The sequence below is a fragment of the Podarcis gaigeae genome (genome assembly GCF_964106915.1).
Source record: "Podarcis gaigeae genome assembly, chromosome: 13".
Classification (NCBI taxonomy): domain Eukaryota; kingdom Metazoa; phylum Chordata; class Lepidosauria; order Squamata; family Lacertidae; genus Podarcis; species Podarcis gaigeae.
In genome coordinates this window covers 5653772-5724044 of record NC_139689.1, presented here as the reverse complement: position 1 = coordinate 5724044, position 70273 = coordinate 5653772, and the positions used below count along the sequence as shown (strand labels likewise).

General features: G+C 48.2%; 3 protein-coding genes across 12 annotated transcripts in view; all 3 read right to left on the bottom strand.

The window, feature by feature from the left end:
- Window positions 1–9704: 9704 nt before the first annotated feature.
- On the bottom strand, window positions 9705–35163 carry VAMP2 (vesicle associated membrane protein 2). Of its 3 annotated transcripts, none has more exons than XR_014557121.1 (5): window positions 19354–19539; window positions 15215–15373; window positions 13926–13977; window positions 10564–12462; window positions 9705–10501 (listed from the first exon to the last, which is right to left on the bottom strand). XR_014557121.1 is itself a non-coding variant. In XM_083707255.1 (5 exons), coding segments are annotated over exons 1-5 (351 nt in total). In that variant the 5' UTR covers window positions 34994–35163; the 3' UTR covers window positions 9705–12445. The 3 variants fall into 3 exon arrangements, 2 of the variants coding, with proteins under 2 accessions (XP_083563381.1, XP_083563380.1); XM_083707255.1 differs by adding an exon at window positions 34992–35163 and having other exon boundaries at window positions 9705–12462; window positions 19354–19474; XM_083707254.1 differs by having other exon boundaries at window positions 9705–12462.
- A 7354-nt stretch (window positions 35164–42517) lies between these two features.
- Window positions 42518–57862, bottom strand: AURKB (aurora kinase B). Of its 4 annotated transcripts, none has more exons than XM_083706988.1 (10): window positions 57635–57862; window positions 56017–56057; window positions 54371–54558; window positions 53023–53300; window positions 50885–50948; window positions 48911–49102; window positions 48118–48256; window positions 45861–46009; window positions 45560–45734; window positions 42518–43034 (listed from the first exon to the last, which is right to left on the bottom strand). In XM_083706988.1, the coding sequence occupies exons 4-10, from the start codon at window positions 53159–53161 to the stop codon at window positions 42858–42860; spliced, it is 1035 nt and encodes a 344-aa protein (XP_083563114.1). In that variant the 5' UTR covers window positions 53162–53300; window positions 54371–54558; window positions 56017–56057; window positions 57635–57862; the 3' UTR covers window positions 42518–42857. The 4 variants fall into 4 exon arrangements, with proteins under 4 accessions (XP_083563114.1, XP_083563111.1, XP_083563112.1 ...); XM_083706985.1 differs by having other exon boundaries at window positions 53023–53176; window positions 57635–57860; XM_083706986.1 differs by lacking the exon at window positions 57635–57862 and adding an exon at window positions 57511–57623 and having other exon boundaries at window positions 53023–53176.
- Window positions 57863–63916: 6054 nt separating this feature from the next.
- TMEM107 (transmembrane protein 107) overlaps window positions 63917–70273 on the bottom strand; it is a 12304-nt gene continuing 5947 nt past the window's right edge. For 4 of the 5 annotated variants that reach the window (XM_083707214.1, XM_083707216.1, XM_083707218.1 and 1 more), the window contains exons 4-6: window positions 69388–69488; window positions 68763–68859; window positions 63917–64434 (exon numbers count right to left, since the gene is read on the bottom strand). In XM_083707214.1, coding sequence (XP_083563340.1) covers window positions 64365–64434; window positions 68763–68859; window positions 69388–69488 — 268 coding nt within the window. In that variant the 3' untranslated portion in view covers window positions 63917–64364. Of the gene's footprint in view, window positions 64435–66682; window positions 66780–68762; window positions 68860–69387; window positions 69489–70273 lie in introns of all 5 variants that reach the window. The other variant, XM_083707215.1, reaches the window with a different exon arrangement.

Sequence of the window (70273 nt, the reverse complement as noted above, 5' to 3'; positions counted from 1 at the left end):
ATGTTGGGAAAGATGAAGGGCACAAGGAGAAGGGGACGACGGAGGACGAGATGGTGGGACAGTGTTCTCGAAGATACCAGCATGAGTTTGACCAAACTGCGGGAGGCAGTGGAAGACAGGAGTGCCTGGTGTGCTCTGGTCCAGGGGGTCACGAAGAGGCGGACACGACTAAACGACTAGTAAAAAAAATGTGTTGGTTCTTGCTGGCGGCTACATGCTTACCATGCATTTAAAGTATTATTCCCCCCCCCAAAAAAAATAAATAAAAAGGAATCCTGCACTTTGCCCCCTCGCATGGCTACAATTCTTCCCCAGCAACCTTAAACTACAGTTCCCAGAATTCTTGGGGAGTTTTTCTTTTAAATGTATGGTAGGTACATTTTAAGACAGTGCTCCACATTTAAAGCAACTTCATTATACCACTTTGAACAGCCATGGCTTAGCAGCCCCGAGAACTGTAGTTTGCTAAGGGTGCTGAGGGTTGTTTGGAGATGTATCTGCCCCCCCCCTCCCAGCAATAGGGGTCTACGAACAACTCTCAGCACCTACAATGAACTACGTTTCCCAGGGTTCTTTGGAGGAAGCCATGGCCATTTAAAACAGGGTGGTGCTGCATTAAATCGCTGCAAGATCACATTCACCCAGTGCTTTACCAGCTACACTGGCTCCTGGTGGAGTACAGGGTCAGGTTTAAGGTGCTGGTTTTAACCTTCAAAGCCCTATACGGCCTAGGACCCTCGTACCTATGGGACTGCCTCTCCTGGTATGTCCCACAGAGGACCTTATGGTCTTCAAACAAAAACATCTTGAAGATCCTGGGCCACAGAGAGGTTAGGCTGGCCTCAACCAGAGCCAGGGCTTTTTCGGCTGTGGCCCCAATCTGGTGGAATGCTCTGTCCCAAGAGACTAGGGCCCTGCGGGACTTGACGTCTTTCCGCAGGGCCTGCAAGACAGAGCTGTTCCACCAGGCCTTTGGTCAGGGCACAGCCTGACTCCCTCCTTTGGCAATCCCCACAGAACTCTAGCTCAATGGTTGACATTAATCTGATTTGAATTGATTTTATAATGAAATGATTTTAGAATGTTGTATCATTTTACTGTTGTTAGCCACTCTGAGCCCGGCTTCGGCTGGGGAGGCCGGGATATAAATAAAAATTTATTATTATTATTATTATTATTATTATTATTATTATTATTATTATTATTATTTGCAGACGGGGCCTTAATTCCAGCTCTTCCGGTGCAGTCCTATACAGGTTTACACAGAAGTGAGCTCCACTGAGTTCAGCAGCAGCAGGTTTCTGGCCGAAGAGGCCACATGCACAGCAAAAGAAACATTACGCTCCGTTCCTTCCAAGCTGCACATCAGCACCCATTTTCACATTGCCCTGGAGCCTGTGCAAAGGGCAGGTCCAGAAATCCTGGCGGGATGAAGGCTCTGGGATTTAGCCCCATTCAGAGGAGTTTGCATCTGAAGAAACCTGCTGTGTGGAGAAGGATTGTCACTGTTTTTGAGATCCCTGTGCTTCTAGCAACTGCATTTCAAGCAGAAATTCAGAAGATGCTCCATTAGATGTGTGGCTAGGTTGTGGGTTGGCAAACTAAGGGCCGCGGGCTGGATCTGGCCCAATTGCCTTCTAGATCCGGCCCACGGACGGTCAAGGAATCCAGGCAGGCAGCATAGCGTGCACGTGCCATGGTTTATGGGACTCAGCCAAGCTTGGTGGTCAAAAGCGAGGCAGGCGGTTGCTCGAGACAAGCCCCTTCTCCATCCGCTGCGCATGCGCGCAGCAATCTTTTCTTCCAGGGTGGGGAAGAGGGGAAAGGAGCCACAGTTCGGATTTCCACCATGGAGCTGCCGGTGCCTTAACTCAGGAAAGGCAGCTGTGGCGGCAGGGACGCCTGCTGGTGTCTGTGGTGGCGGTGCTCCCCGCCATAGGAAGCGGAGAGCGCCTTGGCGACTGTACTCCAAAGCAGTTATGCGCTCTGCAGGGGAGGCCGCTTGTTAGCTAGATGGTGTGAGCCATGGAAAGGTAAATAGCTGTCGCCTCCGCCTCGTCTTCCCTCATGCGGGGGGGGGGGAATGTTTTTGCTTGAGCTTGAGCATGACCAACGGCTTTTCCCTTCACCCACGCATGCGCCCACACTTTCCAGGGCTGACGGGACTGGCGCGCTCACCTCAGCCCCCCACCCTGCCTTACAAGAGAAATAAAAACTGTCAACGTGTAAAACGCAAAGGAAGCAGCGTGGGTGTATGAGGGAACACACCCCTCCCAAAAAAATCATATTTGGGCAACGTTGGGGTTGGTCCTGTTAGGGTTATTTGTCAAAAATGCAGGTCATAATCATGGCAACACATAGTCTGGCCCCCCACAAGGCTGAGGGACAGCGGACCGGCCCCCTGCTGAAAAAGTTTGCTGACCTCTGGGCTAGGCGATGCTTCCATTTCAGGGCTTGATTGGCAAGGTCACTGAGATTGTAAACCAGGCATTTGCAACAGGTTATGGTTAGTTAAAAAGTTTGCTGACCTCTGGGCTAGGCGATGCTTCCATTTCAGGGCTTGATTTGCAAGGTCACTGAGAGATTGTAAACCAGGCATTTGCAACAGGTTATGGGACACAGGTGGCGCTGTGGGTTAAAGCCTCAGCGCCTAGGACTTGCCGATCGAAAGGTCGGCGGTTCGAATCCCTGCGGCGGGGTGCGCTCCCGCTGCTCGGTCCCAGCGCCTGCCAACCTAGCAGTTCGAAAGCACCTCCGGGTGCAAGTAGATAAATAGGGACCGCTTACCAGCGGGAAGGTAAACGGCGTTTCCGTGTGCGGCTCTGGCTCGCCAGAGCAGCGATGTCACGCTGGCCACGTGACCCGGAAGTGTCTCCGGACAGCGCTGGCCCCCGGCCTCTTAAGTGAGATGGGCGCACAACCCCCGAGTCTGTCAAGACTGGCCCGTACGGGCAGGGGTACCTTTACCTTTATGGTTAGTTATAATTTGCTAGGTTTAAATTTACTTAAATTTATTTAATTTAAATATATTTAATTTAAATTTAATTTAAATTTGTTTAAATAGGCTTAAATTTACTGGATTAAATAGGGGGAAAGGCTTGCATTTTGATGCCCGAAGTGCAGACACTTAGACAGAAGCCTGCATGTGCGACGAGTACCGATTCCACAATAAACACTCTCTTGAAAGCATCCACTGCTTGCCTGACATACATCTGTGAAATGGGCAGGTGATAGGAGAAGCAGATGGCAGTCCTAAATGTGCAGCCCAGGACAAATGTGGAGCGGAACACATCTTTCATTTCCAGAAATGTCACTGCACAGTTTTTCTTAAGGTATCAATGTGAAGGCTTAATTAAAAAAAAAAGAAAATCTGTCCCCCACCCCATTTCTTCATTAACTCATAAACTCACAGTTCAGTACACTGGTGGTGCATCATGTTAGAGATTGCTCAAGAATATACACAGGAGTGGACATGCATGTGTACGCAAGCAAATTTTTACCCAGCCTGGAGACGTGGGCAACTCTCACATTTTCCATGTTTAAGTGTAAGAGATGTTCCTAACCCTTATGGCTGTGCAGTGGCATTTGAACAATTTTAATGATGCACCAAAAAGGGATGCAGGTGGCGCTGTGGGTTAAACCACAGAGCCTAGGGTTTGCAAATCAGAAGGTTGGCGGGTTCAAATCCCCGCGACGGGGTGAGCTCCCATTGCTTGGTCCCTGCTCCTGCCCACCTAGCAGTTCGAAAGCATGTCAAAGTGCAAGTAGATCAAAAGTTACCTCTCCGGCAGGAAGGTAAACAGCGTTTCCGTGCGCTGCTCTGGTTCGCCAGAAGCGGCTTAGTCATGCTGGCCACATGACCCAGAAGCTGCGGACAAACGCCGGCTCCCTTGGCCAATAAAGCGAGATGAGCGCCGCAAACCCGGTTGGTCACGACTGGACCTAATGGTCAGGGGTCCCTTTACCTTTAATGATGCAACAAAGACCCTGAAATTATGGCTGATAATGGAGATTAAATCCAGTTGCGAGTGGGGAAGACAGCACCAAGTCCCAAATGATCTTTTTTGTTTTAAACTATGGGTTCTTCCTCCAGAGGTGCTGTTGGGTAATTTTAGATGCCAGCCTGTGCTCCCTTAGAACAGGCACCCCCAAACTCGACCCTCCAGATGTTTTGGGACTACAATTCCCATCATCCCTGACCACTGGTCCTGTTAGCTAGGGATGATGGGAGTTGTAGTCCCAAAACATCTGGAGGTCCGAGCTTGGGGGTGCCTGCTTTAAAAGGTAATAGGGCATTGTTTCGTTTATTTCAAAATCCAGTCCTGTTGCATTTGGTGGCCCTCCTGCACATTCCCCAGATCTAGGTAAAGGGTAAAGGGACTCCTGATCATTAGGTCCAGTTGTGGCCGGCTCTGGGGTTGCAGTGCTCATCTCGCTTTATTGGCTGAGGGAGCCGGCGTACAGCTTCCGGGTCATGTGGCCAGCATGACTAAGCCGCTTCTGGCGAACCAGAGCAGCACACGGAAATGCCATTTACCTTCCCGCCGGAGCGGTACCTATTTATCTACTTGCACTTTGACGTGCTTTCGAACTGCTAGGTTGGCAGGAGCAGGGACCGAACAACGGGAGCTTACCCCCGTTGCGGGGATTCAAACAGCCTTCCTTCTGACTGGCAAGTCCTAGGCTCTGTGGTTTAACCTACAGCGCCACCCGTGTACCCTCCAGATCTAGACACCTGCCCTAATGCTCTGTCTGGATGATACCACTTCCCTGCGGTTCAGTTCCTTATCCAACCAGTCCCTTGGCTCCTTCAAAAAGCACGTTGAACTCCTCCCTGGCCCCACGGCCTGGCACCTAGCCGTTTTTGCTCACCTTGGCAGATAACATGCCACATATCCAGTTTAGGGACCGGCTTACGGCTGCAGCTGGCAACTTCTCCCTGCCCGGGCGAATCACAGCACAGAAAGATGGGTCAGGAGGTGAGGACATTTTGTTCCCGTCAGACTGGAATGTATTAATAGCTGAGCTCCGGGGCCTAGATGTCCTCATCCTCCCACACCAGCTGCAAAAGCAGTTCGGAAGATGCCTCAGCGACACTTTTTTGCAGCTCACACCCACTTCGTAAAGAGAGACAAAGGCCCACAACCATGCACCAAGGAGACCGATATATCCCCGTCTCCAATTTATTTTTCTTCTCCCTGTTGCCTCTTACCCAACTTGGCCTGAATACAGGCAGCGGTTTCCTGCCCAACACAAGGTGTTAATTAATTCCACAATCAAGGATTATCGTGTTATCACCAATTACTATCGTCACGAAGCTATTGCGCACCAGCAATTATTAGTTTATTTATCCAACCCTTTGCTGTAAGGTAACAGGGAAGAATGCATAGGTCAAAATCTGCTCTGCCGCAGGAACTGTCAAACCAAATTGGACCAAAGATCTTCGAACTAAACTAAACTAGTGGTTTAGAATGCTTAGAGCTGTAATCTTGATTCGAAATGCCCCCCACATGGGATCCAAATCTCCCCCCTCTTCCTCGTAACTGTAAAGCAGTGGTGTCCAAACTTTTTTTCAAAGAGGGCCGGATTTGATGAAGTGAAGGGCCGTGAGGGCCCCGACCAAAGGGCCAACCAAAGTTGTTGACCTTTTTTATGATTTTTACCTCCGGAAATAAACTGCCACAGGGACCGAATTAGGCCCCCAAAACGGACTTTGGACATGCCTGATATATGGGGTGGGGTTAAAAACCCAGAATTAAAAATTAGCCCCCCCCCCCCCGCAGAGTCACAGGTTCAAGTTCTCACCTTGAACAAAAGATCCCTGCCTGGTAGGTTGGAGTAGATCAGGGGTAGGCAACCTAAGGCCCGGGGGCCGGATGTGGCCAAATTGCCTTCTTAATCCGGCCCGGGAATCAGCGTGTTTTTACATGAGTAGAATGTGTCCTTTCAGTTAAAATGCATCTCTGGGTTATTTGTGGGGTATAGGAATTTGTTCATTATTTTTTTTCTTCAAAATATAGTCCGCCCCCCCCCCCACATGGTCTGAGGGACGGTGGACAGGCCCCCTGCTGAAAAAGGTTGCTGACCCCAGAACTAGATGACCCTTGTGGTCTCTTCCAAGAATTCTGATTCTATGAAATTACTGAGCACCATTTAGAAATCGAAGGGTTTTCTGGTTTCAGAATACCCAGTCAACACTGAGAACTTTCAGTGTATGTTAGTGCAGAAAATAGTCTGAAGAACCCATTTGAACACATTTTGATAGCTGCATGCTTTAAAACTCCCAAGAACTCCTTTGCTTGGTGAACTCCAGAAAAAAGATCATATAATACGGATGCAAAAACTAACAGCAGTTCCGAAGCCGCAACCGGGACCAAGATAATGTGTTGCTGTCTAACAGGCACCGAGGAAACGTGTTTTATTGCAATAGCAGAAATTAAATATTAAAAGTATTTGTTAACGCTGTGGGTTAAAGCCTCAGCGCCTAGGACTTGCCGATCGAAAGGTCGGCGGTTCGAATCCCTGCGGCGGGGTGCGCTCCCGCTGCTCGGTCCCAGCGCCTGCCAACCTAGCAGTTCGAAAGCACCTCCGGGTGCAAGTAGATAAATAGGGACCGCTTACCAGCGGGAAGGTAAACGGCGTTTCCGTGTGCGGCTCTGGCTCGCCAGAGCAGCGATGTCATGCTGGCCACGTGACCCGGAAGTGTCTCCGGACAGCGCTGGCCCCTGGCCTCTTAAGTGAGATGGGCGCACAACCCCAGAGTCTGGCAACACTGGCCCGTACGGGCAGGGGTACCTTTACCTTTAATGTTTATAATGGCTGCACGCAATTTTGTTACAGGTTTTCTTTTTCCTATGCCAGGTCCTTAATATCATAATTGATTTTATTTATTCACTATCTTCTTAAAGGGGTGGGTGCATCTATTAAGGAAATGCTTTGTAAACTCAAGTAAATCAATATTTAACTGAGGTTCTGTCCCCCTAAAAATGAAGCCTGCCACCCCCAACATAAATCCTGGCCACACCCATGCAAAAAGGCAAGCCACATGCAGTGGCGTAGCATGGGTTGTCAGCACCCGGGGCAAGGCAAGTAATTCGCGCCCCCTAACCCATGGATTTGCGCCCCCTAACCCTAACATGTTGCGCCCGGTGCGGCCAGCCCCCCCCCTGAACCCCCCACGCTACGCCACTGGCCACATGGTTCAGGGAAAAATGCCAAAGTGTTTCTTCCTTATCAGGCACCTCCCCTCCCAGAAAGTGCTGCAAAACACACCACAGATGTCCCACTGGCAGATATTTGCTTGCGGCAAGTTGAATCTGTGCCACAATTTTTCAGTGTTCCTCCAGATACCTTTTGGTGTTCTGCTCTAGACTTGTGTTTTCATCCAAGCAAAGATGGGGACACCAAACCATAATGTAAACGTTAAGGTAAAGGGACCCCTGACCATTACATCCAGTCGTGACCGACTCTGGGGTTGCGGCGCTCATCTTGCTTTACTGGCCAAGGGAGCCGGCATACAGCTTCCGGGTCATGTGGCCAGCATGACTAAGCCGCTTCTGGTGAACCAGAGCAGCGCACGGAAATGCCGTTTACCTTCCCGCTGGAGTGGTACCTATTTATCTACTTGCACTCTGACGTGCTTTCGAACTGCTAGGTTGGCAGGAGCAGGGACCGAGCAACGGGAGCTCACCCCGTGGCGGGGATTTGAACCGCCAACCTTCTGATCGGCAAGTCCTAGGCTCAGTGGTTTAACCCACAGCGCCACCCACGTCCCTAAATGTGCCTTATCCCAAATTTGATAACAAGCGCCTACTTCAATGGGAGACTAACATAAATCTAATGCTTCAGTGAAAATCAAAAGGTGGGCCTTGTTCAGACCATCACGTGTCACGCTGGCTTTCCCCCCGTAATCGATTAGCACAAACTTCATGACTGGCAGCAAATGTGTATAAACCAGGGGTAGGCAACCTAAGGCCCATGGGCCCAAAGTGGCCCACACGGGTCGTTTAACCAGCCCACAAGCCACCCCCAAACCAAGCCACCCTCTCGGCGAGTCCCCACGCGCTGCGCTAAACCGGCGCAGCGTGGGGACTCGCTTCCGCAGCGCCAGAAATAGCATCTGCGCAGACGCCTGAAATCATGGGCACCCGCGCAATCTAGCCCATGGAGGGATCTCCGCTGGAGTGAACCAGCCCAGGCGAGGTAAATCTTTCCGCCCCTGGTATAAACCCTCATGTTGGAGGGTGAGTTTTTGTATTCTTTCTCCTGCTCCTGGATTAGCCTGGCGGCAGAATCTCATTGCCAAGCCCAAATCATTTTACAAAACGTCCTTTTGTTTACTAGATTCCTGTTTCAAACTGTATTCCCCTTCTCCCGTATTTTACAGCAAAATCAAAAACTTGGAATCCAATTGCTGCTGCTTCATCAGGGCCGTCCACTAACAGAAAAAAAGAGGGTGGTTTTTGCTGGTTCCTACTGGAGTACATAAGGGACGCGGGCGGCGCTGTGGGTTAAACCACAGAGCCTAGGACTTGCCGATCAGAAAGTCGGCGGTTCGAATCCCCGCGACGGGGTGAGCTCCCGTTGCTCAGTCCCTGCTCCTGCCAACCTAGCAGTTTGAAAGCACCTCAAAGTGCAAGTAGATAAATAGGTACCACTCCGGCGGGAAGGTAAACGGCGTTTCCGTGCGCTGCTCTGGTTCGCCAGAAGCGGCTGAGTCCTGCTGGCCACATGACCTGGAAGCTGTACACCGGCTCCCTCGGCCACGAAAGCGAGATGAGCGCTGCAACCCCAGAGTCGTCTGTGACTGGACCTAACGGTCAGGGGTCCGTTTACCTTAATAGAGTACATAGAGGTAACCTTTTCTTAAAAATAAAACATAACAAAACAAAAAAACCCACACCCCTCAAATATATCCAAAGTCTTTGCACACAACAAAGGGGCAACAGCTGGATACGAAACCTTTAGACTTCCAACAGCTTGGTGCTATGTCGCCAGCCCACCCATGAGGCAAGGTAAGGAAACTGCCTCGGGCGGCAGGATCCACAAGGGCAGCAGATTGGCTTTCAAGGAGTGCATTGCCAATGGCTGCTGCCATGATAGCAGTGAATAGAAGGCACTGCTGCTGTTTTCCTTCCACCGAGAGCAAATGGTGAGGGTTGACCTCTAGGATATCCTGGGCTCTGCACAGAGGGCCCCCTTCTCCCACACAACAGACTTTGATTCCCATGCAAACCATCGTATAAGGTTGATTTTACTCTTGCTCGCCGCTGTAGATCTTGACTTACCCCTTCTTCCCTGGTGGGGGGGGGGGGGAGATAGGCCTATTGAGATTTGCACCCAGTGCCAAAATGTCTCGAGACGGCCCTGCTAACTGGACGAGCAAATGTTGACACACACTTGCACGCCATTTTCATGCTCTTGAAAAGCACGGAAAGGATTGCGTATACTTCTGGTTTTTTTTAATGTGCGGTTACCGTATTTTTTGCACCATAACACTCACTTTTTTTTCCTCCTAAAAAGTAAGGGGATTTTCCTCCTCTAAAAACTACGTGCGTGTTATGGTCGGGTGCGTGTGATAGAGCGAAAAATACGGTACTTATTACTCATTTTCTTTCAGCCAAGTTATGAGATTCCTTCTGCTGCCCCAGCGAGGCAGAAGCCAGCCCTTTTCAAGACAAGACAAGCAAGACAAAGAATAATAATTGGGCGTTCTCCACAGGACATTTATTGTACTATTTTTTTCCCCTTCCAAATTTCAGGTATTTTTCACAGCATAGTCATTCCCGGTCATGTCTGTAACGAGTCCAACCCCTTTCCCGCATAACCCAGGCCTGCTGAGGAAGAGGGAAGAGGAGGGGGAGTGGGCAGCTAAGCAAAGGACCTTTCCTCACTCCCCTTGTGCCCTGATCTACCCTACCCCTTAAAATACCCCTTTTCTACCTTTAAATCGTCCCCTTTCCCCACCAGAAGTTTTCTCCAACTAAGAGGGCTGCATCCAGGGAGCTGGAGAGCAGCAGTGACACCTGCTGTCCAGCTGGAGAATTGCAGCCCCTTCTCTCTCCATACCCTAAAGAAACACACCCTTTTCCACAGAATATATGGAAGACAGATGTGTCCAGGACCTCCGCTGCTGTCTGTTGTTCAAAGAGCAACCTCAAAAGCTTCCCCCTCCTCCAAGTGATAGCGCCCCCCTCCCCACGACCGTGGGCTCTCCCTCTTCCCCAGCAGTTCACAATATCCAAGCACCCCCCTAAGAGAATTGCCAGCAACAGGGGAGAAGGCGAGAGTCTTCTAACCTCCTAGCTCCCTTCGTTTCCCTCCGTTGTCGGGAGCTAGGATGTTAATCAGGCTTCTAAGCCTCCCCCCCACACACACACACGGTGCAAGTTCTGCCCCAACATCTCGCTAGCAAGATGCCCCTTGCCAAGTTTTCCCTCCGAACTGGCAGGGGGCACCCGACTCGCCAAGCCGCGATGGTGATTCTGCGAAACGCCGGCTCCTCTCTTAGTTCCCTCTTGAAATTCCTTGGCCTCGAGAGAGAGAGAGCGCGCGATCCAGAACCTCTCCTAGTTCCCTCTTGAAATTCCTCGGCCTCAAGAGAGCGATCCGGAACACAGAAGTGGATAAGGGATAATCTTTTTAAACATTTGCCCCCCCCCCACTCTACTTGGGAGAAAGAGGAGGGGGGAAGAGGAGAGGGGAGGGGGAAGATGTACCAAAAAAAATAAAAAAAGAGAGAGTCACACATCGCCGACATTATAAACAGGCCAAGAAATATGGCAGTTTGTGCTAAACAGGAATTCGGGGGGGGGGGGAGAGTTCACTCGTCACAATATCACAATTACGACATTTGCAAAGCGAAACTGGCTGATCTTGGGTGAGGATGGGGAAGTGGGGGCAGAGAGGAGGCGTTTCCCTCCCCACCCCCCACAAAAAACAGCCTGTATTCAAGCCAGCCTCCTCCCTACTCAAGTCTCTCCATCCACACACACACACACACACACACACACACACAAATACACACAACACACACCCCTCCCTTGCTAGTAGTTCCATTCAGAAGTTGAGAGAGTAGACACAGAAAAACTATTTTGCTATAGCGCAAAACTGGCCCAAATAGAATTTCCCAAGCATGGGGAAGAAAGATATTTTCTTGCTCTGAGGATTATTAAACAGCAACGCTCCCCGCAATCCCTGTATCACTTGACGTCGAATCTGCTAGTTATCTGTGCTTTCAACACAACACTTAAACACACTTCTGAAAGGAACCAAAGGCAGAACCCTAGCTTGCTTGTTACCCAGACACGAATGAAGATACCCCAATTCCCGGCAAATAGGCAGTGATTGCAAGAAGAGGAGGACTGGGGAGTCATATTTTGGGGTGTGGGCAGCTATCCTGCTTCCCCTATTTCGATAACCTCGGCTCCTTTACCGGGCAGGTCTGGAATGTACATGTTATATTACCTTGTATTTTTATTATTATTATTATCAAAAAAAGAGAGAGGCAGTTTTCATTTAGGACATCTATGGCAGGAAAATCGTCCGCCTCTCCCGTAAGTGGCAGGAGGAGGCAAGGAGAGGGCTGTTGCAGGATTCCCAAAACAGAGCTGTTCCCTGCACCGGGGGGGGGGGGGGAGGGAATTATAAGGTATAGTGTTGGTTACTTCGAAGACACAGCACACAGCACAACTCCAGGAATGTTACAGAAGATCACGAAGGGTAGAGGTTCTTCCCCGCCACGGAAGGGGCTGGGATCAAAAGAGAGAGCAGGCAAAGAAATTCCCGACAGCCTAACACCGCAATCTAGTCCAATGTTACAGCGGTTTCAAGAGGCAAAGGGTCTTGGGCTGTAAAAGATAGCAGGCTGGGCAGGAAAATCCACAACCCAAGACTGTTCCAACATTAGTATCCGGATGACACATTTTATTTTTTTGCATGGGGAGGAAGTGCGGTGGGCAGAGTGCCTTAGGAGTTTCTGAGCCCAGCTAAGTCGGGAGAAGGGTTAAGGATCACGGGCAATTATTGGTCCTTGAAGATTTCAGTTAAAAACCAAGACACTGAAAAAACACTGTCAGAGAGAGAGAGAGAGAGAAGTCGGGGGTTGGCAGGAGAAGAGGAAGGGGGGAAAGATTCCATGACACATGGAAAGTCTAGTAATAAATCTACAAACAGACAAAATATATTATATTATATATATATATATATGTATAAATAACAAATCAGGCTATTTACAAGACACCCACACGCAATGCACACCCACACACACACACACCGGAGGGGAGGAGGGGGTTCGGGAGGGTGTAAGGGGCGTATGGAGGGAGGGGAGGCGGGGGGGGGGAGGGCGGCTGGAAGATATGGCTGAGATCTAGAGGAGGGGAATGCTTTGCCCCTCGCGCTGCTCCCGGCCGTTGCTCCTGGATGAGAAATGGCTCCATAAATTCCATTAAGTGCTGAAGTAAACTGCAAAAGGAGGAAGGGGAGAGGGTATGGGGGGAAAAGGACCGTTAATAACCTCAAGAGATTCGGCCGCCCCCAAACTATATCCCTCCAACTCAGCTGTTATCCAATCAATAAATAAATCTGTGCAGCAGAGTTGGTCCAGGCAGCCAGGATGCGGTTGCTAAGGTAACCCACCTCCCAGAACACACGCAAACACACAGAGGGATGGATGCTATCGCCTTTCAAAAGTGGTCCTTGACTGGAGGAAGAAGCCAGAACGGCCAAGCCAAGTTCCCACCGCCATTCAAGTCTCCTCACCTCTCCCATCCCCTGCCGACATTTGTGTAACATGCAACTCCTTCTTGCAGCTCTTTTCACAACCAACCCTGTAAGGTATGTCGTTGTCTTGACTGTACTAGCTAAAGAGGTGCCTTGCTGCATCAGAGTTTGGATTTGATATCCGGCTTGATCACTACCCGAAGGAGTCTCAAAGCGGCTAACATTCTCCTTTCCCTTCCTCCCCCACAACAAACACTCTGTGAGGTGAGTGGGGATGAGAGACTTCAGAGAAGTGTGACTGGCCCAAGGTCACCCAGCAGCTGCATGTGGAGGAGCGGGGAATCAAACCCGGTTCCCCAGATTATGAGACTAACGCTCTTAACCACTACACCACACTGGCATCAGAGCAAAGGCCCAACCGGACGGGTTCTTAGGATTCCTGCAGCAGCCAACCAAGTTCCCCTGAGAAGCCTTCCAGCAGGATACGGACCTCATGCCTAAAGGCTAGGCCCCAAACAATATCCACACTGCTCCAGAGCCCTTCTAGAGACCCCGGCAGATGCCAAGGCAATAAGCAACTATTTTACTTTCAAAAGACAACTGAAGGCGGCTGTTTAGGGAAGTTTTTTAATGTTTGATCCTGTATTGATTTTCATATTTGGTTGGAAGCCGCCCAGAGTAGCTGTGGAAAGCCAGCCAGATGGGCGGGGTATAAATAATATATTATTATTATTATTAACAGCGTCGCATCCAGATTTATGAGCCACCCACGTGGCGGCAAATGAGACGTCCTTACAATTCAGGAGACACGAAAAAGGCAAAGTGTTGCCTTAAAGAAAATGACTGGAGTCAGCAGTCTGCCTGAAAACCAAACTCCCTCAGCTCAACTTCTGCACTCTCACGGGGAGCTGAACTCTGCACATGCTCTTTTCTTTTCTGACTGCTTTACTTGCTCCAGCACTGAATGCTGGCATGGGGAAAACAGGCGCAAGCCTCGCTCTGGTGGAAGAGTTTGCTCTGTAGAGAACAGACTGGCAGCCCTGAGTCTTTTCTCAAAAGCAGCAATGCTTTTCCCCCTGTGGCGGTGCAATCCTGTCCGCCAGAGGTGGGGACCTGGACCCAGAATGGGCCCAACTGACTGTAAAGACAAGACAACCCGTCCCACCCCAAAAATATGGCCTTCGCTACGAGAAGGGGAAACTCACCGATGATAACGATCAAGATAATGGTGCATATCACCCCCAGGATTATCATCATCTGCAATTGGGAGAGAAGAAAGGGGGGAGAAGCGAGAGCATGAGCTGGGAAAAGGTGCAAGGAGATGCAACTGGTCTCTGGGAACAAGCAAGGGCAGGAGCAGCTGAACCCCACTCCCTGCCTATGGGGGCCCTGCAAGTTGCTGCAGGAGAAGGACCCAGAGCAATATTGGAGGGGGGGTGTTCTAGGACCATGGGAAAACTGTCAAGCTCCCTTCTTTTTTTTTTTTTGCTGTTGTATGATGGCTGTTGTTTATGTGATCTTCTTGTATTTACAGTACTGAAATGTTGATATATACTGTATATATACACTGTATTTTTCGCTCTATAGGACGCACTTTTCCCCCTCTAAAAATTAAGGGGAAGTGTGTGTGCATCCTATAGAGCGAATGCAGGCTGCACGGCTAAGCCCAAAGCCAGAACAGGGAGACGGAGTGCCTTCACCCCGCTGCCCTGCGGAGGTTTCAAAGGCTGCGCTCTGGGGGCTTCAGGCAGCTATCCGCAAGCCTTTGGAGCGCAGCAGGAGTTCCCGCTGCGCTCGGAAGGCTTGCGGATAGTCGCCTGAAGCCTGGAGAGCGAGACGGGTCGGTCCACACCGATCCCTCTTGCTCTCCAGGCTTTGCTTCGCTGGAGAGGCGCTGCACAGTTTTCCCTCTCTGTGCACCCCCCCTTCAGCGAAGCGGGAGGAGAAATGGAAGGGGCTCCGTTTCTCCTGCCGCTTCACTGAAGGGGCGCTGAGCAGAGAGGGAAAGAATTTTTTTCCCTGTTCTCCCCCTCCTATGGTCCGGTGTGTCCTATAGAACGAAAAATACGGTATATTGTACGTTGCCATAATTGCTATCGTCTTGCTGCGCTATGTTATCTATCATGAAAATTGCTTTTGCACTGCAGAAAAGCAGCATACATATAAAACGAATGAATATCAAGTGAGTGAACAGGAGAAAGCCCTTCTGTGGACAGATCCTGCAGCTTAGCCCACTCGGAAGCGACACACTGCACCACTCACTTCCCTTTCTCCAGTTTAGAAGATTCATCCAGGGAGAATCTGCACATATACTCAGAGGGCCAGCGCTTCACTCTTAATTTTTATAAGTCTGAAGATTAAAACACGGAGTCTTGGGGGCTGGGCGATGCTGAGCCTTCTCATTCCCAGTTAAGACCTGCACGGCCGTTTCAGCAAGGAAGGGCTTTTAGCATTCAAAGGGCGCCCCATGTGCCTGCTACTCTTTTCAGGTTACCTTTAGATTCTTCCACCAGTACTTGCGCTTGAGCTTGGCTGCACTGGTTTCGAACTGGGAGGCCCCCGCCTGCAGAGCGTCGGCGCGGTCGTCCAGCTCCGAGAGCTTCTGATCCCTCTCGAGAACCTTGTCCACATTCACTCGCATGATGTCCACGACCTGGAATAGGAAGAGAAGCAGGAGAAAGGGCAGCTATTATTATTATTCATTATTATTATTATTATTATTATTCATTTATTTGGATTTATATGCCGCTTTCCCCTCCAAGATGTGCAAGGTTCAGCACCCACGTTCTCCTCCTCACAACGACCCTGAGATGTTGTGACTGGCCCAGGGTCCCCTCTCCCTGGGTGAGGCCACTTCCTGGCCGACTGGGGGTGCAAACCCTCCTCTCTCCCAAATTGCACTCTTAACCATTATGCCCAGGGCCGGATTTAAGTTTGATGAGGCCCTAAGCTACTGAAGGTAATGGGGCCCTTTATACGTCCAGCTGTCCTTTGCCAACAACAAATTGTTGCTGTTTTTTGTATTTAATAATAATAATAATAATAATAATAATAATAATAATATATTATTTATACCCCGCCCATCTGGCTGGGTCCCCCCAGCCACTCTGGGCGGCTTCCAACAGAACACTAAAATACAATAACCTATTAAACATTAAAAGCTTCCCTAAACAGGGCTGCCTTCAGATGTCTTCTAAAAGTTTGGTAGTTTTTCCTCTTTGACATCTGGTGGGAGGGCGTTCCACAGGGCGGGTGCCACTACCGAGAAGGCCCTCTGCCTGGTTCCCTGTAGCTTGGCTTCTCAAAGGGAGGGAACCACCAGAAGGCCCTCGGTGCTGGACCTCAGTTTCCGGGCAGAACAATGGAGGTGGAGACGCTTCACCTATATATGCTATATGGTAAAAAAATATATATATTTTAAAAAATTGGGAGGGGGGACCAAGAGAGTGGGGCCCTAAGCTGTAGTTTGTTTAGCTTATACATAAATCCAGCACTGATTACGCCACACAGCTGCCGGAACAGCTTCACACTTCCTCCTGGAGACCACTGTAAAGACGAGAGGACCACAAGCTTCTGTCGACCACAGAGAATTCTGCAGAGGGACGGAGAATGGGCCAGTCCAATCTGCCCCACCTCACACAAGCACATGGGCTGAAAAGCCGAGAGAGGGAGAGAGAAAATAGATGCAAGATGAACCCGTGGGCTGTCTCTGGATTCATGAATCTAAAACCCTCCATTTATCAGACTCCGACTCCCATCAGCTAGGGCAGGGAGGACAGGAGTTGCAAACTACCATCATCTGGAGAGTTGCAGGTTCCTGACCCCTGCTTGTAAGAACCTGCTTTTCCCCTCTTCCCTCCCCATCACATTTTCTTTCCGAGGGTAGAGAAGCAGCTGCACTTTTACTGAACTTCATAAGCTGCCTTGGGAGCCTCTTCCGCTTCAGAGTGGGGTGAAAATTGCTTTGGATAAATGGAATTATTCCCCTGGGCTTTTGCTTAAGCGGCACCACGACTTTTTGCAGAATTCTGATCTCAGTCTTAAGTTTCATGACTGTTTCATACTCTCCTGTTGTAAGCAGCCTTGAGTACAAATATCAGGAAAGCCAGGGTGGAAGTATTTTAAATATTCTCAACAGGCGCGAATGATATCTCTAAAGCACATGAAAAGTGAAACACCTACTCTCACAAGTTTCCAGAGGGGGTGAGAGAGGAGACTGCTGGCGGTTGCTAATAAGGCCTGGCTGATGAGCACAGCCAAAATTTGCAACACAGGGTTGTATTTTATTTACAGAAATATTTCTGTACCACCATACCATTAAATAGCACGACAGCGTATAATGCTAAAACCATAAGATGCAATTAAAAAAACAAAAATGAAGATAACCATTAAGGAGAATGGCAGATCAAAATAAAAATTAAAGTACTGCAAAGGCCTGTCAGCATTATTTAGTTATTGTTTATCAACTGAATTATGTCCCACCCTTTTTTTTGGTGGCGTACATGGTTCTCCCCCTCCTCGATCGCCACAACAACCCTGTGAGGTAGGGTTAGGCCCAGAGACTAGGACTGCCCTAAGGTCACCCAGTAAGCAGGGATTCGAACCTGGGTCTCCAAGGTCCAACATGCAAACCAGTACCGCACAGCGCCTCTCAGCATGAACAAGTCATTCAAGGGAAAGCCAAAAATCGTTTTAGTTCTGTTTAACCACTTTGAGGTTGGAATGATTTTAAGCGATTAAATAAAATAAAATCAAGCGGTATATAAATTTTAGTTAAGAAACAAACAAAAACCGAGCATGCCTGCTGAATCTCTGCCAGGAGTGTGTTGCACAGCATATGACCACGGGCACTAACTCTCCAAATTCTTGTTAAGGCTGACTAGGCCTCTGAAATATGGGGAACATCTTAACAGCAGCCCATTCGGATGACCTCAGTGACTGACCTAGGCGCAGGGGTCAGCAAACTTTTTCAGCAGGGGGCCGGTCCACTGTCCCTCAGCCCTTGTGGGGGGCTGGACTATTTTTTTGGGGGGGTGGGATGAACAAATTCCTATGCCCCACAAATAACCCAGAGATGCATTTTAAATAAAAGGACACAATCTACTCATGTAAAAACACGCTGATTCCCGGACCGTCTGCAGGCCGGATTTAGAAGGTGATTGGCCGGATCCGGACCCTACTTTGCCTACACATGACGTAGGGTGTTACAGGTTCAGGTGGTGGCTGCATTGCGTTATACTTGTCCCTTGAGGCCATCAGAATCAGGGCCACTAACTGACTGCTGATTCAGGACTTTAAATTGTGCTCTTATATTAAATTTCCTTTCCTGCTTACTGTATACAGTAACGTTTTACTGTTGCTATGGCCATTGGCTAATGCGAATAAAGTTTTATCAACATGTCCCTTGATCATATCACAAAGTAGTTGCGTTCTATGTTATAAATCAAGAACTGCTGGGAATTGTTTCTTTTTTGTTTTCCAATGTGTTTTCTGAGTACGTTTCCAAGCACAATTCAAAGTGTTGGTGTTGAGCTTTAAAGCTCTAAACAGCCTTGGCCCAGTATACTCTCCACCCGCATTGTTCAGCCTGGACACTGAGGTCCAGCTCCCAAGGGTTTTCTTGCGGTTCCCTCACTGCGAGAAGTAAAGCTACAGGGAACCAAGCAGAGGGCCTTCTCGGTGGTGGCACCCGCCCTGTGGAATGCCCTCCCACCAGATGTCAAGGAGATAAGCAACTATCTGGCTTTCCAATGACATCTGAAAGCAGTCCTGTATCCTTTCAATGTCTAGTGTTTCACTGCTGGAAGCCGCCCAGAGTGCCTGGGGAAACCAAATCAGGTGGATGGGATAGAAGTCATAAAATGAGTAGTAGTAGCTGCAGCAGTGGCAGTATTTTCTTATCAATTAAAAAATGGGTGTGGCCATTTTTTTATTCTGAAAGTGTGGACCAAAGAAAAAGTGGTCTACAGTGACTACCAGTGGTTTTCTTGGGTTTGGGGCAGAAATCTCTCCCCATCCTACTGGAAAGTCCATCAGATGCTGAACCGGGGAGTTTCTGCATGCAAAGCAAAGGCTTTATCACTGAGCTACAGCCTGTGTGTTTGTGCTGTATGTAGGTATGGACTTATTCCATGCTCTCCTCCCACCTGGCGCTGTGGGTTAAACCACAGAGCCTAGGACTTGCCGATCAGAAGTTTGGCGGTTCGAATCCCGCGACGGGGTGAGCTCCTGTTCCTCGGTCCCTGCTCCTGCCAACCTAGCAGTTCGAAAGCATGTCAAAGTGCAAGTAGATCAATAGGTACTACTGCGGCGGGAAGGTAAACGGCGTTTCTGTGCGCTGCTCTGGTTCACGAGAAGAGGCTTAGTCATGCTGGCCACATGACCCGGAAGCTGTACACTGGCTCCCTCGGCCAGTAAAGCGAGATGAGCGCCGCAACCCCAGAGTCGTCTGCGACTGGACCTAATGGTCAGGGGTCCCTTTACCTTTTTACTCCTCCCATCCTAAGCAATTATGTGGGAAGAGTCACCTTGCAACCCCCCCCCCTCCCCAATCCAACAGAGGTGGCAAGGAGAAGGCGGCTACTCTCCCCCAAAGTGCCCAGCCCCACACTCATCCTTGCCCACGCGACTGACCTCATCGACTTGAGCCTGAGTTTGCTGCAGCCTTCTGTTGCTGGTGAGGTTGGGGGGTGGGGGAGGAGGGCCACCCCCCTCTCCTCCGGCAGCGGGGGGCGCGGCGGCAGCGGGAGCCGACCTGCGGGCAAGAGAGAAAGCGAAAATGGTGATTATCATCATCATCATCATCTGCCCGCCCTGACTTCATCTCACATTAAAAAGTTATAGGTCCCAGCTATCTTAGTAAGGACAGCTTACACCATAAAAACAAAACATGGAAGACACAGAAAGGCAACTGTCCTCAAAGAAAAGAGAAATGTAATTAATAGATTCAAGCCAAAAATATATACAGTGGTACTTTGTTTCTCAAACGCCTTGGAACCCAAACAAGGCAAACCCAGAAGTAAGTGCTCCAGTTGCGAACTTTTTTTGGAAGCCGAATGTGGTCCATTTTGAGTCTTACGCTTCTGATTTGAGTGCCACACTTCCATTTTGAGTGTTATGCTGAGGTCTGTCTGTTTTTGCTATGTATTTTGCCTTTTTGTGGCTTTTTTTGTTTTTGTGACTGTGTGAAACCCAGTTCAGCTACTGATTGTGTGACTGCAGTACATTGTTTATTGCTTTCATTTTATGGATCAATGGTCTCGTTAGATAGTAAAATTCATGTTAAATTCCTGTTTATGGGGTTGTTTTTATAAATTTGGAACGGATTAATCTATTGTGCATTACTTTCTATGGGAAAGTGCGCCTTGGTTTTGAAACGCTTTGGTTAATCCGGAACGGATTAAGTTTGAGAACCAAGGTCCCACTGCATAAAAGAAAGACATGCAATGGACTGGCCTGGAACCCACTGGCCTAAAGGTCAGATTCAGCCTTCACATTTGGCCCACCACAAATCCTGCCTCACAGCACCATAATTAGGCTTGCCACCTGAACTGCAACACATGGGGCTATTTTAGAAGGGCGTGTCACAGTGAAGAGGGGTTAACACTCCCTATAACCCCATGCCACACTTAGGTTTGGGGGGGGGTGGAAAGCCTTGAGGTTTTGTGATGCCTTTTTTGAGAGGGGGCGCTCCCGAAAACGCCATATGTAGATCAGGTAATAAACATGCATTCAATGCCGATCACAGGTTATGAGCAAAGAGGTATTTCACCCTTACATGGAAAAGCCTCCTCAAAGGTAGTTCTGGGTCCAAAAACAGACAGTCAACCTCTAAAAAGAAAAGAAAGCATTCTACCAAACAACCATTGTGGGTGAACAAATATTTAAGATGCATGGCCTTCTTCGTGATGGCTCTACAGCCCTGGGATATCCTCCTGGCGGATACACATCTGTCTTGTAGACAGAAACTGAGAGCATCCTTTTGCAGATGCAGACACTGAAATCATAATATTTGCAACTTGCTTTTCTGTTTTTAATTTTAATCCGAGTGCTGCTTTTAGACCCTGCTGCTTATACTGTAATCCATATTATATATTGATTTTTATAAATACAAGTTTCTGTTAACCTTCATTGCATCATCCATTCTCAGTTCCCTACAAGCAAAAAGAACAAAACAAAATAACAATGCCACCAGCCTTGCATTTAAGTTCCCAAAAGTGATGACATAAAGAACTAGCGGCCATCAAAACATTTAGGAACCCGTCTTCCTACATAATTGTGTTACGTCAGTTGTCATTACATTGATGGCCCAGAAAAAACTAATAACAAAACAAACAAAAACGCTTGTTGTGCTGTATTGTTTTTAACACTCAATTGGGAGCCGCCCAGAGTGGCTGGGGAAACTCAGCCAGATGGGCGGGGTATAAATAATAAGTTGTTGTTGTTATAAACTCATACTTGCTACAGGCAACTTAATACATACAGTGGTACCTTGGTTGACGAACTTAATCAGTTCCGGAAGTCCGTTCTTAAACCAAAGCGCTCTTAAACCAAGGCATACTTTCCCATAGCAGCGGAGGACTCAATTTACAAATGGAACACGCTCAACAGGAAGCGGAACAAGTTCTTATTCCAAAGCAAAGTTCACAAACCGAAACACCTACTTGCGGGTTTGCAGAGTTCTTAATCCAAGTTGTTCATAAACTAAGCTGTTCTTAAACCAAGGTACCACTGTACAGGAATTACCCCCACCCCATAATTGCTCAAAAGGGCTTTATCTCTCTATCTTCAGGGGGAGATTCATGACTATCTTTTCCAACAAATACGGCCAGCCGTATCCATAATGGCCACTTTGAGCAGCTTCGGGATTCAGCTTCTCTTGGTACGGAATTTGGTTTTCTGTGGCTACAGAGGTTTTTGAAAATCGGCCCCAGGGCTTGCAAGTCCTGACATCACAGGCACAGGCACCTGGCTGAAGCACCTGACCAAATGGGAGACACACCTTGAGTTCCAGAGTGAGGAAAGGGTGAGATGCAAACGGAATAAACTAAAATAAACACCCACATCGTTGGCTTGCGTCAAAGAAACTGTACAAACAGAGGGCAGGGAATTAACACAACACCTCTTAACTTCTGCCAGAATGATAATTTGACAAAATGGGTGGGGTCAGGGGAGACAGAACACCATCCTTGAGAAAATGGATAACTAATAGTATACAGTGCTCCTTTGGTTCTCAAACGCCAAAAACCCGGAAGTAAGTATTACAGTTTTTTAACGTTTTTTGGAAGCTGGACATGCAGTGTGGCTGTTGGCTATTGTTTCCCGGGCGCCTGCACCAATCAGAAGCCGCGCCTTGGTTTTCTAACATTTTAGAAGTCAAACGGACTTCCGGATCGGATTAAGTTTGGCGCTTTTGTTATTTATTTTGCGTTTTTGTTTTTGAAGCTTTTTTGGTTAATTTGTTTCGGTGACTGTGTGGAACCCAGTTCAGCTACTGATTGATTGATTGATTGTGACTGGAAATGGATAAAAGCCAATCCAAACAATGACTATCATCAGTGCAGGTAAGAAATTTATTTTTAACATTTTTATCATCTACAATACTGCCTTATCTATTTTATATGACAGCACATTGATTATCGCTTTCATTTTATGGATCAATGGTCTTGTTAGATTGTAAAATTCATGTTAGATTGCTGTTTTGGGGGTTTTTTAAAGTCTGGAACAGATTAATCCATTTTACATTACTTTCTAGGGGAAAGCGTGCCTTGGTTTTGGAACGCTTTGGTTTTGGAATGGACTTCCAAAAAGCATTAAATTTGAGAACCAAGGTACTACTGTACATGGTTATGCTTACATATATGGTAAGAGAAACAGAGAGGGCGGGCGACAAGACGAAGTCTCTATCGAGAAATCTGAGTCTTTTTATAATGCACTCATGTCACAAGGTAGAGGATAATGAAAACCCATCTGTGTTACCTTGTGATATTAATTTATTATGTCCTGTTTCATTATGGAAATTTGTTCCTCTATGTTTAGTTCTAGCTATCTCTTTCTACTTTTAGTTGGCCTCTGTTATTACACTTTGCTATGTTATAAGTAAATATATGTAAATAATTTATGAATAAATAAATTAAAAAACCCTATATAACCCCACCCACAGTTACCCAAGTGTCCAGCACAAACCTACCTTCCCCATCAGCGGTTTTGTTTAAATGCCCCAAAAACTGAACAATCTAAAATAAAGACTGTAACTGCAATGCAACGCCCCCCCCAAAAAAGACAACCCTTTTTAAAGCAAGAAAACAGCACCCGGCCCCTGCAAGAAAAAAAAAAAGAGGATCTACTGGGCATTGTGGGGGGGGGGGTCCTGCACTACAAAAACTCTGGTGGGTTTAAGATAACAGGCTATAATTAGAGGGGGATTAAGAGCAAGGACTCTATATTTAATCCTTGGAAAGGGAGACCTGGACAGCATCATATCAAGCTTTTACAGGACACAAGGAAGCAGATCTGGGCAGCCAAAAATCCCGCGGGACCCTGATTTTCAAACTAAGAATGAAATTGTCTAATTCCCGTGGAATACATCAAAACAGCTCAGCTTAGGCAAAACACCTCAAATTCCAGAAACACCCATGTTTTCTGGGTACCTTTTCCAGATTTGATTTGCACCCATAGAAACAAAGGCTTTTTTGGGGGGGGGGTTTCCCCCAGGTCTGGGCTCAGGAACCTTGGTTTGCACCAACTGAGTCTCGTTTTCGAGACAATGAAAGAGGAAAATGTGGAGGAAAGGGACCTGCAATTCCGTGACAGACAGACATACATACACACACACATTCCCAAGTGCCTTCTATTTTCAGACGGTGACGCCACACCACTGAAACAATGGCAAGTAAAGGGCTGGGGGGAGTCAAGGGTAGAGAAACAAAACCAGCAAGAGCTACATAGAATAACACAGAACAAAAAATGAGTTACCAGATCTGTTTTTGTTTCCCTCCCTTTCCTTTTTTTTAAGAGAGAGAGAAAAAAATCCCAGGCCACTGGAGACCATGTTGAGGACAGAAATCACGGTTATGTAAAAGGGTCTTGGGAGGGTGTGCGCTGGGGCCCAGAAATCCAGCGTTCCCCACAAACCTTTGTCTTTATGGGTTTGCTAACCCACAGAGCTCCTGCGCACCTGGCAGTTCGAAAGCACGTCAAAGTGCAAGTAGATACCGTGGTGCCTCGCAAGACGAAATTAATTCGTTCCGCAAGTTTTTTCTTCTTGCGAGTTTTTCGTCTTGCGAAGCACGGTTTCCCATAGGAATGCATTGAAAATCAATCAATGCGTTCCTATGGAGACCGTCCGGGGGCAGAGGGAAGCGCCGCGCGCCTTCCCCTCTGTCCCCGGAGATTGTGGGGCTGGCAACGGGGAGAAGCGATCTTCTCCCCGCCGCCCCTTGCTTCAAAAGAGGTCCAGGGACAGCGGGGCAGACGCGCTGCGCTTCCCCGCTATCCCCGGAGCTTGCGGGGCAAGCTTCGTTTGGCGAAGCAAGCCCGTAGGGAGATGCGTCTTGTGAAGCGGCTAAGAAAACGAAAAACTCCTTCGTCTAGCGAGTTTTCCATCTCCCTAGGCGTTCGTCTCGCGGGGTACCACTGTAAATAGGTACCGCTCCGGCGGGAAGGTAAATGGCGTTTCCGTGCGCTGCTCTGGTTCGCCAGAAGCGGCGTAGTCCTGCTGGCCACATGACCCGGAAGTTGGACGCCGGCTCCCTCGGCCAATAAAGCGAGATGAGCGCCACAACCCCAGAGTCGGCCACGACTGGACCTAATGGTCAGGGGTCCCTTTACCTTTACCTTAACCCACAGAGCAAGTTGAGATGAGCTTCTAAGGCTGCATTCCCCAACTCGGCACCCTCCAGATGCTGTAGACCAGTGATGGCCAAACCTGGCCCTCCAGCTGTTTTGGGACTACAATTCCCATCATCCCTGACCACTGGTCCTGTTAGCTGGGGATGATGGGAGTTGTAGTCCCCAAACAGCTTGAGGGCCAAGTTTGGCCATCACTGCGTAGACTAGTGCTTGCCATCAACCCCAGACACTGGCCACACTGGCTGATGGGAGTTGTAATGCAAAACATCTGGAGAGCGACCCTTGAAGGCTTCTTTCTGATTCAGTGATGTAACTGGGACCTCTTACGTCGCAGAATGACTCCTCCTTCCCTCAAAAAAAGGAAGAAAAATGCCCTGCACATAGAGATGCAGCACATCCCATAACCTTTTAAAATGTGGCTCTTTTTTAGGAGGGGTATTACTGGGTTATTGCTTTTATTTTTTATCTTATATACAGTGGTACCTCGGGTTAAGTACTTAATTCGTTCCCGAGGTCTGTACTTAACCTGAAAATGTACTTAACCTGAAGCACCACTTTAGCTAATGGGGTCTCCTGCTGCTGCCGTGCTGCTAGAACACAATTTCTGTTCTCATCTTGAAGCAAAGTTCTTAACCTGAAGCACAATTTCTGGGTTAGTTGAGTCTGTAACCTGAAGTGTATGTAACCCAAGGTACCACTGTACTGTGACCTTTTTATGTAAACCGCCCTGAGACTTCTGGGTATAGGGCGGTATATAAATTAAATAAATTAAAATTTTAAAATTAAATAAATAAAGGAAAGAAGAGGCTCACACCCTTTCCACTTGCACACTACCTTTTCTATACGCAAGGGGCTATCCCCCCCAGGCAAGTCACGTAAAATGCTCCCGCCCGAACCCCGAACAGTCTGAAATGGTAAAGCCCGGATCCTGGACTGGCTAAATCTCAGCAGCTGTGGGGGAAGGTTGCCAAGGAGGTGGGCATGACTGGCAGGAGAATGAATGATGCGAAATAAGCTAATGTTGTGGCTTATATGTTAAGCACGTACACACAGCTCCAAGGGCTATGAGGCCGAGTGACAATGCTTTGTCGATACGGTTGGAGAAAATAAATGCTTCTGAATATCAGGAGGGGAGAAGGTTCCTGTGCTCAGGTCCTGCTGGACTAGATGGGCCCTTAGCCTGATCCAGCAGAACTCTTCTTATGTTCTTAGGCCAATTCAGAAATTTATTCCTTTTGTTTCCCCCCCCCCCCCTGTTGCATTTTTAAGAACACCAGGCCCTGCTCGATGTGTCGAGGACAGAGATATACAGTGGTACCTCAGGTTACATACCCTTCAGGTTACATACGCTTCAGGTTACAGACTCCGCTAGCCCAGAAATAGTGCTTCAGGTTAAGAACTTTGCTTCAGGATGAGAACAGAAACCGTGCTCCGGCGGTGCAGCAGCAGCAGGAGGCCCCATCAGCTAAAGTGGTGCTTCAGGTTAAGAACAGTTTCAGGTTAAGTACGGACCTCCAGAACGAATTACGTACTTAACCCGAGGTACCACTGTACGTGGAACCAGTTTTGTTTCTCTCACTCGCTTGCTTTCTCATGTTTTCATTTTAAAAAGGAAAAAAAGAAACAGGTTAAGCCCCGGTAGGAAGGCAACATTGATGATAAATGGAGTAGATAATGGCTTCAACAACTCTCGAGATAATGAGGTTGGGGTGGTCCATGGACAGAAGGGGAAGCAAATCGGTTACGTGCAGGAGATTTTGACCAAGATGGTAAGTAACCATCGAACCACCTCCAGCTCAGAGCAGCACCCCTTGTTATTTCTGGTACCAGCACAAAGAACCCCACCAAGAACGAAACTGAATGATGGGAGAGAGCGCCACCCCTCTGACTTTTGAGGGAAGCACTGGCTACCGGAAGACAAAAAATAAAAATAAATAGTATTGCAATTCCATTCTGCTTTTTCCTCCATGGAGTTCAAGGTGCATGAATGGTTCTCCTCTTCTTCATTTAATTTCCCCAGCAACCCTGTGGGGTAGGTTGGGCTGAATGGGGATTTGAAGACTGCTCTTCCAGATCCTGTTGTTGTTGTTTAGTCGTGTCCGACTCTTCGTGACCCCCTGGACCAGAGCACGCCAGGCACTCCTGTCTTCCACTGCCTCCCGCAGTTTGCTCAAACTCATGCTGGTAGCTTCGAGAACACTGTCCAACCTTCTCGTCCTCTGTCGTCCCCTTCTCCTTGGGCCCTCCATCTTTCCCAACATCAGGGTCTTTCCCAGGGAGTCTTCTCTTCTCATGAGGTGGCCAAAGTCTTGGAGCCTCAGCTTCAGGATCTGTCCTTCCAGTGAGCACTCAGGGCTGATTTCCTTCAGAATGGAGAGGTTTGATCTTCTTGCAGTCCATGGGACTCTCAAGAGTCTAGTCCAACACTAACAACTATACCACACTTGAGGCAGATTATAGGTGTCCAGCCCAGATAAAAGCTCAAAATCTGAGCAACTGCTGTATAGACCTGCTAGTTCAAAGAGAGGGAGGTACCTTCAAGGTTGGCATGTGAGTTTGACTTCACTTCTTTTTTTTCTCCAGCTCAGCTAGCTGCATGGCAATTTCTGTTTGATGGGAGGGAGGAACTGTGCAGTTCAAGTTACCAGTCCTCAAGAAGGAAAAGCAAGAAGCATGCACTCCGAAAGGGATAAATCAACGCCCTCCAGCACCTGCTTCTTCCAAAAAGCCATTAGAGACACTTTAGAAAATGGACAGAGCACTCTGTGCATTCAGGATTTGAATTTAATCAACAAAACCCCAGATTTTAAAGTGCTGGTATACATAGAGGGGACGCAGGTGGCGCTGTGGGTTAAACCACAGAGCCTAGGGCTTGCCGATCAGAAGGTCAGTGGTTCGAATCCCTGCGATGGAGTGAGCTCCTGTTGCTGGGTCCCTGCTCCTGCCCACCTAGCAGTTCGAAAGCACATCAAAGTGCAAGTAGAAAAATAGGTACCGCTCCAGCGGGAAGGTAAACGGGGTTTCCGTGTGCTGCTCTGGTTCGCCAGAAGCGGCGTAGTCATGCTGGCCACATGACCCAGAAGCTGGATGCCGGCTCCCTCGGCCAGTAAAGCGAGATGAGCGCCGCAACCCCAGAGTCAGCCACAACTGGACCTAATGGTCAGGGGTCCCTTTACCTTTATACATACATAGATAGATACCCTGCTGGTCTCTGTCCCCTTCCTCATCCCATTATTGTGCAAGACAGCAATAAAATAAAATAAAATTCACTACTACCAGCTAGCTAGAATTCCAATTGCAGATAGCATTGCACACCTAAATCTTATGTTGCGCTGAGAAAAACAGGAGGCGGAAAATGCAGTACTTTGGCCTTTGTAGCAACACAATGCGTGTGCATGAATGGGAAGGGGCACCAGAAGAGAACAGGTAGCAGGGCACAGACCCGGGAAAAGCTATATAGCTCAGTGGGTCTGAGCATGTGCTTGGCACATGAAAAGTTCCAGGTTTAATCCTCAGGGGGATAATGCTATATGAATTCCTGGAGAGCTGCTGCAAATCAGTGTGGTCTGTAAGAAGCTAGGTGGACCAACTGTCTGACTCAAGATAAAGTGACTTCTTGAGTTTCTGTCTTCCACCCAGGTAAAAGGTAAAGGGACCCCTGACCATTAGGTCCAGTCGCGGACGACTCTGGGGTTGCGGCGCTCATCTCGCTTTACTGGCCGAGGGAGCCGGCATCCAGCTTCTGGGTCATGTGGCCAGCATGACTAAGCCGCTTCTGTCGAACCAGAGCAGCGCACGGAAACGCCGTTTACCTTCCCGCCGGAGCGTAACCTATTTATCTACTTGCACTTTGACATGCTTTCGAACTGCTAGGTCGGCAGGAGCAGGGACCAAGCAACGGGAGCTCACCCGTTGCGGGGATTCGAACTGCCAACCTTCTGATCGGCAAGTCCTAGGCTCTGTGGTTTATCCCACAGCGCCACCCGCGTCCCCATCCACCCAGGAGTTCTCCCCAATTCAAAGAATCGGGAAGAGAGAAGAACCTGGAGCTGGCTGCTGCCAGTCAGAGCGGACAGAACTGGGCTGGAGGAATTAAAGGCCTGAGGTCTGTTAGGAGACGGCAACTTCCCTAGGACACAGAGGGGATCTCAGTAGCCGCCTGGCCTCAGGAAACAGGAAACGTGCAGAACTGCAGAGATCCTCCGAAAAATAAACCCTTTAGAAACCTTCTTGGCGATAATAAACCGGCCAGGAATTCATCCTCCAATCAATTGGCACATACCAAGGGACGCAGGTGGCGCTGTGGGTTAAAGCCTCAAGCACCTAGGACTTGCCAATCGAAAGGTCGGCGGTTTGAATCCCTGCGGCGGGGTGCGCTCCCGCTGCTCGGTCCCAGCGCCTGCCAACCTAGCAGTTCGAAAGCACCTCCGGGTGCAAGTAGATAGATAGGGACCGCTTACCAGCGGGAAGGTAAACGGCGTTTCCGTGTGCGGCTCTGGCTCGCCAGAGCAGCGATGTCACGCTGGCCACGTGACCCGGAAGTGTCTCCGGACAGCGCTGGCCCCTGGTCTCTTGAGTGAGATGGGCGCACAACCCCAGAGTCTGGCAAGACTGGCCCGTACGGGCAGGGGTACCTTTACCTTTACCTTTAAGGTAATTTAAGTAATTTATACATCAGATAAAGGAAAGGCTTATCGCTTGGAGGCAAAGGAACATCCAAAGTCCGCCTTTGTTATGCCAAGTCATTCGGTAAAGACAAGGGTGAAGGTTCAAGGGTCAGGGTCCCAAAAGAGGGCTTATAAATGGGCAGTGGGGGGCATTCTTGTTGTTTAGTCGTGTCCGACTCTTCGTGACCCCCTGGACCAGAGCATGCCAGGCACTCCTGTCTTCCACTGCCTCCCACAGTTTGGTCAAACTCATGCTGGTAGCTTCGAGAACACTGTCCAACCTTCTCGTCCTCTGTCGTCCCCTTCTCCTTGTGCCCTCCATCTTTCCCAACATCAGAGTCTTTTCCAGGGAGTCTTCTCTTCTCATGAGGTGGCCAAAGTCTTGGAGCCTCAGCTTCAGGATCTGTCCTTCCAGTGAGCACTCAGGGCTGATTTCCTTCAGAATGGAGAGGTTTGATCTTCTTGCAGTCCATGGGACTCTCAAGAGTCTCCTCCAACACTAACAACTATACCACACTTGAGGCAGGTTATAGGTGTTCAGCCCAGAGTCTCCTCCAGCACCAGAATTCAAAAGCATCCATTCTTCGGCGATCAGCCTTCTTTATGGTCCAGCTCTCACTTCCATACATCACTACTGGGAAAACCATGGCTTTAACTATATGGACCTTTGTTGGCAAGGTGATGTCTCTACTTTTTAAGATGCTGTCTAGGTTTGTCATTGCTTTTCTCCCAAGAAGCAGGTGTCTTTTAATTTTGTGGCTGCTGTCACCATCTGCAGTGATCAGGGAGCCCAAGAAAGTAAAATCTCTCACTGCCTCCTTTTCTTCCCCTTCTATTTGCCAGGAGGTGATGGGACAGATGTGAGTGCCTTTGGAAACCCAGGGATTTACATCACAGAGTTGCCCCGCCTACTTTTGCCTCTCGCCCCACCCACCACTCGCACATGGCCCCCAGGAGCGAATGTGGCCCTTGAGCTGAGAGCAGGGCCCCCCCACAGATGTGACAAAAGCTCTCATGGGAGAAGAGTTATCTCAGTGGAGTTGGTGGGTGTTATCTGCAAGGCCAAAACATGACTTCACAGCAGATAAGGAGGTGACTTGAATCATCTTCTGACGACCCCTTTGTTTTAAAGGCACAAAGGATGTACTTGTTGTATCAGCTGCTCAGAACAAAAGGTTTTCTTTGTTCTATATTAGGCAATTCCTCTTTTTTTCCCTTTTTTACTCCATTTTCCCCCCCTCCGGTCAAGCCATCTGCTGAGGCTCCATGCGGCTAAAGGCACATTTTGACAGGCTGGGGAAGATCGATCGATCAATCAATCAATCAGTTAATTTCCATATAACGTGACACGGATCAGCCACGGATGATCGTCACAATTTAGGCAAGCCCACACTGGCTCCCTGCCTCAGGCCAACAGAAGACAAGCACAGGCAAGGCCGTAAAACATTCCTGTGGTCTAGTAACTTGGTTAGGCTTATTTTCCAAGGCTGCTAAACATCAGGAGAGGGGAGGAAAAAAAAAATGAAGGGTGCAAGGCAGAGAATCACAGATCCACGTAATGCATACCAAAAATTATTTGCACATCCTGGGACAGCCTCAGAGAGCGTACCCCTGTCAACAAAACCCACCTTCCAAATTACGGACTGCCAGAAAAAGGCAATTTTAAGTAGTGGGAGAAGAGATCAATTCATTGAAAGTAGGGCAGGGGGAGATTGAAGGGCAAAGTGAGGGAGGGGATTTGATCACATCACTAGGCCTCTCCTCTCTTTGATTCAACCCAACCACACACCTTCAAGAAGAGACCCTGGGGAATTTACAGACCACTCCTAGGATGGGAATGTGTTTCAGGTTCAGAATCACAGCATTGTAGACCTGGATGGGACCACGAGGCTCATCTAGTCCAACCCCCTGCAAATGCAGGAATCTTTTGCCCCGTGTGGGGCTCAAACCCACAATCCTGTCTTTAACGTGAACACTCTCAAGTCACTCGGATCCATTAAGGGTTTTTGTCACTACAGTGGTGCCCCGCAAGACAAATGCCTCGCTAAACGAAAAACCCGCAAGACGAAAGGGTTTTCCAATTTTTTAGCGGCTTCGCAAGACGAATTTCCCTATGGGCTTGCTTTGCAAAAAGCCCATAGGGAAATCTCTGGGGACAGCGGGGAAGCGCAGCGCGCCTTCTCCTCTGTTCCCGGACCTGTCCTAAAGCTTGCGGTGGGAGGTCCGGGAACAGAGGACAAGGCGCGAAGGGCTTCTCCTCTGTTCCCGGGGCTTGCGGTGGGAGAAGGGCTTTTCTTCCCACCGCCAGCCTTCAGAACAGCATTCTGAATGTTGGCGGTGGGGAGGAAAACCCTCCTCCCACCACCAGCCTTCAGGACAGGTCCGGGAACAGAGGGGAAGGTTGCTTTAAGGCGGGGGTTCCCAAACCTGGGTCTCCAGCTGTTTTTCTCAGACTACAATTCCCATCATCCATGACAACTGGTCTTGCTAGCTAGGGATGATGGGAGTTGTAGTCCAAAAAAACAGTTGGAGACCCAAATTTGGGAAACATTCTTTTAAGGTATACAGAGGAGATGGAGGGGTGATAATACTGCTGGCAATAAGTTATGTTCATTAAAGAGAGAGGGAGAGAGAATATGTTGTTGGACGAGTGTTATGAAGAACTGGCTAATTATTTCCTCTTTCACATATAAACCTGCTAGTTTTGATACATTTTAAATTCACATGCTGGACACAGGATATTACTGAGCCATCATCTGATTAAGTACACAAGTCAGGTCGGTAGGTCCATTTAAAAAAAGCCCGCTGAAGACTGGAGTAAGCTCACATCAAAATCTGTGGCTCATCTGTGGCATATTGGTGGATATTTGTGGATAAAATATAGCTGTAGGTCTACACAGCATAAGCTTTATTAATACTCAGGCAGAAAAAAAGTACGCATAGTCAAACACAGCTGTGGGGGTGGAGGGAAACGATGTAAGTTTATAATTTTTGCACCGGCTGATTTTTATTATTTTAAATCTCATTACAAAATCATCATCTGCTAATTTAGCAGCTGTTCTCTCTGTGTTTGAGCTCACAATATTCCCACAAGGGGGCAGGGAGAAAAGGGAGGGCTTTTCTCCACAAGGTACGGAAGCGCCACTTGGAACCTCATAATGTTTTTGCAATTATTATTATTATTATTATTATTATTATTATTATTATGTATTAAATCTGCATACTGCCCCCCACCTGTAGATCTCAGGGCAGCTAACAACGCAGAGAGCCGTGTTCCACCACAGCCCAGCAGTGCCAGCCGTTCCTTCAGGAGCAAAATCCCCAGATTTCACCACCAAAATGCCTGCCCCCCCCCTCCTTTGAATTCTTCAGCCCCGAACAAATTCTAGACCATCTGTGTGCATGCAGAGTGCAGCTCCCTCGTCAGCCAAGCATGCCTCAAGCATTTCTGCAGCGGACTCAAAATCATCTTGCCCTCCCATCACCCTCTATTTTTAAAGAAATTTGCCAGAAAAATCTCCCAGTCCCGCTGAACATCTGTTCCTGCCTGCCATCCCCCTCAACAACCCTCGATTCTTGGGCATGCACACCACTGTAGCCCCCAAAATGCACCCACAACAAATGCCATATTATATATATATATATATATGTGTGTGTGTGTGTGTGTGTGTGTGTGTGTGTGTATATATTCTCATTCCTTTCCCCTCACCTTCCCCCAATCCCTCCACACCTTGTTCCTGCCTCTTTTTCTTAATTACGCACGTACATTTCCTGTCCATAACACACAGACCCGACTCTAAATCTTACCCACCCAAATCCAGCCTTACCATCTCCTCCACAATGTCATCCCCCCTATCCCCATCTCCACCCACTTTCAGAGCTTAGGAATTGTTTTGGGGAAAGACAACACAAAATTCGTGAAGGATCTACATCCCCAAGAAAGAAAAACAGAAATTTTCATATTGGGGAGGGGTGGTGGTCCTCTACGACTCCTTTCTGTGGTGCACAAAAGGAGCCCACACCACAAAGATGCCAATCACAGCAATGAAAGGAAGCTGAGGTTTTTGCAGAATAAAGGGGGGGCATTCCACTCTCTGCCCTCCTGTCACCACAAAAGAGGAACAAACAGCAAAGGTTGAATGAAAATCAAGGAAGTGACAACTGCCTGGGAATAAAGGGTATTTTTAGCGTCATCTGTCTGCCTGCTTGCGTTTGCAAAATCTAAAAATACTCAAAAGGGTGAATGTGGGAGGGGTGGCAGGTCTTAAACGTGCCCCCCCCCCCGCACATCCCCATTATTTCAGACATGGTGAGGGGCTGTATCTAGTGCCTTGCTGAAGAGGAAAAATGGAAAGTGGGGGCGCTGAATACATATATCTGGTCAGATGATGCTTTCAGAAACCCCCCCCCTGTCAATTTCAACCCCCAAAGCATTTGGCATCCACTGGCATTTGTGGGGAGGGGGGTATCGCTAGGCACCCACCACCACCATATACCTAACACCTGTAACCAAGGGTGGGGGGGGGTAATCTGTTAATTTTTTTACACTGTCACAGGAATCAGTTAATCGCCTCCAGGTATGCTAATGGAGGAGAAAAAAGGAGGGAGGAAGCAGGCACTCCCATTAAAAAAAATAACAGCAGAAACATTATATGCATGCAGATATTTTTTTAAAAAAATGTATTTAATGCTAGCTTTTTCCTGCAAAATATATTTAAAAAGAAGGAAGAGGGAAGAGGCAATTCTCCATCAAAGCAAGCAGAGATTAAATGGATGGGGACAAGATTAAAGCGGAATGTCCGACTATTTATTAAAATCACCTTCCCTAGATCCTGGCTACATCAAGAAGATTTCGAGGGGGGGGGGATAAAACAGGGCTCTCCTATACGTCCTCCCCCAAGGAGGGGAAGGATCATACACGATGACCTCATTTATTTCTCGCAATCTTAGGGGAAATGCAACACCGCATGTTGTTTATTTCTCTCCTTGCCTATTTTAGGGGGGGCTTTCTCTCCCCCCCCCCCGACTCCACGATTGAGGTGGGGGGAGGATGAGATGAGAGATGCAACCTTGCAACCAGTTGATCCCTTTGCCTGCGGAAAGATGCGAGGTTTGGAGAGGAGGGGAGGGGGGAAGCTTGGCGGTGGCGGGAGATGCACCCCCCCCCCGGCCATCTCTTTCAAGGTGGAGGAAGGCTCATCGCCCCCACCCCGCTCGATCTCTTCCAGCCGCCTCACGTCCTTGCCCTGATCCCCTCCCTCCTTCCCTAGATCGCCTTAGGCTGATGTGTGGGTGGGCAAAGAGAGACACAAAAGGATAACGCGCTTTGGCGTGGGGGATGGGGGGGGCAGCGCAACGTTTCCACATTCATTTCTCACCATTGCGCTCCCTTCACCCAGCCCAACGCCCTGAAAACCTGGTTGTTGTTTTGCAAAGGTCGGCGGCCAAGCCCTTCGCCTCCTCCCCCCCCCCTCCCCAAAATGGGGGTCCAAACCTAATGCACAAACACTAATGCAAGCCGGGGGTGATTGCACGCCATCGATCTCCTTGCAATGACCCTCTCCCCTTAAGCACCGAAAAAGGAGGAAAAACCACCCGCGGGGGTCCATTGCGTGGGCGGCTCTGAGCCGCCTTCCCTCCCTTGCGCCGGCGAGCAAACGTCAAAACCCTCTCTTTTTTCACATGCACCCGCCTCTATGCACCCTGAAGAGCATTGCACGCCCCGCGGCGCTTTGCAAATCGGGCGCTACTCACATCTCCGGGGATGCTGGTCGAGGCGGTTGCGGGGCTCGGAACGGGGCTGGCGGTGGCCGCGGCGGCACCTGCTGCTGGGCTCGCGCTCACTGAATGGTGCGGGACCGCTTCGGCTGAGTCGGGAAGATGGCGGCCGAGCTGCTGGCATCCGGGCACTTCGGAGAAGCGAGCAGGACTGGGGAGGAGGAGGAGGATGAATGGCACTGGGAAAGGGAGGGGCGGGGCAAAGGGAGGGGGAGCACCTGCGCGGCCGCCATGTTGGCTTGCCTCGTTTCCCTCACAGCGGGCCTTGGAATGTGACTCGCTTACCCTCCTTCCTCACCACAGATGACCAGGGAATGGGGGAATGAAACGAAATAAAATAAAATAAAACTGTGTCCAATACAAAATGAGGGATGTGTGTGTGGGAGAGAAAAAGCATAATGACAGGGTCACCTCACAATCTGAGGGAACAACTGGAAGTCACCCCACACCAAAGCAGGCTCAAAGCTTTTCAAAATCATTTTCTCAGCAGCTAAGCATCAGAAACATTCCGCTCTGCTGTAACAAAGGTAGAGAACAGTCCATTGTTTCTCAGGCCTTTCTGATGCCTTCTGGCCTTGCTAAAGAACCACATTGCAACTTACAGATAGGTAGCCGTGTTGGTCTGCCATAGTCAAAACAAAAAAAATTCCTTCCAGTAGCACCTTAAAGACCAACTAAGTTAGTTCTTGCATGCACACGAAAGCTCATACCAAGAACTAACTTAGTTGGTCTTTAAGGTGCTACTGGAAGGAATTTTTTTTGTTTTCACATTGCAACTTGCTTTCTGTCCGGGAACCATGCCAGAACAAGAGATTGAAACATATCTGAACACTCTGAAACCCCTTTCCTGGGAAGGGCGCCAAGAGTCCACAATAGTCCCAAAACAGCTTTCTGTTCATGCTCAGAGGAACTCGTGGGGCAGGACTCTGGAAGGAGGAGAAAGGGGGAGGGAACTGGAAAGGGGTATATATGCTTGTGCACAGGACTGTGAACTTCGTGCATGCTTTTTGTGACTTATCACACTTGCTCCTTCTACCAGTTCATGGATGGTAGAAATAAAAGCCTTTTCTCCGAAACTATTCCTTGAGTGTCTGTTGACTCCCACTTCCCTTTCCCAGGCGCAATATTTTTCCCACCCGAGGGCAAAGCCTCATAAGGCTACACTGCCTTGCTGCTTTAAGCCTTGCGGTTTCCATTTAATGAGTGCAAAAACCACCATAAATGCAAATGAGCCCCCTTCCTCCATTAATAAGCTCTTAATACCCCTCTAAAGCCTTCCTGGCTTCCATGAGGGGAGGGGGCTACACCCTTCCACGCTTCTTTTTGCTTGGTTTTAAGTGTGGTATTTATGGGAGGCGCATTTAGGGAAAGCACAGCAAGGTAGTAAAGCATCAGAGCACAATGCCCGCAATGAGCTTAGTAAAAGCGTCATGGCCTGTCAGCCAAGATGGAGTCGCTATGGGCCAAGAAAGCCTCCTAAGTACTTTGGGGTACCTCACGGCAGTGGCGTAGCGTGGGGGGTGCAGGGGGCGGCCGCACCGGGCGCAACATCTGGGGGTTAGGGGCGCAAATCCACGGGTTAGGGGGCGCAAATTACTTGACTTGCCCCGGGTGCTGACAACCCACGCTACGCCACTGCCTCACGGATATAAGATTCATAAGTGGAATGGCCCATCTATGGTTACTGCAAGGCACACTGTGGAGAAGGAATCATAGAATCCTAGAGTTGGAAGAGACCACAAGGGCCATGGAGTCCAACCCCCTGCCAAGCAGGAAACCCCATCAGAGCACTCCTGACATATGGTTGTCAAGCCTCTGCTTAAAGACCTCCAAAGAAGGAGACTCCACCACACTCCTGGGCAGCAAATCCCACTGTCAAACAGCTCTTACTGTCAGGAAGTTCTTCCTAATGTTTAGGTGGAATCTTCTTTCTTGTAGTTTGGATCCATTGCTCCGTGTCCGCTTCTCTGGAGCAGCAGAAAACAACCTTTCTCCCTCCTCTATGTGACATCCTTTTATATATTTGAACATGGCTATCATATCACCCCTTAACCTCCTCTTCTCCAGCCTAAACATGCCCAGCTCCCTTAGCCATTCCTCATAAGGCATCGTTTCCAGGCCTTTGACCATTTTGGTTGCCCTCCTCTGGACATGTTCCAGTTTGTCAGTGTCCTTCTTGAACTGTGGTGCCCAGAACTGGACACAGTACTCCAGGTGAGGTCTGACCAGAGCAGAATACAGTGGCACTATTACTTCCCTTGATCTAGATGCTATACTCCTATTGATGCAGCCCAGAATTGCATTGGCTTTTTTAACTGCCGCGTCACACTGTTGGCTCATGTCAAGTTTGTGGTCAACCAAGACTCCTAGATCCTTTTCACATGTACGGCTCTCAAGCCAGGTGTCACCCATCTTGTATTTGTGCCTCTCATTTTTTTTGCCCAAGTGCAATACTTTACATTTCTCCCTCTTAAAATTCATCTTGTTTGTTTTGGCCCAGTTCTCTAATCTGTCAAGGTCGTTTTGAAGTGTGATCCTGTCCTCTGGGGTGTTAGCCACCCCTCCCAGTTTGGTGTCATCTGCAAATTTTATCAGGATGCCCTTGAATCCATCATCCAAGTCGTTGATAAAGATGTTGAATAAGACCGGGCCCAAGACAGAACCCTGTGGCACCCCACTAGTCACTCTTCTCCAGGATGAAGAGGAACCATTGATGAGCACCCTTTGGGTTCGGTCAGTCAGCCAGTTACAAATCCACTGAGTGGTAGCATAGTCAAGACCGCATTTTACCAGCTTCTTTACAAGAATATCATGGGGCACCTTGTCAGGAAGCTTCCGGTTCTGCTTGAGAGTTTCCCATAAGCCCCTAGCCAAACACCATTTTTTGACAAGATGCTGTGGTCCAGACAGATGCTGGGTTAGACCCAGCAGAGCTTTTACGGCAACATGGCTTTGTCCTGGCTTTGAGGGCAAGAAGCTGCTAGGATTGGGCTATAGACACAATCCCGTATTTGTCCAGCTAAAATTCCCAAAGGGTCAGTGTAGCTTGTTGCAGGAATTTATGTATAGGTTGGGGGGGTGTTGCCCCTCCAGCAGATATCATGCACATGCAGCCCACTACCAAAACCAGCACAATCACATTTGTGACTTTTGTGATTTGTCCCCACAAAACACCCCGTCACAGTTTCTTCCTATCTATTCAAAGGGCCTCTGCTGCACAATACCAAATGTAACAATTCACTGATAAATGTACTGTATCTATGTACTGGCTCACTGGGAAAACTTCAGAAATTCATATAGACTTGTGCTCAGCTACTCAGCAGCCCCTCTGCCTGAGTGATAATCCCTGGCATCCTGATACCTGAGTGCCAGATAGGTAGCCATTCCAGAAATAAACCCAGATGAAGACAAAAGGGTGTGATTCACTTGGCTGGGAAACAGGGAAATGTAAATATCTTTTTTGTTACATTTGATGGGTGTTTGGTGGAGGGCAAGGAGAACCACGGGGCAGGGTCCAGGATGCTCAGATTACTGCCCCCAGACCTCCCCTTTCATGATGTAACCATGATGTAGATTGGGGAGTGTAACATGGGGATTAGCAGCTAATAAAACTTTGGGTTCTCTTTTGTTCGGGGCTTCCCTCTTGTTCCACCTGGTGGCAGGTGGGAGTCCTGTTGCGACAGTCTTGAATCAAGACCAAGCCTACTGGCTGCTGTTTTGCTCTGGTATTCCTGGCTGGTGTCCTAGTTTTTTGTCCAAGGGAGCCCTCAGATTTCTCCGTTAACAAGCTAAAGCAGTTGGATTGAGAAATGAAGGCACGCGGTGCATTGTCAAACTATGGAACTTGTTCCCACAGGAGGCAGGATAGCCAACTTGGTTTTAAAAGAGGATGAGACAAATTCACGGAGAGGGCTATCGATGGCTACGCTCTCGTCTCCACAGTCAGAGTCAGCAATGTTTCTGAATACCAGTTGCTGGAAACCACAGGAGGGGAGAAGGCTCTGTGTTCGAATTCTGCTGGCCTGTTTCCCACAGGCCTCTGATTGGCCACTGTGAGAACAGGATGCTGGACCATGTTATAAGAATTTTAAGGTCTTATATATATGTATAAATAGGTAAAGGTAAAGGTACCCCTGCCCGTACGGGCCAGTCTTGACAGACTCTGGGGTTGTGCGCCCATCTCACTCAAGAGGCCAGGGGCCAGCGCTGTCCGGAGACACTTCCGGGTCACGTGGCCAGCGTGACATCGCTGCTCTGGCGAGCCAGAGCCGCACACGGAAACGCCGTTTACCTTCCCGCTGGTAAGCGGTCCCTATTTATCTACTTGCACCCGGAGGTGCTTTCGAACTGCTAGGTTGGCAGGCGCTGGGACCGAGCAGCGGGAGCGCACCCCGCCGCAGGGATTCGAACCGCCGACCTTTCGATCGGCAAGTCCTAGGCGCTGAGGCTTTAACCCACGGCGCCACCTGCGTCCCCTATATGTATAAATAGATGTTCATAAATGTACCAAGCAAACACCTACAAATATATAAACCACATGTCTGAAACCCACAGAAAAGTCCTGAAACCATTTTCTCTCTCCCAAAACGACCTCAAATATTTCTCTGCAAGGTCGAAAGAAATGGGAAATGTCCCCACTGTCTCTTTCGCAAATCCTGTCTTAAGGGCATATTTAAGATATGAACAGGGTGTGAGCCTGTGATCTGGATTTAGGAATTGAGTAGCTATCATAACAAGAGTAGCCAAGATGCCCAGGTAATCCAGTCAGGTAACCTGGCAGACAGGAAGAAACAACACACCCAGATTTATGCCCCTTCTCTTTTGTATTAAGGGGGTGGTCTTGGGCTACACCCCTTCTGTGATATATGTTTCTGGGGGTGGTCTTGGACTCCAGGGCAGGCAATTTAAAATGTCTATATAAGGGCTTGGGGTCCCTCCCCCCCTCCTGTCTGACCTGTTGCAACAGCTTTAATAAAGATCAGGCTTACTAGCTGCTTTGCTTCTCAATATTCTCTGGTTGGTCTCTGTTATTTTCTCCTACTGATAAGAGAACCTACAAAAGGATATGGGCTCTAAGGGAAAAGGAGCAGTTTTTTTTCACATAACAACCAGGTAGGCCATTGGCCTGAACCTTGCAGGGCTTTCCTCGTGTACTTCAAGCCACAGGATATAATGGGGGAAATAGGAATGTCAAGGAAAATGCGCACACACACACACACACAAAATCCTTCCAGTAGCACCTTAGAGAGCAACTAAGTTAGTTATATAAAGTGGATGCTCAGGTTGTGAACATGATCCTTGCAGGAGGCACATTCACAACCTGCAGCGCCACAGCTGCGCATGCGCTAGTCACAATTTGGCGCTTCTGCGCATGCGCAAAGCACGATTTAGCATTTCTGCGCATGTGCGAGCGCCGCAACCCAGAGGTAACCCGTTCTGGTACTTCTGGGTTTCAGTGCATCCATAACCCAAAAAGATGCAACATGAAGCATTTGTAACCCGAGGTACAGTATGACTGTATTCAGGTATCTGAAGAATTGTGCATGCACACGAAAGCTCATACCAATAACTAACTTAGTTGGTCTCTAAGGTGCTACTGGAAGAATTTTTCGATTTTTTAATTTAATTTGTTTCGACTACCAACACAGCTACCTACCTGTAAGGAAAACACAGCTGGAGCAAAATCGTCTCCAGGAAACCACCCAAGGGGACGTTGAACCACAGATACTCAGAGTTCAAGTGGCTGAAAAGTTGAAATAAAAGGATCTTTGGGGAAAATTAGACACCTAAAAGCCAGTTAGTGGAGGTGGGTGGTCTCAAAATGACCTGCTGTAGATCTGTACAGTGGTACCTCGGTTCTCGAACGTCTCCATCGATGAACGTTTCGGAACCCAAACGCCGAAAACCCGAAAGTAAATGTTTCCGTTTTCAAACATGCCTTGAAAGTCTAACTGCTTCCGCTGCGTGTTTTTCGTTTTTTTTTTCAACTGAATTTGTGGACAGCCCTTTGCGCCTTGGCTTTTGAACGTTTCAGAAGTCTTCTGGAACGGATTACGTTTGAGAATCGAGATACCAAGCAGCATGTTCTGAGAGTAAACGCACTAAAATGAATGTATATGACCGAGGTCTACTCATGTCAGGGAGCCTACTCGAAGAAGTCCCAATTTATTTCAGCCTCTCTCTCTCTCTCTCTCTCTCGCCAAGAATATGATGTGTAGTGTTGGACTAGGACAGAGCTTTCCAAACTGTGTGTCATGTTGCAGTGTGTAGGTGTGCAAACGTTCTCCCCACTCCTCCCGGGGCTGGAAAAGGGTTAGCGTAACCTCTTGTTTGCTAGTAAAACTGAATTACTGCATCGCGAAATGATGTGTGTTTGGAAAGGTCCAGACTAGGACCTGGGAGACCGGGGTTCAAATTCCATCCAGCCATGCCAATCACTCTCTCTCGGTCTAATGTACCTTCACAGGGTTGTTGCACAAATAAAACGAGGAGTCATAGGAACACAGTATTGTAGATTTGGAAGTACTCCAAGGGACATTTAGTCCACCGCGCTGCTGCTCAGAGGGAAGGTGGGGTACAAATACAGTGGTACCTCGGGTTACATGCTCTTCAGGTTACAGACCTTCAGGTTACTAACCCAGAAATAGTGCTTCAGGTTAAGAACTGTGTTTCAGGATGAGAACAGAAATTGTACTCCGGCGGCACGGCAGCAGCAGGAGGCCCCATTAGCTAAAGTGGTACCTCAGGTTAAGAACGGACCTCCGGAACAAATTAAGTACAGTGGTACCTCGCAAGACGAAAGAGTTTTCCGTTTTTTGAGTCGTTCCACAAGACGAATTTCGCTATGGGCTTGCTTCGCAAGACGTTTCGTCTTGTTTCCTTTTTCTTAAAGCCGCTAATAGCTGTGCTTCGCAAGACGAAAAAACCGCAAGACGAAGAGACTTGCGGAACGGATTAATTTCGTATTGCGAGGCACCACTGTACTTAACCCGAGGTACCACTGTACAGCCTCACTGGCTACTTTTCATGTCTTATTTTAGAAGGCAGTTGGGGCACTACATGCAACTGCTGTGTTACCCCCCCCCCCCCGTGAGAATTAGCCATTTCCATTGAATATTCTATTTATGCTTTTAATTCTTGAAATTCTCTCTCCCATCGTGGAGCTCCATGCAGCATACACAAAATCTCTGCTTTCCTGCACTGACAAACACAGGTCTGCAAGCATAACTTCCACGCCTTGCTTTCCTCTTCTGACCCATTTCCCCAAGCTCTCTTTTGGAAAGTCCAAAGGAAGAGTTTATGGCAGGGCGGGGCGCCTGGGCAGAGAAAGTACATGTATACTCAGCCCGCGCCACCACCCCCAGCATAACAATGAGTCCTCTGTGTCAAGTGCCAAGCCAAACCCCACCCATCTGTTTCTGCGCTTTGAGGAAATCGGAAATAACCATCAAAAGTTTCAGCTGGACGAAGGAAGAGGAGGCCAAGCCAATCGAGTATATATAAAAAAATAATATTAGTTTTATTAAAGACGCAAACATCTCCGTAGGATAATGCCACAAGATCAATGTCTTAGAACGGTCTGGGTGACTGTGGGCCTGTTAAAAAGAGCTTTTCGGAGAGTAAGGATTAAAGGCCTTCAGTTCCAACAGAAGCAACATCCATTTTTCAATATGGACTATCAGTTCTTCCAGCAAGGCCCTCCAGGAGCAAAAAATAAAAAGAATAAAAAATTAAGACCCTACAATCATTTGAAAGAAAACCTTAAAACATAACCAAACCAAAATTCTTCCTGGGCCATCGCTCGGTTATGACCAGTCCCTCCTCATGTGTCCCTCCTCAGAGCTAGTTCACAGGCCCAGCGTTATAGACCGGAGGCAGCACCCGCCGCGAGTTGGCTTTCACCCAAGGGTGCTCCATCACACCCTGAAGCGGCAGTCGATCAGCCGGGTTGTGGCGCAGCAGCTTTGAAATCAAGTCCCGGGCGCCTTCTGTCACAAATGGGGGGAACTTCAGATCTACCTGTATTTGGGGTACGGGAGAGAGAGAAAAGGGAGTCAAGACCAGGAACCAGAGAAAAGCAGGCATGGGAGGATTTAGCAAGGAACAAACGCTTCCTCGGCTTCTGAACGCATTTCTCTCACACACACACTTGGAAAGACATCTCTGGTATTTGCATTGCTAACATATTTGGGCAGGAAGCAAGCGAGCTCCCGTTGCTCGGTCCCTGCTCCTGCCAACCTAGCAGTTCGAAAGCACGTCAAAGTGCAAGTAGATAAATAGGTACCACTCCGGTGGGAAGGTAAACGCCGTTTCTGTGCCCTGCTCTGGTTCGCCAGAAGCGGCTTAGTCATGCTGGCCACATGACCCGGAAGCTGTACGCCGGCTCCCTCGGCCAATAAAGCAAGATGAGCGCCGCAACCCCAGAGTTGGCCATGACTGGACCTAATGGTCAGGGGTCCCTTTACCTTTTAAGAAGGCTCTGTACAATGATCTGCTAAATATTCAGGGTCTTTAGAGGGTCCTCTTAAGAATCTCTCTAGAATTGTAGACTTTGATGGTACTTCCTCTGGCTTTCTATCCCAAAGAGTGTCAAGTTGTACTATTGCTGGCATCCGTCTCAAGAGACAATGGAGTGCGCCTCCAGGGGTGAAGTCGAACGGCTGCAGTAGCAGCACCAAAGTGACCTTCCTGGGGCGCAAGCCCGGGCAGTGTGTCTTGAGGTCCTGGGCTGCCCTCTCGTCTTGGCTGATGTGGTCCAAAGGAAAGCAGAGCAAGATGTTTGGCACCAGCCTGGCTGCAAGAGTTGCTGTAAGTACAAGGGCTACAAGGCCCCATCCAACCATCTTAGGGACTCCACTCCAGATGTGTGTCTTGTTTACTCCTTAGCCATTTATTCTCTCAAAGATGTCCCCCAAGGCAGTGGAGGTTTAGCATTGTTATAAAAATTTAAAAGTCTTTGATACAGTGGTACCTCGGGTTACATACGCTTCAGGTTACAGATTCCGCTAACCCATAAATAGTGCTTCAGGTTAAGAACTTTGCTTCAGGATGAGAAGAGAAATTGTGCTCCGGCGGCGCGGCAGCAGCAGCAGGCCCCATTAGCTAAAGTGGTGCTTCAGGTTAAGAACAGTTTCAGGTAAAGAACGGACCTCTGGAATGAATTAAGTACTTAACCCGAGGTACCACTGTATATAATAAATGTTCATAAATGTACCAAGCAAACACGTACATAAATATATAAACCACATGTCTGGAGCAGCACAGGAAGACAGTCCTGAAACCGTTTTGACTCCCAAGCTGACCAAATGTTTCTCTGCAAGGAGGGAGGAGGTGGGAAAAAAAACACCCCTTCCTTGTTACAGGAATTTAGTAACCACCATCTCAAAGGAATGCGCAGACTGCCAGGAAAGGGAATCAGATGGGGCATTATCAGATAACCTGGCAGACAGGAAAAACAACAACATTCAAATTTCTGTTGTAGACCACCTTTTCTGTGATGTAGGGATGATGTTTGTGGGGGGTGGTCTTGGGTTACACCCCTTCTGTGATGTATGTATGATGTATGGAGGGGTGGTCTGGAGCTCCAGGGCAGGGAATTTAAAATTAAAATAAGGGCAGGCACATCTTGGTTCTGGGTCCTCCTCCTTTCCTGCGTGTGAGGGGAGCACTCTGTTGCAACAGCTTTAATAAAGGCTTACTAGCTGCTTTGCTTCTCAATATTCTCTGGTTGGCCTCTGTTATTTTCTCCTCCCAACAGGGAACCCACGTATGGACTCTATACAGGCTCTTGAATACCCCAGGGTAGATTTTGTTTAGAGCAGCACCAAGCTTTCCTTCTCCAAGATGGGCTACTTTCACAGGTGGACGAGCCCCATCTGCCTCTCAATTTCCTCTACAGGACGTGCAGGAATCCCCTACTGTGCACAGAGAAGTACTGCAAGGAAGCTGCCATGCTTTCCAATAACCCTTCTTCCAAAATGGGGTAATGGAAGCAGTCATACCCACTAAATCCAATCTATGCCAGCAAGCCTGTGCCATTCAACCCAAGTAGATCTTCCTGGAGGGAGGGCTGTGCCATATTACATCATCCTCCCTAGATCGCTGTACCCCTCTCCCCAGGTACCTTTCCCTATTCTGAATTATCACAAGACATGGTGGAAGGGAGATTCGCTTCATAAGACGCATAGACATTTCCCCTTACTTTTTAGGAGGAAAAACGTGCGTCTTACTGAGCCAAAATACGGTAATCAGTGTTGCCGACCCCGGGTGGCCCACTCCATTCTGAAGCAGCAAGAACTGGCCCTATGCTTTTCACCAGTTCTTCTGCCACATAAGCTCCTAGTCCTCGTGCTTTTGTCTCTTCCTCTTCCCCCCTCCCTCTTTTGCACCCCTTCTTGGGACAACCCCCTTTGGGGCTAGAGCCCTCCGGTGCTAGGAGCTTGAGGCTAGCAGAACCCTCCTGCTGCAACCCAGCAACTCTGCACGGAAATGGCTGGCATGAATGACAATTGTGGACGAACTGTGAAGCCGACTGCGAAGCTCACCGATACAATGCGGCGATACGTCTCCGGGGCGGAGGCGGTCTCGAAGGGGGGGTGCCCCACCAGGAACTCGTAACACAGGATCCCGATGCACCAGTGGTCCACCTTCTCGTTGTGTGGTTTGCCTTCAATCATCTCAGGGGGCAGGTAGTCCATAGTCCCACACATGGTCTTTCTCCTGGGGCAGAGCAGGAGATCAAGGGCGGTTAAGAGCTGAAGGGATCTGGGGCAGCGCAGTGGAGAACTAGGGCCTCAGATATCCCAAGCCCACCAGGGCGAACCAAACCAAGAGCGTCCCCCTTACCTGAGCGAGGGGGCATGCACGGACCAGCCGAAATCAGCAATCTTCAGTTCCCCCTTCAGCCCCATAAGCAGGTTCTCCGGCTTGATGTCACGGTGAATGACCTTCTTGCTGTGACAGTAGAGCAGGGCATCAGCCAGTTCTTCCATGTACTGCAGAGGTGAAGCAAAGAAGGGTCCGTTGCGTACATCTTGGGACACCAGTGCCTTGCTATCCGAGAGAGACTTGAACCCACCGCCCTGCTCCTTTGGTGCCCTGGGTAACCTCAAACTGCATCCTTTGAATGACAGCCAAACAGATCAGCCACGTACCTACGGGACCGCCTCTTCTGGTATGCTCCACGGAGGACCTTAAGGTCCACAAATAACAACACTTTGGTGGTCCCGAGCCTCAGGGGAGGTTAGATTGGTTTCAACTAGGGCCAGGGCCTTTTCAGCACTGGCCCCGACATGGTGGAACGCTCTGTCACAAGAGACCAGGGCCCTGCGGGACTTGACATCTTTCCGCAGGGCCTGCAAGACAGAACTGTTCTGCCTGGCCTTCGGTTTGGACTCAGTCTGACCCTTATGTTTCCATCCCCTTATGGTCTTGATTTATCAGCTACTTTAAAATGAGGCTGCATTTTAACCTGTATTTTAAATTGGGGTTTTTTTTCTTTTCTTTTCCTCCCCTCTCTTTTCCTCCTATTATGTTTTTACTGTGATTTTATTGGTGTTAGCCGCCCTGAGCCCGGCTCTGGCTGGGGAGGGAGGGGTATAAATAATAATAATAATAATAATAATAATAATAATTATGCCAGCTCCAGCTGGTGCACCCACGATGACCGTTCTTGTACAGGCATAGCCTGGCCAGGATGATTCATGCACTGATAACCTCAAGGTTTGATTAATGCAAACAAACTATTGCCAGCACCAGTTCTTAAAAGCTTACACTGGCTGCCCATATGTTACTGGCCCCGTTCAAGATTCTTGTATATAATTTACTAGATTAGAGTCTTAAGGACACCTTAAAGACCAGCTGATCTCTGCATGTTCAGGGGAGGTTATTAGTGATCCTCCATGGTTCAAATGTTTGGCTTATAACCACCAAAAACCCAACCCCGTGGAAGCTAGTCCCAGACTGGGATTAGGCTAGACCCCTCCCTGAACTTTAGGCCCTTGGCAAAGGCTTTTCTATTTCAGCACGAGTGTTAAGCACGGTCTCAGTTTATAGTGTTTATTAACAGTAGGAATAGTAATCTCCCTTCTGCTTCAGTCACAGCAGTCACTATGGAGAAATTATCTTAATAACATAGATTGTAGTATATACCCTGTGGATGTAAGCTATATCTGCAAGGTAAAAGATTTTCCAAGTCTGTTATGATCCAGGTGCTAAGTTTTGTCATCCACGCGAATTTACACTTGCAAATATTTTTTAAATGTTTCCAATAATAACAACAGGGACGCGGGTGGCACTGTGGTCTAAACCACTGAGCCTCTTGGGCTTGCCGATCAGAAAGTCGGCGGTTCGAATCACCGCGACGGGGTGAGCTCCTGTTGCTCGGTCCTTGCTCCTGCCAACCTAGCAGTTCGAAAAACGTCAAAGTGCAAGTAGATAAATAGATACCGCTCCGGCGGGAGGTAAACGGCGTTTCCGTGCGCTGCTCTGGTTCGCCAGAAGCGGCTTAGTCCTGCTGGCCACATGACCCAGAAAAACTGTCTGTGAACAAACGCCGGCTCCCTCGGCCAGTAAAGCGAGATGAGTGCCGCAACCCTAGAGTCATCTGCGACTGGACTTAACTGTCAGGGGTCCTTTACGTTTTAATAATAACAGCAATAATAATAACGTTTTCTCATTCAAGATTGGACATTAATTGCTCTTATTCAATGTAGAGGTTTTCTTTAAATCAACAGTTCATATACGCCAGCCATGTCCAACTGGTTGATTGTGGGGCATCCCTGGTCGATCCTCAACAACTTTGGTGAAGGCTCCCCCCCAAAAAAACCTCAACAACTTAGGTCAATCCAATCGGTAGATCATTGCCAGTTGTTGTTTTTTATAGTGGGAGTAGATCACAGTCTCTTGGGAGTTGGACGCGCCTAATGTACAGCCATTTAGCCAGTGGCTTTCTGGGCTTTCCAACAGAAGACATTCCTAGCCCTACCTGGGAATGCCACCAGGGACCATTTTGGGGCAATGCTCTCCTGCTGAGCCACGGCAACATCTTCCTGCCAATGCATGGGCCCCCAAGCTGTTATTTAACCTCTGAGCCCAGGCTCACCGTGGCGCTCCTCTGCTCATCGAAACGCCGGTGTTTCTGCAGTTCTTTGTAGAGCTCCCCGCGAGGGGCATACTCCAGGATCAGGTATACACGCTTCCGGTCGTGGAAGTAGTTGTAAAGGCGAAGGATATTGGGGTGGCTGCAGGAAAGGGGAGGCGCGTTAGAATCTACGACCGGGAAGCGGCAGGAAAGGAAAGAGACATTAAAGTATAGGTAGGCAAACTAAAGCCCGGGGGCCGGATCCAGCCCAATCGCCTTCTCAATCTGTCCCGCGGACAGTTCAGGAATCAGCATGTTTTTACAGTGCTTTTATTTAAAATGCATCTCTGGGTTATTTGTGGGACCTGCCTGATGTTTTTACCTGAGTAGAATGTGAGCTTTTATTTAAAATGCATCTCTGGGTTATTTGTGGGGCATAGGAATTCGTTCACCCCCCCCCCAAAAAAATATAGTCCGGCCCCCCACAAGGTCTGAGGGACAGTGGACCGGCCCCCTGCTGAAATGGTTTGCTGACCCCTGCATTAAAGGAATGAAGATCCATGGGGCCACACAATTGGCAGCTTTTAATTTAATGGCATTCTTTCACGGCTTTTTTTCTTTTTGTTTGCCAGCTCTTTGCGAGGGACAGAAATGTAACAAACAACGTCATCTGTACAGCCGGAAACTGACAGGATTTTAGGGACAACAGCTTCTACATCCTTGGCCGTTTTTGTCCTTGATGCTCACAAGAAGCATCAACAGTTAAAACTATTATGAACTTGGAGGCCCAGGGGCCTTTGGTCTTTCGCAGTACCTGAGGTGACACTGGATTTCAATCTCCCGCCGCAGCTGATGTTCCACGCACTCCTTCTCCATTTGGGATTTGAAGAGCACCTTCAGCGCCACAATGAACTTGGATTCTTTCTCCCGAGCCAGGTAGACGTTCCCAAACTTGCCTTTGCCCAGAGGACGCCCAATCTCAAAGTCATCAATGGTGAATAAGCGCCTGGAGAGGGGAGAACAAGTTAGCTGCATCATGTTGCAAGGAGGGGATGGGCACCTTGAAACCCTATTGTTCCCCGCAGGGAGACTCTCCTGGCACCATCACTACATACCTTTAGGTACCAGGCAAAAACATCCCTCTTCTCCCAGGCCTTCGGCTCATTAAGCAATCCATGGCCTTTCGAAGTGGCAGGGTATTGTTTCGGTTTGATATTACAGTCGTACCTTGGAAGTCGAACGGAATCCGTTCCGGAAGTCCGTTCGACTTCCAAAACGTTTGAAAACCAAATCGTAACTTCTGATTGGCTGCAGGAAGCTCCTGTTGGGAAACTGTGTACGTGCAGCTACTCACACAGTGTCAGTTAAGGTTTGGCAAACAGCCAGAAGGTCATGTGAAGGAGTAAGTCTTCCTGGTGATAACAGACGCATGGAGACAGCTCCCTGATTGTCAAGCTCTCTCAAGGGAGTGATAATTCATGGCCTACTAACTGGAATGTGTTAGTTCTGGAGTTCAGTGTTCAGTGGTTCAGTGTAAGAGTTGTGTGAGAGAGCTAGCAAAAGATCCAAGTTCTGCTCCTGTAAATAGTCTACTGTATATAAACACCTAACTACAAGTTCCTGGTTCCTGCTTCATCTATTCTGTCTGCAGCCAATTGCTTCCGTTTCTTTCTGCGTTTACTCTGCTAGGTCTGGCTAAGGTCTTGCAACTAGTCAGAAAGTTGCAAAACACCAAATAGGTTTTGCCAATCAGAAGCCGTGGAAGCCCTGTTGGATGTTCGGGTTCCAAAAGAACGTTTGGAAACCAGAACAATCACTTCCGGGTTTGTGGCGTTTGGGAGCCAAAATGTCTGAGTTCCAGGGCGTTCGGGATCCAAGTTACGCCTGTATATCTTTGTGTTTTTATATTTAAACTGCTCTGGGATCTTCGGCTAAAGAGCGGGGTAGAAATTTAGTAAGTACCATATTTTTTGCTCTATAACATGCACCCGACCATAACACGCACATAGTTTTTAGAGGAGGAAAACAAGAAAAAAAATATTCTAAATGAAACAGTGGATGTATGATTTTTGTGGTTCATGCTGTGGCCACAGACATGTGATCTGACAGTGAGTTTGGAGTAGCCCAATGCAAAAAAACCTGAGGATCCACGTGTATCCATGCTTTGTAACCCCGTTTTTGCACCACTGCGGCCCCAGGCAACAGTGTGTGTGTGATTTTTTTGGTGCAAGAGGTAGCCATGGACATGTTATGTGATCTGATGGTGAATTTGGGGTGACCCAGTGCAAAAATCCTGAGGATCCATGCGGATCTGTGCTTTGTAACCACGTTTTAAGTGGGGAGGGAAGGAAAAGCACTCAAGGGACAAGGAGAAGGATGCTGCTAATAATGCAGAAGAGGGGTATAAGGGGAGAAGGCTCCTCTCCTCTCCCACTTTGCTCCTTTAAAGCAAGCAGGCTCTCTGTCCCTCTCTCCTCCGCACTCAGCGGCTCTTCTCCTGCTTTGCTGTTTCAAAGTGAGCCACGGAGGAGGGAAGGAAGGGGAACCATGGATCCTCTGCTCACGACTGCAGCAGATCCCACCCCCCGCCGGCATTCCCTCCATAACACGCACAGACATTTCCCCTTACTTTCTAGGAGGAAAAAAGGGAGTGTTATGGTGCAAAAAATACGGTAAATAAACATGGCTAGCCAGAGAACGCAAGCCCCAACCCATTCCCAAGTCCAGAAACAGATTCGCAACCGCCAGCTTTCTGAAACCAGTAACAACCAGTGACAAGGGAACTCACTCCGGGCCTTCCTTTGGCGGCTGAGCCATGGATCCGGACTCAATAGGGACCCTGCCTGCGACAGCTGTGGAAACAGAAAACAAAGTCATCCATAACACAGCAAGACCAACACAAGCCCCAGCATCCTCTACGACAAGCAGTCTGGGGGAAACCCCAAAGCAATGGGGTGCATCCGAGGCCATTTCAGCAGCACAGGAATCAGTGAGAGACATGTTACAGAAAAATCTAAGTGCGAGGCTGCTCAGTCACCCAATTTGTCGGGCAGAGTCCGTGGGCCCCTGCGGAATAAAGGAAGGAGTCCAGCCACCAACCGGAGCAAATAGCTGTAGACCAAAGTTTATTGCGCAACAGGTTCAAAGAGGAATTTTGAACCCTGAAGATGGGGTGACAATGACTTTTAAAACTTTCCCACCATATCCCAGAATACAGTTCGTACAGCATCATTGATACATCACTGTCATGTCACAAAAGGGGAGGGGTAGACAGGGGTTACAACCACAGGGTGGTGCTGTGGGTTAAACCACAGAGCCTAGAGCCTGCCGATCAGAAGGTCAGCGGTTCGAATCCCTGCGACGGGGTGAGCTCCCGTTGCTCGGTCCCTGCTCCTGCCAACCTAGCAGTTCAAAAGCACGTCAAAGTACAAGTAGGTAAATAGGTACCACTTCAGCAGGAAGGTAAACGGCGTTTCCGTGCGCTGCCAGTAGTGGCTTAGTCCTGCTGGCCACATGACCCGGAAGCTGTACACTGGCTCCCTCAGCCAATAAAGCAAGATGAGCGCCGCAACCCCAGAATCGGTCACGACTGGACTGGTCAGGGGTCCCTTTACCTTTACTAGACAGGGGTTACACTAGTTTAACCTTGGCAAACATGTCCAGACAAGTCCTTGATACAAGATTAGCACAAGCAGACATGTCAGGGCAAGACTCAGGTATAAGATTAGCAGAGGCAAACACCTCTGAAGTCCCACCACACAAAGAACAAAAAAACTTCTTTTGCATCTCTGGACCCCTTGGCAAGTCTGGTGATGGGTTTAGGCTTTCCTTGGCCAACAATCAGCTCAGCAATTGTCACTTCTGGGCACTTCCTGGGGTAGGAGGAGTGTATACATGTCCTCACGCTTGGGGAGGTGGTGTAGCCTTATGAGGCTTTGCCCTCGGGTGGGAAAAATATTGCGCCTGGGAAAGGGAAGTGGGAGTCAACAGAAGACACTCAAGGAATAGTTTCGGAGAAAAGGCTTTTATTTCTACCATCCATGAACTGGTAGAAGGAGCAAGTGTGATAAGTCACAAAAAGCATGCACGAAGTTCACAGTCCTGTGCACAAGCATATATACCCCTTTCCAGTTCCCTCCCCCTTTCTCCCCCTTCCAGAGTCCTGCCCCATGAGTTCCTCTGAGCATGAACAGAGAGCTGTCTTGGGACTATTGTGGACTCTTGGCGCCCTTCCCAGGAAAGGGGTTTCAGAGTGTTCAGATATGTTTCAATCTCTTGTTCTGGCATGGTTCCCGGACAGAAAGCAAGTTGCAATGTGAAAACAAAAAAAATTCCTTCCAGTAGCACCTTAAAGACCAACTAAGTTAGTTCTTCGTATGAGCTTTCGTGTGCATGCAAGAACTAACTTAGTTGTTCTTTAAGGTGCTACTGGAAGGATTTTTTTTTTGTTTCGACTATGGCAGACCAACACGGCTACCTATCTGTAAGTTGCAATGTGGTTCTTTAGCAAGGCCAGAAGGCATCAGAAAGGCCTGAGAAACAATGGACTGTTCTCTACCTTTGTTACAGCAGAGGGGAATGTTTCTGATGCTTAGCTGCTGAGAAAATGATTTTGAAAAGCTTTGAGCCTGCTTTGGTGGGGGGTGACTTCGGGCCTAGGTGAGGTCACCTGTCCTCACCTTCCTTCATTGGCAGGAAAAAGAGTCATTTTTGCAAGGGCAAAATAGTGTTGAAATGGAGGAAACTGGCAAAGGAGTTGATATTATATGATTGTTAAAGCTAGGTAACTTCCCCGAGCTGTCAAGGATACATTTATGCATAATATTTCTAACATTTAACAACTTTAAATATGTGCTCCCCCCCCCCCCCCCGTAATTTCCGTAGCAGACATTTCCAAAAATTTCCAGAAAGCAGACCAGGTCTTACCCATATTCTGGGCACCCGAATCCTTTGGGCCTTTCTTTGTGCTGCTGGAAATAGCTCTGTGGGCCAAAAGCGATCCAGAAGGAGTGATAGAGGATGGAGTGTTGGTATCTTTACAGGCAACCCGCTGAGCACTTGTCATGTTGTTCACCCGATACTGCAGGAAAGGGACAACGCAATCAAGAAATAGGAGAGGCTGCAGCAAGAGTTAGGGACTCTCCTCCATTAGCCCCATTCAAGGTCACATTTCGTGGTTTTTAAATGAAGACGTACACACAGCCCTGTGTGCAAAGACAGAAAATCAGTGTATTTTGTATCAATAGGTTTTCTGAAACACTCCAGTGATCTGATTTAAGTTGCTTATGTACTTTTACTTTTAATCTTTTGTTGGAAGCCGCCCAGAGTGGCTGGGGAAACCCAACCAGGTGGACGGGGTATAAATAACACATCACCGTATTTTTCGCTCTATAAGACGCACCAGACCACAAGATGCACCTAGTTTATGGAGGAGAACAAGAAAAAAAAAATTCTGAATCTCAGAAGCCAGAACAGCAAGAGGGATCGCTGCGCAGTGAAAGCAGCAATCCCTCTTGCTGTTCTGGCTTCTGGGATAGCTGCGCAGCCTGCATTCGCCCCATAAGACGCGCACACATTTCCCCTTACATTTTAGGAGGGGAAAAGTGAGTCTTATAGAGCAAAAAATACGGTAATTATTATTATTACTTGTATTTTGTGAGCAGAGCAAATAACTTTGAAACTGCCGGGTTTGTCTAGTATTAATTGTCTTTAAAACTGACATCCATCCACTGTTACCAATGAACTTATGAAATGGGAAAATTTCCATGGAAAAGTAAAATAACGGAGAATGCTCCCCCTCACATAATTGGTTATATACCTTCATTTGAAGCCCCATTAATAAATGTGATACTAGTAAAAGCCACAATTTAGAGCCCACAGGCTACCAGACACAGACACACATGATAGGACTTCTGTCAAGAGCAGAAGATAAGGTCAAAGACTAGTCATCCAATTTTTGTCTGTTACACATACAGTAGTACCTCAAGTTACGAACTTAATTCGTTCCAGAGGTCCGTTCTCAACCCAAAACCATTCTTAACCTGGGACGCACTTTCCCTAATGGGGCCTCCCGCCGCCACCACGCGATTTTTGTTCTCATCCTGGGGCAAAGTTCTCAACCCGAGGTACTACTTCCGGGTTAGCAGAGTTTGTAACCCGAGGTACCACTGTACTCAATTTAACTCACCACCCCAATAAAGATTCCTTCACCACCCATCACAACAGTTGACACGTATCGTTTTCCCAGCAGTGGCAGATATAGGCAAAGACTTACTTTGGAAAGGCTATACATACTGCTCAGATTTTCCTTATTTGCCATCTTGGATCACAAGAGGATCTGAAAGACCATCAGATCTCAGAATCCTCTGAGGGAGAGACAGAACGGCTCTGGTGTCCAGCACCAAGTCAGAAAGATTGTGACCAAAATTACCGCAGCTCCAGTATTGAATCCCAAGAATCACTCTGCAAAGGGTAAACAGATATCATGCTGTAGAACTGAACCAATTTTAGGAAATCTAGGTGCCAAATGGCTTGTCGGTGCCAAATCAGAACATCCAGTCACCATTTTTTATTTTAAAAAGCAACACCTCTTATTTATTTTTCCAGAAAGCACGAACTAATACGCGATTCACATCTGACACATTGTTAATATCACCCTTTTAACAAAAACTGTTAATACATGTTTAATTTTGTGTCCACAATAAAAATACAGTTGTACCTCCATTTACATAATCGGAGGGTTACATGAACTTTGGGATGCGCGCGGGTCAAACCCGGAAGTATTTTACTGGGTTTTGTTACGTGCGCATGTGCAGAAGCGGTCCTCAGGTTGTGGAAACCTCGGGATCTGACTGGACCTCCGGAACGGATCCCGTCCACAATTGGAGGTACCACTGTATTGGCACAATACCTCAGTTTTCAAAAGACTATTTTTATTGTTCAATTCTGGCCTTCTAATACGCCCTGTAGCAACATCCACCCACAGCTATACAGTGGTACCTTGGTTTACAAACTTAATCTGTTCCGGAAGTCCATTCTTAAACCAAAGTGTTCTTAAACCAAGGCGTGCTTTCCCATAGTAGCAGGGGACTCAATTTACATATGTAACACCCTCAACAGGAAGCAAAACCTGTTTTTATTTCCAGGCAAAGTTCACAAATCAAAACACCTACTTCCGGGTTTGCAGCATTCTTAATCCAATATGTTCATAAACTAAGGTGTTCTTAAACCAAGGCACCACTGTACTATACCGACTGATTCTTTTAAAGTAGCAAGGGAATACCTTTGTATCCCTCCACCTGTTGTCAGCTGAGAGTTACTGAAAGCACTGCTACTGTGCTTGGTTTGGCAGCTTAAAGAGTGTCACACTCTTTAAGCACATTCATATATTTACAATAGAAAGGCACTGGGAAGAAAGAAGAATATTGTTTACTCCTTCTAAACATACAAATGGTTGTTTGCAGCACATGAAACTTTCAGGATAAAAAATAAGGATGTATGCTGCCCCAGTTTAGGCTCCATATTTGATCACACCATTATTAATGTGAGCACAGAACAATTGAATGCCTGAGTACAGGTACATGCATATGTCACAGCTTGCAATATAATTGCCTGAAGGGATGTTCCTGCAAGCTTTATTTTTGTGATAACTTGCTGACTTGCCTTGGGTAAGCTCCTGTTTGGGATAGGGGCATAGAGTCCATGTGCATACAGTCATTAATTTTTGAGAAAAGGTTCTGACAGAGCCTGGCAAAAATATTATTTCACTGCCTGAAATATTACTGTGAACAGATTTAGTGTGTGCTTAACGGCATGCCTTCCAGCTGCAAGAGAGTTCTCAATCACCTATACCTAACTATACATCAATATCCCTAAAAGTGGCATTCACGAATGCAACACCTAACAGTTAAATTCAATTACCTTAAGCATGTGTTGAAAAGCATTTCATACCCGGGGAAGTGCTATAGAAATTACAAGCAATAAACATACCTCCAAGTTAGTAGTCTGATGGCAAAATAATCCCCCCCCCCCCCGTGAGCTACTTTTCCCTTCTTCCTTTGAGGGTGGCTGGGGTTGGGGTTCTTGTTGTTTTTTGATACAATCCAGCAGTTTATAGACTTTATGAAACAAATATAAATGAGACCAACTATATGACGCTACTTTCTGCACACTGTTCTGGAATAAAGGTCTCATCTGCGCTATAAACATTAAAAAAAACCAGCACCATACCATCTCAAGCGGGGGCGTGGGGGACTGGGAAATGTAGATTGGCTAAGGGTGCTGCTGAATTATGAGACACCCCCCAAAAAAGAGATCTATAATTCCCAGAGCGGTTCCACAACCAATCCCTCCTCGCAGGGAACTCTCGAAGGGGGTCTCCTAACATCTCTCAGCACCCTTAGCAAACTATAGTTCCCAGGATTGGGGAGGGGGGAGATCTATGATTGTTTAAAGCACTATGAAGCTGCTTTCCTATGCATAGTGCGGATTGGGCCTTTACCAGCTCTACGCGGGGCTGCCCTTGAAGCTGTCCCAGAAACTCCAGCGGGTGCAGAATGCTGCAGCGAGGCTCCTCACGGGGTCCCTGCCATGGGAGCATATTCACCCAGTGCTTTTCCAGCTGCACTGGCTCCCAGTGGAGTATTCGGTCAGATTTAAGGTGCTGCTTTTGACCTTTAAAGCCCTTCACGGCCTAGGACCCTCGTACCTATGGGACCGCCTCTCTCAGTATGTCCCATAAGGTCCATAAATAGCAACACCTTAGAGGTCCCGGGCCCTAAGTCAGATTAGCCTCAACCAGAGGCAGGACCTTTTCAGCACTGGCTCCGGCCTGGTGGAACGCTCTGCCTCATGAGACCAGGGCCCTGCGGGATCTGATTTCTTTCCGCAGGGCCTGTAAGACAGAGTTGTTCCGCCTGGCCTTTGGCTTAGAATCAATTTGATTCCCTCCCCCTTTTTCTTTTTTCTTTCTCCTCCCATGATGAGATTGCTCCCTAATTGTTTTAATGTTGTATCTTAATCTTTTAAATTGTATTTTAATCAACTTGTTTTTATTATTGGTTAAATCAAAAAAATTCCTTCCAGTAGCACCTTAAAGACCAACTAAGTCAGTTCTTGGTATGAGCTTTCGTGTGCATGCACACTTATTCAGATTATTATTGGTTGTTAGCCGCCCTGAGCCCGGTCTTGGCTGGGGAGGGCGGGGTATATTATATATATATATATGTATATATGTATATATATATTTTACCCCGAGATCCACCCAGAGCCATTATCCACCCAACCCCAGCCTATGCATAGTGCATATATATATATATATATATATATGTATGTATATATATATTTTACCCCGAGATCCACCCAGAGCCATTATCCACCCAACCCCATGCAGCCCTGTGGCTCTCCTTGCAATACCAGATCCCAGTCTCCCATCAGGTCCGGGAGGGTGGGAGCCGCAGTCCTGAAGGGGGACACGGGGGATCCCCGTCCCTGCCCCGCCGACCCCTTTTTCCTCCCACCGGCCCGCGAGATTCCCTACCTGCCAGCCAACAGCCTCCCATCCGCGTCGCCGCAAAAACGCCTTTGCCTTCGCTTTTCAAATCTGCCCTCCCGAAGCCCTATTGGCTGCCGCCGCGTTCCAGACGCGCCTCCTAATTGGTTCTCAGAAGCCAGCAGCTCCGCCTCCCCTTCCGAAGGAGCGGGTATCCTGTTTTCTAATTGGCTAATGGAAGGGCCTCTCGCGCGCCTCTCCTGCCCTTTCCATTGGTCAAGTTTCGACGCCTCTCCAGGGGCGGGATTTGCAAAGGAGAGGAAAGGGTACCGATTGGCTGCTTCCCTGCGCCCTTGACGATGCTGGCTCCCGATTGGTTAAGTCGGGAGATGGCCGAGCGCAAGCTTAGTGGTTACGAGGACCTTGTCAATCTCCCCCCCCCACACACACCAAAGCCTGCCAATCAGAAACGAGAAGAGGCAACGTAGGGCGGGATATGTCGGCCATTTTGTGAAACGACCAAGCATTGGGAGACGTGAGCCGAAAGAGGGATGGAGGGCCGCCAGGCAAAACAGAGCACCCTGGAAACCAGAGAAGGGGCGGGACCAGTGTAGAAAGAACGGCCAATGGTCTTCCGCTAGGCGTATTCCACCAATTGCAGACGAAGGTGGAAGTAGGCGGGCCAACGCGCAACTGATGGACACTTCAGTTGACCAATCACGCGAAAATAGAAGCGTAAGAGTTGGAAGGGCCACCCAAGGATCATCTAGTCCAACCCCGTGCAATGCAGGAATCAGAAAAACAGTAGGATTAAGTATAGAGATATAAAACTTAATTCTGCTTTTATAACGATAGAGGCTAGAGAAGGATCGTCAGTAAAAATCAGAAAGGAGCAGGCCGGGGCGTTGCTGTTCCCCGGCCAGCGGAGACTCTAATCATGTCTCATGCGCTCTCCGTTCATCATGTTCTGTTCTCCCGGAGGAGGAACAGGTAAGGATATACCTCACTGACGATATCGAGCAGGTCTGGACGCCGGGGCCGCCATTTTGCGCACAGCCTCTCAGGTCACGGTGGCGCAAAAGTGAGCTGCCTTGGAAACTCTTCGCGAGAGATTAAAACGCCTCCCGCTGCGGCATTCTGCACCGTTTCCCGCGGCAAAGCTCTTTGTGCAGAGCGGCATAGAAACAAGCCGGCCGAAGAGCCGCCTGCTTTCCCAGGGTGCCATGCGCCAGCTAATTTGCATGGGGCGGTGACGTCGCTCGAGAAGGTACGAGGGCAGCCCTACCGTATTTACTGGGAGGAGCCGGGCAGAGCCAGGGGCCTCCGGAATTTTGTTTTTTGTAAATAACTTTTTATTAATTTTCATTAATAACACTCCAACTGACAGATATCAAATCTTGCCACATCATAATACAAAAAGCCAATTATACATTCCAAATTATATATTTTAAAAAAGACTTCTCATGTTCTGGCTGGTCAACAGTATTCCCAATATCATAGTTCTGATCTTAATCCTTTATCTAAGGGGCCTCTGGAATGCTGCACCAATGAAAAATAAAGGATTTGATAACCATTTGAGACTATGGAGCGTTTAACTTTAGCCGGTTTTATTTTGAATTTTTTTTGGGGGGGGGCAGGGGACAACTCTCCTCATCGTCATATTTGCCAGAGACCCTCAAGAAAGATCCTGTGGGGATGCCGTCTAATTAATGTCTAGGATGCAATGGCCTCCAGATATTTTTATTTATTGCATTTATAGGCAAAGGGACCCCTGACCATTAGGTCCAGTCGTGGCCGACTCTGGGGTTGCGGCGCTCATCTCGCTTTACTGGCTGAGGGAGCCGGCGTACAGCTTCCGGGTCATGTAGCTAGCATGAATAAGCCGCTTCTGGCAAACCAGAGCAGCGCACGGAAACGCCGTTTACCTTCCCGCCGGAGCGGTACCTATTTATCTACTTGCACTTTGATGTACTTTTGAACTGCTAGGTTGGCAGGAGCAGGGACCGAGCAACGGGAGCTCACCCCATCGCAGGGATTCGAACTGCCGACCTTCTGATTGGCAAGCCCTGTGGTTTAAACCACAGCGCCACCCACGTCCCATTGCACAGTTCTCCTCCTGCTCATTTAATCCGCACACAACAACCCTGTGAGGTAGGTTAGGCTGAGAAAGGCAGTGACGGGCCCAAAGTCGCCCAGTGAGCTTTATGACCAAGCGGGATTCGAACTCAGGTCTCCCAGGTCCTAGTCAGCACTTACACCCCATCATCCCCAGCCAACATGACCAGTGCTAAGGGAGGGCACCATGTTAGCTACCAGTGTTGTGTGAGAGACAGCAGACTCCACACATGCTCTGCACATTGAAGCTCCGTGTCCTATCCTGCTTCTGTTATTACTATATTGCATTGCACTGACTTTGAATTCTACGGGAACACCAAGTTGTAAAACAATTAAATGCATCGCAATAAAAGAAACCATTAAAATACAGTTTAAAACCACGCAGCATCTAGCACATGGATAGGCAAATTAAGGCCAGAGGGGCGGATCCGGCCCAATCACCTTCTAAATTCAGCCTGTGGACGGTCCGGGAATCAGCGCATTTTTACATGAGTAGAATGTGTCCTTCTATTTAAAATGCATCTCTGGGTTATTTGTGGGGCCTGCCTGGTGTTTTTACATAAGTAGAATGTGTCCATTTATTTAAAATGCACCTCTGGGTTATTTGTGGGGCATAGGAATTCGTTCATGTTTTTTTTGAAAATATAGTCCGGCCCCCCACAAGGTCTGAGAGACAGTGGACCGGCCCCCTGCTGAAAAAGTTTGCTGACCCTTGATCTAGCACAATACATTACAAGCCCCCCCCCCAAAGTCATTGCAAAGAGAATAGTCATCACCAACATATTTGTCATAACCTACCTCACAGTGTTGCAAGGATGAAACAGGGAGAAGAGCCATGTGCGACACCTAGATCTCATTGGCAGATAAATAGGGTATATGAATGTAATAATTAAATTTGGTCTCCCAGCCTTCTTCCAGGGTCTTTGTGGCAGAAAAGGGGAGGCTTGGCCTATTCATTGCATCCTCATAACAGCCTTCTGGCATTATCCTGAAATGTCCCAACTGGACCCAGTGAACTTCTTCACGGCTGGGCAGGAATTTGAGCTCCAGGCTCCATGGCCCAGTCCAGTTTATTATCCATTGTCCTAGCCATCTTTCCCACAGGCCGGAAGATGAAGTCTCAGAAGAAGCAAAACAGGGCCCAGTGAGGAAGGAGAGGCTATGGGGGGGGGGGGGCTGCAAGACCTTAGAAGCAGGAGAATGGAAATATTTGGCCCACGAGGTTATCTGGAGCAAGCTAGATTTCGCAGCCCTGTTTAGGGAAGATTTTAATGTCTGATGTTTTATTGTATTTTTATTATTTTGTTGGAAGCCGCCCAGAGTGGCTGGGGAAACCCAGCCAGATGGGCGGGGTATAAATAAATTATTGTTGTTGTTATCCTTGGAATTGAACCACGCAGCCATTAAAGGGCTCTAGTTTCATCTACTAGTGAAGGAAGGGACGGTTTAGCTCTGTCGCAATATAGATTGCAATATAGATTGCCTGAGCAGCTTTGGCTTTAGATTCCAATAAAGATTGCTTAAGCAGGTTTGGCTTGTGACACTGGTCAAGTAAAGAATAAGAGAAGCCACGTAGGCCCAAAAGATAGGGAAATGGGGAGGGAGCCTGCTTGGCAGGGGCTGGGTCCTACCGCACCGGCGATGCGGGGACCCTTAAAAACCACGGCCAGAGGAGGCCGTGGACATGGAGACTCGGCTGGCACCGTTAGCGCCCTCCCGACTCGTGAAGGAGCCTTTTTAAAGGCTACGGATCGGGTGCCGGGGAGAAGCGTGGTGCTTTGAGTTCTCTGCTATCCCTGCCGAGCGCAGCCGCATGCCATCCGGCGGAGAGCGCTGACTTCTTCTATTGAAAATTTGGATCTAAAGAAGAACCTGTGAGTAATTGGAATATGGACTAAAAAAAAAAGGGATAAATTTTTAAAATTTGGAGCGATCGGGGGAGGCGGAAAAAAGGAAGTCAGCCCACCCCTAAATTGTAGAAGAGCCAAAACAAAGGACTGGACAACTAAGATCGAGTGTAACCTTATTTTGCCGAATTAGCAACTTCGCGAGGGAAAATTATAAGATTGAGCTGGAGGAGAAAAGTGGAATTGTTTTAAAAAAGCAACCCCCCCCCCCCCCCGGAATCCCTGGAGCGATTCGTGAAACTGCCTGGAGAAGAGCAATGGAGGTTTTGACAGCTGTCAAAGAGCTGTCAAAAAGGAAGATTAAAATAGAGACTTTGTTATGAGGACTTTGCCGGTTACATTTGTTATAAATTGAACATAAACTGCTTTAAATATGGACTAACAAGTTACTTGGACTGGTGGATGTGATTCTGGAAGGGAACTTTGTTACTGTAATCCATCTAGAGGAGCTGAGGGATATTGCATGTGTTTTTGACAGGAAACTTGAACAGTTGAATGGAACTTTTAATCTCCTGGGAAACTGCAGGAATGGAACATTATTTTGTCTACAGAGGTTTACACACTACAGGAAACAATGGAACTATTTGTTGAAAAATGAAAGGAACATGATGCAATGCTTTGCTCCTGAATAACAAGCCTCTGCAGAGACACTAGAACTTTTGGAAAAAGAACATTTCTGTGGGAAAACAGAGAAACAAAAAGGAGGAGAATGATTGACAAGACTAAGGAAACAACAAGAACTGGACAGAACTGGGAGAGGGAACATTTGGGATATCCAGGTTTGACAAGCATATGGAAACAAAATTGGAGTTTTTACTCCTGGATATAAAAACCTGGATAGAAGAAATGGGCCCCTTTTTTGATAGACTCCTTCTATGATTGGACACTCGTAATTAAAGACTGGCAAAGAACCAGAGGGATGTGGGCATAGTGTAATGTGGGAACTCCAGGAAGATATTAGAAGTAGAGGGATAGGTGAAACGCAAAGGGGAAAGAGGGGAGGGAAAGTTGGAATCCAAAGGTTGTAAAATTACTACTCATATTTATTTTATTTCCATCTGTACTATGTTTGAAAGGGGGGAACTCCTGGAAGGGAATAGATCGATCTTAGGGGATGGGAATTTGGATAAATTGGGTTACTGATGATGAGTGTAATTTGGGGATAAGAACTTGTTGAATTTAATTGCTTATTTGGAAGATTTGGAACACAAGAGGGGGTAGGGAGGGGAAGTCCTGGTTATTGGCAAAAAGTTTATAAATTGGATTTAATTTGTTTTAATTTGTTTTAATTTGGAAAACCTTAATAAAAATTATTATAAAAAAAAACAAAAGACAGGGAAATGGGTGAGGAACTTGCTTAACGTGATTATCCTCCTAAGGAAGGTGTATCTATAGGTTGGCAATTGGTGATTGGTGGAAGGAAGGTGTATCTATAGGTTGGCAATTGGTGATTGGTGGAAGGAAGGTGTATCTATAGGTTGGCAATTGGTGATTGGTGGAAGGAAGGTGTATCTATAGGTTGGCAATTGGTGATTGGTGGAAGGAAGGTGTATCTATAGGTTGGCAATTGGTGATTGGTGGAAGGAAGGTGTATCTATAGGTTGGCAATTGGTGATTGGTGGAAGGAAGGTGTATCTATAGGTTGGCAATTGGTGATTGGTGGAAGGAAGGTGTATCTATAGGTTGGCAATTGGTGATTGGTGGAGAAATGTGTACCTACAGTATAAGAATGCCTGCCAAATGCCATGTATTTACAGCCAGTTTTCAGGAGCTATCCTGCTGGTTGTCTCTGTGCACAGATTGTCTCTGTGCACAGATTTCAATAAACTCTTTTTCTCCAAAGAAGATTTTGCTTTCCTGGTACTTTTGTTCCCTCCAAGGTCCGGGGATGGCGAGGCTGATGGATCCCTAGGTAAATAAGGCTTCACTAGTTTAACTTGGCCATAGCAGCCAATGCAAGGAGGGGGAGATGAGAGTCAGTTGATATCACCCCTCCTCCAACCTGCGGCTTTCCAAATGTTTTCACCCCCAGCTGATCTACATAAACCAACAGACTTCATCAACACTACAGTGGTACCTTGGGTTAAGAACTTAATTCGTTCCGGGGGTCCATTCCTAACCTGAAACTGTTTTTAACCTGAGGTACCACTTTAGCTAATGGGGTCTCCCGCGCTGCCGCCATGCAATTTCTGTTCTCATCCTGAAGCAAAGTTCTTAACCCGAGGTAGTATTTCTGGGTTAGCGGAGTCTGTAACCTGAAGCGTCTGTAACCCGAGGTACCACTGTACTTTAATGATTGCAATCCGAGTGGCGAATTCATAAGAAGGATGCTATTTTATTCAGGTAAAAAAGTGTAATAAATCTCAGACAGCATTCTCTAACTACAATCAAATGTCCTGAATACGGGCTTCACCATTTCTTCTGAAGGAGGCATTTTGGCACCGCAGATGCATGACCGGAAGCTGGAAAAAGCACGTGTGAATAAATGCGTGGCTTTGTGCAGCAACAGGGCGCTGTTACCACGATTACCGCTGGGGGGAGGCAGCATGAAGCGCAGGAGACGGATCTGTGTTGCTGGAGCTGTGGGTGGCAGCTGGCAATGTGATACCAGGGAGGGTCACCATCCTACCTGCTCTCCCCAATTGTGCTCAGTCTCTGTTTCTCGGTGCCAGCGCAGCTTGGCTCTGCTCAGTTGGTTTTGTCACCCATCTGGAGTCGTCCCCAACAAACGTCTCCTCCTGGAGCGACAGGGGGCTTCACAGCGGCTTCTTCTTCAAGCCCAAGACCGAGATGAAAAGCAGTATTTCCACAGCGGCAGGCAAGGCGCTGTCAGGGGGCGAAGACAGACAGAGAGAGGGGAGGGGGTCAGTGCTAAGGAGAAGGGCTTCTTTTTTTCCTTTTCTTTTTTTGAAAATAATATTTATTAAAGTTTTAAAAGTTACAAAAAGAAAAAGTAAAAACTCCATATTAAACAAAAACAAAACAGCACATCACATCACAATAAGGGGGGAAAAAGAGAAAAAGAAAAAGAAAAAAAAACAACAGAAAAATAGAAACAATTAAAAAACACATCAAACCTTCCCATAACTTATCTTTCATTTGCTTGTTTCCTTGACCTCCTCACATCTCTCTTTTTTGTATTCTAGTTCGGTTAGCTATTTCAGCAAATCCTTTCCATCTTTTCCAATTTTAGTCCTGTAATTTATCTTAATATAATGTAACTTTACTTTCCCTCCTTTCACCAATTAACAGTCTGTTTTTTCCCTAAACCTTTATAACATTTCTGCTAAAACCACATAACTTCATTCCAACATCCTTCTAACATTCATTAATTTTACAATGTTTCTGTAGATAGTCTTTAAATTTCTTCAGGAGAAGGGCTTCCCTCTTCCTGGGGGGAGAAAAACATCAGCTGGGGAACAAACATGTGAAACACACACACACACATATGAAAACATAGGAAAGTTCCTAACATGTTAGGGATCATGTTAGGAATCAAGGAGTCAAGCCAAAAGTTGCAAAAAGGCGGCTTGCACTCGCTACGAAGAATCGTATTTGAAAATGCTTGTTTTTGAGGCTTTTTTTTTTCATTTTCATTGCTGAAATGCTTTTTCTTTTTTAATATTCTGATTATTTGATGTGTGTATATGTAAAATCAAAATAAATAAACAATTTAAAAAGGAAGAAAGAAAAGAAAACATAGGAAGGGCCTACTGCCCATCTAGTCCAGAATCCCGTTCTCAAGGTGGCCAACTAAATGCCTGTGGGAAGCCCACAACACACACAACCTAACAGGCTGTTTTTGACTATGTATGTAACTTCTATTTCAAACACAATTCTACATATAATATCTCACAATGTGCAATTCCATAGACCAACACATCATGCAAACAGAACATATCCTGAAAAATTAAAGTCCAATGGATGGTCAGGAGTTAAAGTCCACTCAGTTCCTAAATTGGATATCCTAAATTAGGTGACATACCTTCACGTTTTCCATCAGATATGATATCTACAAACAGGGAACGTTAGAATCCTCAAAGCAGCGACACGTGGAACACCATATAAGATAAGCATACCATATTGTGGTCATTGCCAATATGCCAATTTAGGAACTGAATGGACTTTATCTCCTGACCAGCCTGTTACGTTGTGTGTGTTGTTACTAGGATTGTATTAACATAACCTAAGGTTTAGCAGGTTTAAATTATTATTATTGTTATCATTATTATCATTATTATTAGATCCCACTCCCCTCCTGAGGTTTCCAGCAGCTGAAATTCAAAAGCATTGCTGCCTCCAGCTGTGGAAACAAGAGCGTAGCCATCCTGGCTATTAGCCATCAATGGCCCTCTCCTCCATGAATTTGTTAGGGTTATGAGGGAGAAGAACTTTTCTCCATCCTCCCTCCCTCCCTCCCTCCCTCCCTCTCCCTCTCTCTCTCCATATACCGTATTTTTCCGTGTATTAGACGAGGTTTTTTAACTCAAAAATCGTCAAATAACTGGGGTTGTCCTATATACGGATAGTAGCGTGGGGGGGGGGGAGCTGCGTGCTGCCAGCCAGCTGGTTGGCGGCCCGCGCTCTAGGGAGCTTCCTGCCCGCAGTGGCGTGGAGGGAGCGGCTGCCCACCTCTTTGCCAACCCCCAGCAATGGCCCTGCTGGGGTGATGGCGTGCAGGCAATTCCCCCTAAAAAAAAGCTCAACAACTTTGGGCCATCTCCCCTCATTTTCTTTAAATTTAGTCCCCCCCAAATAAGGAGCGTCTTATACATGGGGGAATCTTATACACGGGAAAATGTACAGTGGTACCTCGGGTTAAGTACTTAATTCGTTCTGGAGGTCTGTACTTAACCTGAAACTGTTCTTAACCTGAAGACCACTTTAGCTAATGGGGCTCCTGCCGCTGCTGCGCCGCTGGAGCACAATTTCTGTTCTCACGCTGAAGCAAAGTTCTTAACCCGAGGTACTATTTCTGGGTTAGCGGAGCCTGTAACCTGAAGCGTCTGTAACCTGAAGGGTATGTAACCCAAGGTACCACTGTATCCACGCATATACAGAACTAAGAATCTACCTGCAGAAGCCCATGATGTACCAGTAAGTGACCGTCTCCCAGCGCTCAAAGACGAAAAAGGAGAGGCAGATGGAGGCACTGCAGTGGGCAGCCAGAGCTAGTGGGGAGCAGTCAGGGAAACTGGCATCGTAAAGTGAGGCCTGCAGTAGCAGGCAGCTCCACATGACCTGGACCTCTTGCACAGAAAGGTGCCAGACATTTTGCGCCTGGGGTGAACTGGGAGAGAGAAGAAACCATCCCGACACCAAGGATGAGAGATCAGCCACTCCCCCTCTGAGCATTTGCTGGATCAAATGTGATTGAGGTGACAGGGACCCACTCCCCAATAGTCACGAGCCAGGGCAATCCAAGATACCAAAGGCATTTACAGTGGTGCCCCGCAAGACGAACGCCTCGCAAGACGGAAAACCCGTTAGACGAAAGGGTTTTCCGTTTTGGAGGCGCTTCGCAAAACGAATTTCCCTATGGGCTTGCTTCGCAAGACGAAAATGTCTTGCGAGTTCCTGCGGGGTTTTTTCCCTCCCCCCTTTTCCTAAGCCGCTAGGCCGCTTATCAGCTGATCCGCTGATAAGCCGCTTAACTGCTGATGGCTAAAAGCCTCTAAACCGCTAATAGTGCTAATCCGCTAAGCTGTCAACGGGCTTGCTTCGCAAGACGAAAAAACCACTATACGAAGAGCCTCATGGAAAGGATTAATTTCGTCTTGCGAGGCACCACTGTACAATAGTAAAGGTAAAGGGACCCCTGACCATTAGGTCCAGTCATGGCCGACTCTGGGGTTGCAGCGCTCATCTCGCTTTATTGGCTGAGGGAGCCGGCGTACAGCTTCCGGGTCATGTGGCCAGCAGGACTAAGCCAGAGCAGCGCACAGAAACGCCATTTACCTTCCCACTGAAGTGGTACCTATTTATCTACTTGCACTTTGACGTGCTTTCAAACTGCTAGGTTGGCAGGAGCAGGGACCAGGCAACAGGAGCTCACCCCGTCATGGGGATTCAAACCGCCGACCTACTGATCAGCAAGTCCTATGCTTATTAGTAAATCTGAGGGCTCATTTGGGGGACAGATCAGGCCAGATGTAATTCGGTTGTGAGGAACCTTTGACCACCAAGTGTTGCTGAACTACAACTCCCCAGCAAGCATCGTCCACGACCAAGGATGATGGGAGCTATAGTTCAGAAACATCTGGAGGGCAACCAACTGGTGTATTTCAATGAATGAAATAGCAGTGGGTGCCCCTTCTAGCAGCAGGGACGTCCTCCTACAGAGGCCACACACATCCCAAGATACCCTTCTCCACTTTGAACCCAGCTACCGTATTTTTCGCTCTATAGGACATACTCCCCCCCCCCCAAAAAAATGAAGGGGAAATGTGTGTGCATCCTATGGAGCGAATGCAGGCTTCCATGCGCACCAACCCCTCTCGCTCTCCAGGCAGCTTTCCACAAGCCTTCGGAGCACTCCGAAGGCTTGCGGATAGCAGCCTGCAGTCTGAAGACCGGGGAGCGCAGCGCCAACTCCCGCTCCCTAGGCTTCAGGCAGCTATCCGCAAGCCTTCGGAGCCCGGCAGGAGTTCCTGCCAGGCTCTGAAGGCTTGTGGATAGCAGCCTGTTCTGGGGGCCGGGGAAGCTCGGGCGTCCCCCGTCCCCAGCCCGCAAGCTCTGGGAGCGGCGGCGAGGTTCCGCGCAATCTTTCCGCCGCTCCTGGACCTGTTTAGGGGGCTGGGGTCGGGGGAAGCTCAGGCTTCCCCCGCCCCAGCCCCGCGGCTAAAAACTAAGCCAAGACAGCGAGCGGAAACCATCCCGTTCGCTGTCTTGGCTTCTTTGCTCTTTGGGGCTGGGGGGGGAAATACAAATCCCCCCCCCCTAAAAACTAGGTGTGCCCTATGGTCCGGTGCGCCCTATAGAGCCAAAAATACAGTACTTTCTCTGGAGTAGAAATGCCAGCCAATCCTGGCCAATGCAGCCCCAGCTTCCGCATTTCTTCTGCTACTCCCACTGCTTGGCGACGGGCAGCAAGTGAAGGAAGCCCCTTGCCTCGCAAAGCTCTGCCACCAGAGGCGACTTCCGTCTCGACTGACCTGCAGAAAGCAAAGATCCACCAGTACAGGCCGCTGTCCCACTGTTCAAAGAGGAAGAAGAGCAACGTGACGGAGGCAGAGGCGTGGGTGCCTGTGGCTGGAGCGGAAAGGAGGCTCAGTCAGGGAGCAACAACGCATGAAGGGCAGGAACCCCTCAGGTCCTCCTGGGGCAGCTGTGGGGCATCGGGGCTGGCCTACACAGGGGACGGCAACAAGCCAGAACGTCCGCGTTCCCACGCGGGAACTGCCTACCAGCTTTCCTCAGCCTTGCGTCCCCTGATGTCGTAGGACTACAACTCCCATTGTCCACTGCTAGCTTAGTCAGTGGGTCAGGGATGATGGGCATTGTAGTCCTACGACATCGGGGGACGCAAGGCTGAAGAACGTTGCCTGATGGACTGAGACGTAAGTGCTTTGGCAAAGCGTCCAGGAGCGGGTATCCAATGGGCCTCAGCGCCTTCTGATGCCCATCTGCACCTGCATGAGATAACATGGGCATCTTCTTTTAGCTCTCAGGTTTGGCTCCCTCACTTTGCAGGTCTGATGAGTCCAAGTTGCCCTCTCTGTGGCTTCCCTCTGCCACCCACGTAACCTACGTCCAGTCTGTCCCCTTTTCAAAGGATACAGAGGAGGCTCTGCACATTGTTGAACATGGACACTCCAGAGAGAAAGCCGGCCAGCTCCACCGCAAAAAGCCCGAGCGTCACCGACAGGGCAACCACCATCCTGAAGGGAGGAAAACCACAGGGAGGGTTACGTCTTGTGTCTCTAGAAAACCTGAAATTCCTTCCTGAGCCCAACCTCTGGTTGCGGTACCTCTGATTGCGGAGGCTCGTTCGCAACATGAAAAGAGCGCAACCCGCAGTGGCGCGTCTGTGCACACACGGGTTGCGATTTGCCGCTTCTGCACATGCGCGTGACATCATTTTGCGCGTCTGCGCATGCGGTGAAACCCGGAAGTAATCCTTTCCGGTACTTCTGGGTCACCGCAGGACGTAACCTGAAGCAAACGTAACATGAGGTATAACTATACAGTAATCGGTCTCTATCTCCCCCCCCCAGCTCCCCAACCCCCCCCCTCTCTCTCTCTCTCACACACACACACACACACACACACTATTTGTTGTTGACATCCGTCTGTCTCAGGAGACAATGGAGGACTGCACCTTTGGCGGTAAAGTCAAACTACTGGAAGGTTACAGCGCTTGTTGTGGCTGTAGAGACCAATGCAGGAGAGACATGTTTCGTTGCAGGTGGGGCAGATGAGAGCATCCAATTGTGCTGATGTAGATGCATCACAGTGTTCTTCCTCTCTGCGCTCCTCCCAGCAGTCATTCCTCCACACGCAGAGAGAAAAGGCAAGCCACAAAGCCAGGGGTGGGGAACCTGAGGCCTCTGACTGTTGCTTGGACCACAGCTTCTATCAGTCCCAGCCAGCATGGGCAATGGTGGTCATGGATGATTTGGAACTTGTTAAGTCAGATATGCAGATGACACAACATTGATGGCAG

Excerpts from the sequence above, each read along its gene's own strand:
- AURKB (XM_083706985.1), bottom strand. The coding sequence starts at position 54,415 with ATGGCAAATAAGGAAAATCTGAGCAGTATGTATAGCCTTTCCAAA. Across the intron at positions 49,103-50,884 it reads CCGCCAAAGGAAGGCCCGGA|GCGCTTATTCACCATTGATG; the intron begins GTGAGTTCCCTT and ends TCCCCTCTCCAG. Across the intron at positions 45,735-45,860 it reads GTGCATGCCCCCTCGCTCAG|GAGAAAGACCATGTGTGGGA; the intron begins GTAAGGGGGACG and ends GCTCTGCCCCAG.
- VAMP2 (XM_083707254.1), bottom strand. The coding sequence starts at position 19,524 with ATGATGATGATGATGATAATCACCATTTTCGCTTTCTCTCTTGCCCGC. Across the intron at positions 15,374-19,353 it reads CTCAGGCTCAAGTCGATGAG|GTCGTGGACATCATGCGAGT; the intron begins GTCAGTCGCGTG and ends TTCCTATTCCAG. Across the intron at positions 13,978-15,214 it reads ACTGGTGGAAGAATCTAAAG|ATGATGATAATCCTGGGGGT; the intron begins GTAACCTGAAAA and ends TCCCAATTGCAG.